The sequence below is a fragment of the Canis aureus genome, chromosome 24 (assembly GCF_053574225.1).
Source record: "Canis aureus isolate CA01 chromosome 24, VMU_Caureus_v.1.0, whole genome shotgun sequence".
NCBI classification, from domain to species: Eukaryota; Metazoa; Chordata; class Mammalia; order Carnivora; family Canidae; genus Canis; species Canis aureus.
Genome location: NC_135634.1, coordinates 38266839 through 38333775, shown reverse-complemented (window position 1 = coordinate 38333775; position 66937 = coordinate 38266839). Strand labels below are relative to the sequence as shown.

The following is a 66937-nucleotide window of genomic DNA, read 5'->3' as shown; positions in this document are numbered from 1 at the left end:
GGGGTATATTGATTTCCAGCCCTGAAAGGCATAGTCTCAGCACTCACAAGGGAGTTAAGAGTGATCTTGCCTTGTAAGGAAGCTCAGACAAGAAGGAAGGTGAGCAGGAGTCAGGAATGCCTTTTTCTTAGAAAAAAAAAGTTATTCTCTTGGTTGTTATGTCCTCTCCCTCCTGAAATGCCTTTTTAGAGCCTGCTAATCTTCAGCTCAAGTATCCTAACACATTGTTCACAGTCACTCATGGTGTTTCCTGAACCATGATCCATCTCTCTATGAACTACTGATGTGAGAGTTGTGAAGTATTTCCATTTGGGGCTGAATCATTGGAAGGACGTCATATTCACACATGTATTGGAGCCTGGGGGGTGAGTACTGTGGTTTCAACTGGGTAAGGTAGCAGGGATTTCCTAGGGTATCAGGATGTCCTGCCAATTCTCTATGAGTAAGAGTTAAAGAAACTGAACAGGGGGAAAAAAAACTGCACAGGGAAGTTGTTGATTGGTGTGTAGGAATCTCTGGAAAATCCTGGAAGAGAAGATTGGTAATAGAAAACTTGATCCTACCTGACTTTGTAGCACATTCTGACCTTGGCAAAGTGCGCCTGTGTGGATCTGACCTCAAAATAATCATTACTTGGAATATAGTGGGAGAATGCAGAAACTGATCATGAAGATCAAGGTTGCATTTAATCCATGTGATAGGGTGGGTTTTATTCCACAATTGCTTTGTAAAAATGAGATCAACCTAAATGACTAAGAGCATTTTAAAAATAGCTTGCAGCACATACAAGAGACCTTGACATTACTGGATTTGTAAAGAATCTCAGTGGTTGCCTCTGAGCACAGTGGCTTCTCTGAAGATGTCTATGTGTTCCTATGCTTTGGGCAGGTTGGAGTCTGAGTGCTGGTTTGAAGTATGGTGCGTGTGTTCATGTTTAGTAGATTCTGGCAAGACAGTCCCTGCCTAGAGTTGCAGTGATATTGTCAACCCCAAAATGTGGGCTTTTCACTCAGATATAGACAAGACTTACATTCTTTCTTTTGTATATAATAAAAAATGGCTATTGTTTTCATTTATAATTCACTGATTACTGAATAAATGTTATTAACACAGTTGTATTTATAGAAATGTCAATTTTCCTACTTGGTTCATTTTTCATGTAATTTTATATAATATTTTATATTACATAGTTTTATCATGCACACACACAGTCATATACACATACATGTGTGCACTTTGATCTGTTTTAGTTATGATTTTTATATAGTGAAATGTAAATGTTTAATTCCTGCTGTTACCTTTTGTATGTTATTTTGGAAGTCTTCCTTATTCTGTCGGTATAAAATGCTCTATTCATTTTAGTCTGAGTATTACGTTGTTTAATACACTTAAACACGATGAGCTCATCTCTGTGTCCATATAGTGGTCTTGTTACTTGTTATAGCTTCTGAGTTACAGTCTGTCTTGTCTGATGTTAGTAGAGCTACCTCTGCTCTCTTAGGATTTCCACTGACCTGGAATATGTTTTCCTGTCCCACCACTTTGAGTCCATATGTGTCCTTAAAGCTGAAGCAAATCTTGTGTTGGTGGTGTATATTTGGGTATTGTTTTTTATTCAGTCAGCCACTATGCAGTCTTTTTTATTGTAGAATTTACTCACATTTGAAATAATGATTAGAGACGAGGACTTACTAATGCCATCTTATTAGTTCTTTTCTGGATGTTTTGCAGTTGTCTTGATCCTTCACTCATGTCTGTGCCTTTGTATTGATGCTTGTTGATTCCTGCCTTTTTATCTTCTCTGTATCTACAGTTGGTTTGTGGCTACTGTATGACTTCTGTAAAACATCTAGATAGAACCGTCTGAGCTGATAAGCAACTTAACCTTACTCCTCTCATGCATTATGTTTTTGATGTCATGATTTATTTCTTTTCATATTGTGTGTCCTTTAAAAATTATGGTCGCTGTAGTTATTCTCTGTTCTTTTTTCCTTTGACCTTTCTGCTGGAAGTAATCCCCATACAGTAGGACTGCAGTATTCTGATTTTGGCTATATTACTACATTATATGCTTTTTTTTGGTTATTATTTGTGTTCTTTCATTTCAACTTAGAGAACTCCCCTCAGCATTTCTTATAAGGAAGTTTATTGGTGATGAATTACCTCATCTTTTGTTTATCTGGGGATGTCTTTGTCTCTCCATTTAGGAAAGAACATTGCTAGGTGAAGTATTGTTGGGGAGGTTTCTAAAAATTTTTTTTTAAGTTTGATTTATTTATTTGAAAGAGAACATGAGTGGGAGAAGGGCAGAGAGAGAGAGAGAGAGAATTGCAAGCAGACTGTCTGCTAAGCATGGAGCCCAGTGTTGGGCTTGATCTCACAGCCCTGAGATCAGGACCTGAGCCAAAATTGAGAGTGGGGTGCTTAACTGAATGAGCCACCCAAGTGCACTTATGTTCTTTTAAGTTTTGTGTTTGCTGTGTCTTTTCCCATACATTTTCTGTGTATAGTCCTGTTCTGCAGTTCTTGTCTCCTCCTGTGGACATGTATGCCTTCTCTTGCTACTGCAAAGTTAGGTGCTGACAGCCTTAGTCCTGCATTCTCTCTTGTGCTGCTAAATGTTCCTGGTTTGTGTTGACTCACGGTCCTACAGGTTGGGGCAGTGTTGTTGGCATTCTCACTATCCATCTGTCAGAGTTCCCTCTGAACACAGTTGCGAGTGTATGCAGGAAGCTGGCCACAAGGTTTAGAGATGTGTGGGTGATGTGCACTGAGCATTGAGGGGTTGCCCGTGGGCCAGCTGGGGTGGGTTTCAGAGGTGCGGTGTTCCTGGCAGCTTGTGGACAGGCTTACTCCTGGAGTGGTGGTAGTGGAGTCAGTAGGATCCACATCTCTTTGATGCCCTGTAAGACCCTTCTGCTCTTCTCACAGGTGCTTCCCAGCCCCGAATCACACAGCACACCCCAGTGTTGTAGATCATGCAGGAAAGAACAGGGTTTCTCTGGCAGCCTCTCACACAGCTAGAGGAGCAGGTCACTCACTTGGATGTTCTCCCTTTCCCCATGGGAGAAAATGGGCCAGGATGGTCTCTCCTGGCACAGAGCTGTGCCATCGTGGGGGAATTGTGATACAGTTAAAGTCACGCTGTCACTCTTACCCTTTTAATGCACCCAATCTTTGATTTTTTTTTTTTTTCTTTCTTGCTCCAGTAGTGTGCTGGAACTTCTCTGCGGGATTCCTGAATTTCCACAAAGGCCCTCTCATCCTGGATCTAATCAGTGTTCTTAGAGAGGAAGACAGGAAAAAATCCTTCTGGCATGTTGATGAAGTCAGTTTTCTCAGTAATATTTTATAATAACAAAATAGGGAGTCCTTTCACAGGAGGGCAAAAAAGAGGGCATGAAGGCAAGGTTTTATGTTTGATTGCATGAAAATTATGAGTAAAAGATACAGGAAAGCCTGACCTTCCTCTTCTCTTCTCTTCTCTTCTCTCTTTTCTTTTCTTCTTTTCTCTTTCTTTCTTTCTTTCTTTCTTTCTTTCTTTCTTTCTTTCTTTCTTTCTTTCCTTTTCTTTTCTTTCTTTCTTTCTCTCTCCTTCCTTCCTTTTCTTCCTTTTCTTCCTTTCTTCCTTCCTTTTTCCTTTCTTCTCTTAATTTCTTTTCTTTTCTTTTTTTTTTTTTTTGCCTGACATTCTTCTTTAGAAATGGCTCTATGCAGTTTATGAATCTTGTTGAGCTCACTGCTCAATAAGTCAGAAGATTACATATAGCAGAGATACTGCTGGATATTAGACTAACTGGTTATACAAGGTTTTATTAATATAAAAAATCTAATATTCTTATAAAGTACATATTGGGGGATCCCTGGGTGGCTCAGCGATTGAGCGCCTGCCTTCGGCCCAGGGCGTGATCCTGGAGTCCCAGGATCGAGTCCCGCATCGGGTTCCCTGCATGGAGCCTGCTTCTCCCTCTGCCTGTGTCTCTGCCCCACCCCCTCTCTGTGTCTCTCATGAATAAATAAAATCTTAAAAAAAAAATACATATTATGTAAAATTATTTAACATAGATTGAGGAATATTTTCAGGTCTTGTGACAATAAATTTTGAGTGGGAAGTAATTTAGAAAAATTTTAAAATGTAATAATTATGACATTTGCCCTTCCTTTATGCCCTATGCTGTTCTTAAGGCCTACTTCTGTTCTGTCCTTCATCTCTCATGGTCCAACATTTTTTTTCCAACTTCTGTTTTCATTTATCCCACTGAATCTTGTCTAGATCACTCGTAATTTGCTGCTATTTGGTCTTTATGAGCCCATTGGACCCACTCCCCCATCCTTTATTGTACTCTTTCATTCTACCTCACTTTCTCTGCTTCATTCTGTCTTTTTCTTCCTCTGAATTGTTCTTTCCTCCATATGCCCACATCCAACATCCACATCCATATGGATGTGCTAACGGTGCTGTCCTCCTAGGAAGAGCTGACTTTCCAGCAAAACACTGGGAATGTAAACACCATGCCAGACACAGCAAGGAAGGTAAAATTTGGAATAAGAGGAGAGGTTGTTGACCCCCCCATCTCCACCCCACCTCCCGACTTCCCTGAGGTTAGATGGAAGCAAAAGCATGAGAAACAGTAGGTGCAGTTCCCAGGAGAACAGAAATAGTGTCTCAGGAGAGGCCTGGGGTCTGCAGAATGCTAGGACCAGGAATGGCATGGTGCCTGGGGGATGGTCTTAAGGGCCAACTTGGTTGATGATGGCGAAGGGCAGTAATCCACTTCCTAATTATGATTTGTCATGATGTTGAGACAAGAGACCGTGAAGAACCCAAAGGCAGAAAGTCCAGACAAGGATAGCTTTCCAACCAGAAACAAAATAAGTTAGACGTGGCAGGAGAATGACCAGTGTCCTGAGCCACTCAGGGTGATGAGGGTCTCTTTGCTGACAGTATGGGCAGGTGTGGAGAACGGGTGGGGCAGGAGGTACCAATGAATGTAGGATTTGAGTCTCAAAGAAAGCAGCACCTGGTCCACTTAGGTGGTACCTTTACTCCAGGAAATTTGCTTCTAGCTCAACAGACTATAGGGCATGTAGTGTTGGTCAAAGAGGAGTGTGATCAGAGGGGCCTCCTGGGAAGGGGCAGGGGCAGTGAGGCTTGGTTCAGATGTGCTGGGCCTTGAGAGACATGTAGCCAGTGTGAGCAGTCTATGCCTCACCTACCCAGGTGCTTGTGCACCTGCCCCTCCTTCCTCCAACAGTATGCATCACCCCACATTTTGGAGTTGCCTCAAAGTACCTTTGGTCCTTTCCCTTGGTGGAGAATTTAGGATCCTTGATCCCCCAACCTACAGACTTTCCACCACATAGCTCTGTAACTCACTCCCCAACATTCTGTCCAAACTTAACAGCTCTCCCACTCAGAGCCCCCATCACTGGTGCCCACAGTTCCCATTTCTCTGAGTCATTCAGACCCTGGATCATAGTTTCCCACTGGTCAGCATCTGGCTTTCCCTTCTCCAGAGCCCCAGCAAGTCCCACAGGCCTGACTCCACCACGTTGGCTTCACTTTTCCCAGTCTCCCCCATGGGAGTGCTCTGTGAGCCTTGACTGGTGAACTGGTACCAGGGAGACCTTACTTTCCACCTGCTGCACCCTCTGAAGCATGTCATCATACACACTCATGCCATAGGAACCTGGGAACCTGGTTTAATTATCTGCACTTTAATTTTTTTAAAGACAAATTATTTATTCATGAGAGACAGAGAGGCAGAGACACAGGCAGAGGGAGAAGCAGGCTCCCTGCAAGGGGTCCGATGTGGGACTTGATCCTGGATCCCGGGATCATGCCCTGAGCCAAAGGCAGATGCTCAACTGCTGAGCTACCCAGGCATCCCTAACGTACTTTGAACACAGTACCCTGAACATACACAAACCCTAACATATGCATGTGCATGCACACACAAGGTATGATTAAAGCATGTATATGTTCTTAGAATCATGAATGTACTTTCCACGTTGATCACATACTCTGGCACCATGATGTTCTAAGTCACAGAAGCACCAAGGAAACTGGACTGTGTGGAAATCTTATAATTACCATATGCCCTCTGACCATAGACAACTGCTGACAAACACCCTGTGCCTGTGTTGCCTAGATAATGGGGTATTTCACCCTTGGACATCAACAGGGCTGAGGAGGCCCAGGTATTTGGTACAGGGATGAAATGTGTGCTGACCTCCCATCACAACCCAGCAGAACTGGTCTGTATGGTGGCGTATGTTAAAAGAGATGAAGACAAAGGGTTGATATTTAGGTGTTTGATAACATTCTCCAGAAATTAAGTTAGTAGGGATGCCTGGGTGGCTCAGCAGTTGAGCATGCCTTTGGCTCAGGTCATGATCCTGGAGTCCCGAGATCAACTCCCACATCGGGCTTCCTGCATGGAGCCTGCCTCTCTCTCTCTGTATCTCTCATGAATAAAAACAAAAACAAAAACAAAAACAAAAACAAAAAACATTAAATTAGGAAAGTGCAGATAATTAAAACATTCCCATGAGAAAGTTTTAATGTGATTCCAAGTTATAAACTGAGGAATTTTTCCTATATAAACAGTGTTTTCAAAATTGTGACAAATATCTGTATTAAAAATAGAGATAAATCATTCTTTGCTTTAAAATGTCTCCAGGTGAATTATTTCCATTTTGTCCCTGAGTAGCTTTATTGGACCAATTGACCAATGATAGCAATGAAACTGTACTAATACACACAAAGCAACTGCTCAAAATAACTGAAGTGTAGCGTGTTCAGACGACTTGATAAAATCAGAAAAGGGAAGCTCATACTCAGAGTGACTTTCTACTGGAGCATTTGGAAAGGAACACCATGAAAGGGCAGTCCAGATAAAATAGGCCACTTTTTTGGACTGCTAATAAAATCAGTTGGAAATTCGTTCAAACAAATTTTGAGGCTTCTTCCAGGTTAAGTTGTGTGAATAGAGATAAGACAGACAACAGAAAATTAAAGATTCAAATAAAAATGTATTGTTTTAAATTCAGATATTTGTGGAACCAGAGAAGATTGTAATAACCATGAAGAGGCCATCTGATTTCCACATCTGGGGGAATCTGCTTAGTATAGACACTGAAAATCATAGGCTAAAGTATACTACCAGGGAATAATAAGTAGATGGGTTTATGAACCTGTGGACTGGCACAGGCTGACTGAAATACAGAGATCTCAAATACTGGGATCCTTTTCCCCATCAGTTTTTAGGTGGGGATGGACAGAGAGGAAAAAAAAGTTTTATCTTCTCAGTTTATTGTACTTTGGAAGGTGTCTTCAATAAATCTAGAGGAATAGAGGAAGGACCTGAAAGGCAATGAATGAATGAATGAATGAATGAATGAAATCAAAGCTGCAATCTGGCCTGAGTGTATTTTAATTCCTGGATGGAAGAAGTGATGCCCTCTCACTAAGACAATAATAAACTTGTCTGGGTAAAACATCAACTCAGCTTCTTCCTTTTTTTAAAGATAACGTGTGAAATTAAAAAATACAAAAACATCTTTGCAAAGCAGCAGGAAAGCTGATAAAAAAAAGACACAACAGATCCACATGTATCTTTAGACTGGAGTTAGGAAAATTTATATTACTATACAAAATAGAAAAAGTTATAAGAAACATGACAAGATGGAGAACTTCAATAGTTCAAGGTTTGGGAAACTATATCCTGTTAGTGACATTAGTGGGTGACTTTAATAGAGGTTCCACATGGAAAACATCAGTTTGAGGACACATCAATCATATTCAACTCTGTGGGAGAGAGGACTGTTTCTGATTCTTTCTTTTGAGGTGAGGTTTTCCTTCTAGTCATTTTGCTCAGTGCAGAGTGGCCAAAAGCAAGTTGTATTGGGAAAAAGAGAAAAAGAGAGGAGAGAAAGAAGGAAAGAAAAGAGAAAGAGAAAAAAAAGGGAAGAGAAAAAAAAACGAAAGAAAAAAAAAAGAAAAAGAAAAAGAAAGGAGAAAAAAAAAGGGGGGGTGGGGGAGGAAACAAATCAAAAAGCAAAACAAAACAAAAAAACAAAACAACAACAACAACAACAACAAAAAAACCACCGGGGAGTATCTTCTGATTCTGTGTTCTTTAAGTCCCTTGGCTTCTCCTGGAAGTTGTCAGTCTAGCTGGTGTTCTGGGGGAGGGGCCTGTTGTGCTGATTTTCAGGTTAGCAGTTGGGGGAGCTGCTGTGCCCCTGCCTGGTGCAGGGCTCAGTGGGGGTTGTTTACCCCGTGAGGCCGCAGGAGGAACAGCCCCAGTGGCGGGGCAGCTCTGGAAACCTGGATTCAGCTCCGGCAGGAACTCCGTCTGCAGGGCCTGGAGGCTCCGGGCGGGGCCGCTGATCTGCTCAGCTCGGGGCAGGAGCGTCCTCGCTGTCCTGGGCCCTCCCGGCCTCTGCCTGTCCCGGGGGAGGCGGGATCCTGGGCTGTGTCCCGGCGCCCTGTGCTCCGGCGCCTGCGCTGGTGGATTCGCGCTCCCGGGCCGCGCAACCCCCTCCGCGGAGCCGCCCCCGAGCCCCCCGAGCTGCTCCTGGAACCGCGCAGGCCCCTCTGCACGGAGCCTCTTCCTCTGCCCGAGCCCGGCCGAGCTGCTCCCGGGGCCGCGCAGCCCCCTCCGCGGAGCCGCCGCCCGAGCCCCCCGAGCTGCTCCGGGTCCCGCCGTGCGCGCTGCAGCCCTTAGGGAGCTCGGCGCACTCTCCTGGGCGCGGAGTTGCTGTTACTGTCCCGGGGAGCCCGAGGGCATCCCCGCCCTCCTGGGTCCTGCTCCAACTCCCTGCGAGCCCCTTTCCGCCCGGGAAGGTCGGTGCAGCTCCTGCGTCTCCGGGACGGGGCTCTCCTGTCCTGGGGACACTCGCCCCGGCCTCAGCCCGGCTCCTCGCGGGGCCCCTCCCCCTCGGAGGCCTTTGTTTCTTTATTTCTTTTTCCCCGTCTTCCTACCTTGGTAGAAGCGCGAACTCTTCTCACTGTTGCATTCCAGCTGGTCTCTCTTTAAATCTCAGGCGGAATTCATAGATTTTCAGGATAATTTGAAGGTTTTCTAGGTAGTTTGGTGGAGACAGGTGATTTGGGGACCCTACTCTTCCGCCATCTTGCTCCTCCCCCCATCAATCATATTCAAACGAAAGGACAAATCAAGGATTGAAAAGGGCATTGCATATTCCCTCACGACATTTAATAAAATAAAGATTTGCATCTTTGTTTTTGCCACTTGTGAAACACGATTACTTATTAATGTTCAAAAGAGTACCAACGAACGACTCAGCCTTTTGTTGTCCTGGCAGAAGAGAAGTGTTAACTGCTCTTCTAGCTTTCTGTATTTGCATGTTGGAGGAGCTGGGACTCCTAGGTATCCTCAGTTGGGTGAATTGTGGATTTGTAGCTGTTGTGACAAGGATATGGGGCAAGGTCAGGTTGTCTTTGCTTCTACTTTTAGTTTTGCCAAATAGTGTATCACTACTAGAGGCAGTGCTTTGTCACTGCAGAAATTAGTGGAAGTATATTAGGCATCCTGGAAATAGGATACTCCAACTGTCTTCAATCTTTTTCATGTCCTAGTTCTTGTTGAACACAACCCTTTGGCCACAACATTCTCTTGTCTTCCTACTAATGATTGTTTCCCACTTATTTATCGCTTTAGCACATTTCTTCTGCATGCCAGATGTGTTGCTAAATTGAATGAGTGCACAATAATTACAGATCTAGAATCTCTCCTGCACAATTTATTTAAAGGATAAATGAAGGTATTTCTTCAATGATTACACAGATTTTCTCTGACATGTGACTTCATTTTTTTTTTTTAAATTTTTTATTTATTTATGATAGTCACAGAGAGAGAGAGAGGCAGAGACACAGGCAGAGGGAGAAGCAGGCTCCATGCACTGGGAGCCCAACATGGGATTCGATCCCGGGTCTCCAGGATCGCGCCCTGGGCCAAAGGCAGGCGCTAAACCGCTGCGCCACTCAGGGATCCCGACTTCATTTTTTAAAAAGAGAACTATGTATGGAAATTCTTCCACATTCACTTCATTTACATTCTTTCATGTACATTATTTGGAGGTTTTATCATATAGATGGACCACATATGGATTCTCTCCACTTTGAATTAATCTAAGTTGAGTGAAGTAATAAGGATGAATAAATGCTCTCCCATACTGATTACAAACAGCATTTCTTGAGTATTTGAACCCTCAAGAGTGTTTATAGTTTGAAGCTATAGGTGGTGAATTTTCCACATTTATTACCTTTATATGTGTTTTCTCATGTTGTCTAAGGTTAAAATATTTACTGAAGGCTTTCCCACATATATAACATTTATATGGTTTCTCTCCAGTGTGGATTCTCTTATGCAATCTAAAGTTATAGCTTCTGTTGAAGGCTTTTCCACATACATTACATTCATATGGTTTCTCACCAGTGTGAGTTCTCTCATGTCGCCTAAGGACAGAAGAGTGATTGAAAGCTTTCCCACATAGGTGGCATTCATAAGGTTTCTCTCCAGTGTGAGTTCTTTCATGTCGTTTAAGGACAGAAGAATCAGTAAAGGCTTTCCAACACAGAGGACATTCATATGGTTTCTCTCCAGTGTGGGTTCTCTCATGTCGTCTAAGTACAGAAGATTCAGTGAAAGCTTTCCCACACAGATGACATTCGTATGGTTTCTCTCCAGTGTGAGTTCTCTCATGTTTTCTAAGGTGAGAACAGTGAGTGAATGCCTTCCCACAGAGATGACACTCATATGGTTTCTCTCCATTATGAGTTCGCTCATGTTGTCTAAGGTAAGAAGTTTTACTGAATGTCTTCCCACATAGATTGCATTCATATGGTTTCTCTCCAAAGTGAGTTCTTTCATGTTTGTTAAGGTCAGAACACTGAGTGTAGGCTTTCCCACATAGATGACATTCATGCATCTTTTTCCTAGTGTGAATCCTCTCGTGGCGCCTAAGGTTATAACTTTTACTGAAGGCTTTCCCGCATAGATGACATCCGTATGATTTCTCTCCAGTGTGTATTCTCTCATGTTTTCTAAGGTCGGAACAGTGAGTGAAGGCTTTCCCACATAGATGACATCCATGTGGTTTCACTCCAGTGTGAATCATCTCATGTCGTCTAAGGTTAGAACTTTTTCCAAAGGCTTTCCCACATTCATGACATTCAAATGTTTTCTCTCCATTTTGAGTATTATTGGGTTGTCTAAGGGCAGAGCTTTGAATAAAACCTTTCTCACGATGACATTCATATGATTTATTTACAGTATGACTCTGCTTATGTATATTAAAAGATGTTAAATAACTGCTGTCTTTTCCACATTTTTTGCTGATAAAGGGATTCTTTCCTATTTTAGGTACCACATATTGAGTCCATGTTAGTATTTCAGTAAAATTTTCTCCCAGATCACTGCATTCAAAAGGATCCTCTTGAGTGTGAGATTTCTGCTTTTTGAGAGGAAATGAGAGACTGTTAAAACTTTGCTCACATTTATTCCTCCCTTCCTTAACCTGCATATGAATTCTATAGTCATCATTCAGCGATAGACTCGTACAAAATTGTTTGCATGTTATTTACATAAACATGGGGTATTTGTCTCTGGCAAGCATAGAGATTTTCTTTCTTGTAGTATCCCAAATGTAGAGATACCTGATGAAAGACATTACTATGTTTCAAATGTTAAGTATATAATAAGTCATAATCATGCAGCTGTTTATAAGACCTCAGATTATGGTTTTGACTTCACATTAATTTCTTCCTTAAAATTAAATTAAGCAAAACTTCCTGCTGTGAAAACCCTGGATTCCAGCTTAAACTATGATTGGGCAATTGTGCCCAATTCCTTACTTACTAAATACCCAGATCATTTGGAAGTACAGGTTCACACTCTTAAAGCTTACCATTGCACTGATTAATGCTGTGTCCTTCTTGCAGATATGCTGCATGAATATCATTTCTTGTTTTTTAGGACCATCTTCTTTATCTGAAATGATTGGGGAAATAATTCCCATAGTGATATTGAGGGAATTAAAATGTTGAAGACACTAAATGGTCATTTGAGTATGTTTCACATAATAACATGAGAAAGTGTCAAATTAAGGAATATAACATGAGAATAAACATGACATCAAGAGTTGACATTTTTAGGACTGCAATATAAGGAAAATAAGATGGAGATGGCAAGCTGGGGAGGAAAAGAGGGAAAATCTTCATAGAGGAGAACCCCGAAAAGTGCTACTGTGTATATTTTAACTCCAGTAAGTAAGTACATAACTATTACCTTCCCAAAGACAGAATAGAAATTGTCACCTGTAAAGTGTAATACAATATCTGAAGAAGTTTTCCCCTATCATATTGTCTTTTAAAAAAGTCACTAAATTTCGTTTGATGATTCTTAGGGCCTACCTCACTTAGTTCTTCCTATAGCTCACCTAGACTCTGGCATTGCAGCAAACTTATCCCTTCTTTTGAAAGTTGCACTCCTGGTTCCAAGTGGGAAATTGTGTCTGATTTGTAGAGCTGTTTGCCTGTTCATAGAAAAGAAATAATTGAATTTTGACTTTTGTGCTTATAACAGTGCATGATTATCAGTATAGGGCCCACTAATGAGAAAGAATAAGGTAACCTCAGAATTTAATCCCAGGGAAGAGTATGTTGAAAACAACATGGATAGTCCTTCACCAACAGAATTTTAATTCTTAAATTTTCTCAAAGACATCAAGGAGCTATCATTGTTGATGCCTAACTAAGTTCAAAGACAAATCGCAATCTTCAGTATTTTAATACAATGATACAAGTATTCACAGTGTGAATATTATATCTTAAATGAACCCAATAAATACAATTCCATCAGAAAAATCTAGGTTTTACATGGAAAACCGTATATCTGTTTTTTGTTTTTTGTTTTCAAAGATGTTATTTATTTATTCATGAGAGACCCAGAGAGAGAGGCAGAGACACAGGCAGAGGGAGAAGCAGGCTTTCTGTTGAGAGCCCGATGCAGGACTCCATTCCAGGACCCAGGACCATGACCTGAGCCTAAGGCAGATGTTCAACCACTGAGCCACCAGCTACCCTACACCCCCTCTTTTAAAATATTAATTTGAGGGGGAGAGTGCCAGGGAGAGGAGCCAAAGAAGTGCGAGAGAAAAACTTAAGCAGACTCTGCATTGAGCATGGAGCCCAACGCAGGGCTCAATCCCACGACCCTGAGATCACAAACTTAAACCAAAAGTTGGATGCTCAACTGATAGCATCTCCCAAGTGCCCCTGGTTAGTTTTTCTTTTTTTTTTTTCTTTTTAGTTTTTCTTTTTCTTATTATTTTTTATTGCTTTATCTTTTAAAAGGTTTAATTTATTTATTCATGAGAGACAGAGAGAGAGACAGAGACACAGGCAGAGGGAGAGGCAGGCTCCACGCAGGGAGCCTGACATGGGACTCAATCCCGGGTCCCAGGACCACACTCTGGACCGAAGGCGGCGCTAAACCACTGAGCCACCGGGGCTGCCCCTCTTTTTGTTTTATTTTTATTTTTATTTTTTTATTTTTGTTTTATTTTTGTTTTATTTTTATTTTTATTTTTTTTAATTTTTATTTATTTATGATAGTCACACACAGAGAGAGAGAGAGAGAGAGGCAGAGACATAGGCAGAAGAAGCAGGCTCCATGCACTGGGAGCCTGACGTGGGATTCGATCCCGGGTCTCCAGGATCGCGCCCTGGGCCAAAGGCAGGCGCCAAACCGCTGTGCCACCCAGGGATCCCTTTATTTTTGTTTTAATACTGTGGTTGGTCAGTACCTACACGAAAAAAATGTATTTTTTTAAAAGTCAATATATTTACTTACCAATTCAAAAATAATGATTTCCCACCACTGTTTGGGTGTTGTGGAGATTGAGTAGCATGAAAGACATGAAATTGTGTGAGAAGATTTGCCTTCTAGTGGATGACAAAAGTAAAATGTGAAGAAGATTGTGATAAAGTAGTTTTGAAAATTAAGAATCAAGACAGTCTTCAGTGAGAAATGAGGAATCTTTTCTATACAGCTGTTGAATGAATGAGTGAATGGATATATACATACATAATATAAGAGACTCACCAATTGAGACCAGGTGACTGATATTCTCCAGCATCACATCTCTGAAGAGTTGTCTCTGGGACCTGTCTAGCAGGGTCCACTCTTCTTGAGTAAAGTCTACAGCTACATCTGCAAAGGTCACGGATTCCTAGAAGATTATGGATGTTGTTTTCAGACAGGAACATCTCTGCCAATAGTCAGAGGAGGATGGTACAGGTGACAGCACTAAGGAAGCATGAGGCATGCATGTACGCATAGCTCAAACAGGATGTTGGGTTTGGTCATTATTTACAGTGCACACCTGGGTATCTGGCTTTAAGATATACCCAGACACATATTGTAAACACATAAATTTCATTATAAAGAGATCGAATGAGATGTATAATCTGGATTTCCCGATAAACTTGTAATTAAGACTGCCAGAGGATGAGTATAAAAGTTTCTTTTGAAAACTTTAAAACACTTTTCTCCACAAAACACACACAAAAAAAACAAACAAACAAAAAACACTTTTCTCCAATTTCAAGTCAATCTATGGGCTCATTACACACTCTTCCACTTTGTAAGTACTAGGATTAGATTGTTCCCCTTTATGACCTCAGTTTTGTTATCCACAAGTGTACTGACCTTTTATGACTTCTTAAAGATCCAATGATGTAGTAAATACTAACTAGCATTTTTAAAAACTATTTTATTTATTTATTCATGAGAGACACACAGAGAGAGAGAGGCACAGACACAGGCAGAGGGAGAAGCAGGCTCCATGCAGGCAGCCTGACATGGGACTCCATCCTGGGTCTCCAGGATCATGCCCTGGGCCACCCAGGGATCCCCTAGCAAACATTTCTTAAATACAATTTCTAGTTTTATTCAATAAATGTCAGAGAGTACTGAAGCAATGTCCATAGTTCTGCAAAACTTAACCATTTGTACAGGATAGGAGATCAATAGCACATCCTTTTACCTTCACATAATTTATTTTTTTTAAAAGATTTTACTTATTAATGAGAAAGAGAGAGAGAGAGAGAGAGAGAGACAGGCAGAAGGAGAAGTAGGCTCCTTGTAGAGAGCCCGACATGGGACTCGATCCCAGGTCTCCAGGATCACACTCTGGGCTGAAGGCAGTGCTAAACCACGGAGCCACCCGGGCCACCCAATTTAAGCGTTTATTATAAAATATAAGGCTAAATGATTCATGAGCATATTTCAGAGGCTCTGAGACTTTTGTAATGAAGGATAGTATTATCCTGACCCTTCCTGTGGCCTGCGGCCTTCCACATATCAGTTATCATTATGCTTTTATCTGGTCTCTGTTCAAGCTTACTTAAATCCACTTTATTGTTCTTGTCTCTCCAGCTCATCAAAAATTTCTAAGGGGGGATCCCTGGGTGGCGCAGCGGTTTAGCGCCTGCCTTTGGCCCAGAGCGCGATCCTGGAGACCCGGGATCGAATCCCACGTCGGGCTCCCGGTGCATGGAGCCTGCTTCTCCCTCTGCCTGTGTCTCTGCCTCTCTCTCTCTCTCTCTCTCTGTGACTGTCATAAATTAAAAAAAAAAAAAAAAAAAAAAATTCTAAGGGTCCTTAATTTTTTTTTTTTTTTTTAGATTTATTTATTTATTCATGAGAGAAAGAGACCGAGACACAGGCAGAGGGGAAAGCATGTTCCATGCAGGGAGCCTGATGTGGGACTCCATCCCAGGTCTCCAGGATCACACCCTAGGCCGAAGACGGCGCTAAACTGCTGAGCCACCAGGGCTGCTCGGGTCCCTAAGTTTTATTTTACCTCCTATACTCCTTCTCCTGAATTACAGTAAAAATTAAGGAAACTATACCTCCCTATACATTGTTTCCAGCTACCAAATTTGAACAAAGGTAAATTACAATGAGGGGGTTAAATATGGATTTGGGACGAAGAAGTAATGAGTTAGTTTTCTTTTATAAGTTTCAAAAAGTACAAATACATTCTATCAAATTTAGGTTTAAATTTGGAGGAAAAAAAAAAGAATGACAACTCATTGGCTTCTCTGGCATGACCATTATTCATTTTTCCCTTAATATTAATTAGCACTCCCTTCCCTGCCCAGCACATATAATACTGGATTGACTGAGCTCACATGTAAGAACATCTGCTTTCCTACAGGGCTGTGAAGTTTTGCTCCTTATTCATCTTTATCACCTGCATTGACCTGAATCCTAAGTCCTTACAGTCAATAAAATGGTTAATGAGTGAATTTTTGGCACCAACTAGGGCATGTGATGGATATGAAAAAAACAAACAGACAAAAAACTTTCTCTCTTGGAAATACAGGGCATTAACTGGGGCTGAGATGTGTTAACATAACATTGGGAGATGATGAGCATTCCAGTTCTTGGAAAGTTGAGTGTACTTAGAACATGAATGATTATATGTCCACCAGATGGTGACAGACATGCTATTTCAGTAGAAAGAAGAACTCCCTACTCACTTGTGATTCCATCCTTAGTTGCTCCGTTGCCATGTCTCTTCGGAGTTGTCACTCGTACACAGTGTCAGCAACGGGTGGCAAAGCTGAGGAAGGGGAAAGGAGCCATGAAACTCTCGCTGCCCACTTGTTACGAGGTCCAGTCCTTCACCTGGAACTAATCCCCAGCAGAACCGATAGGAACATGCCCTGTGCTCCAAAGAAAGTGGGGAGGGAGACAGCTCTCCAAAGTTGAGGCTCTGACTATGGTTGCTTGGAGAGATGGTAGAAGGACCCTCAATTTAGGAAGAATATGAAAAGCCAATTCCCTCCCGATTCCTAAACAGGATTTCTGGCACCTGCCACTCATGGAAGCATTGTGAAAGTTCTCAGAATTGGGTATCTGTTCATGTACTATTTCCCCAACTTCTCAGCCCTCTGAATACACGTATCAGCATCGTCTTCTCCAAGAAGGGTCTCCAGCAGTATCACTCCAACGCTGACCTTTAGATTTGTTTTGAATGGGTTTTGTTATGAAACATGATTAGTAAGAATGCACTTTATGGGGGTGTCTGGGTGGCTGAGTTGGTTGTCTTCGTCAGGTGCCCTGCTCAGTGGGGAGTCTGCTTCTCCCTCTGCCCTTCCCCTGCTCATGCTCTAATGAATAAATAAAAAAATCTCTAAGAAAAGAATGCATTTTATGGTAAAATTAATTTAGTGACTTCATTTTGAGGGTTCAAGGACATCCATCTTACAAATTTACCCCTTAAAATTCCCTGCATCAGAGAATCACAGGAATATGTGGGTTAGAGCCTACTGTCATGTCCATCAATCTTTACAGAGTAGTACTTCCAGAAATTACAGAATGAAAGGATTTTAGGACATTTATTTACTCCAGCTAAAGTTTTTAGCAAATTGTATTAGCTGCAACTTCCCTGAATTTCATTGTTTGATTTTGTATTTGTATCTTTGAAAGCATAAATTGTAAATCCTCCCTTAAAACATCCATAGTAAGTAAATATATTTCTAATGAGTCATAAACAGAAGGTTTAACTCACCCATTTGTATCTCATGTCAAGAACAGATAACAAGATTTTATTTTATGTGACTGTGCTTGGGAGATACACATACATTTGTTCATTTTGCTTCAAAAGAATTCTAATTAAGATTTCGTTATTAGGGATCCCTGGGTGGTGCAGCGGTTTGGCGCCTGCCTTTGGCCCAGGGCGCGATCCTGGAGACCCGGGATCGAGTCCCATGTCGGGCTCCCTGCATGGAGCCTGCTTCTCCCTCTGCCTGTGTCTCTGCCTCTCTCTCTCCCTCTCTCTGTGACTATCACAAATAAATTAATTAAAAAAAAAAAAAGATTTCGTTATTAATTTAGTAAGTGCCATCATCATAGGTTCAAGCAACTTTAGTAACATGACAAAGCTTCATGCATACCAGCATACAGTGGCACATAAGCATACATTAGAAAAGTGTTACAGGTAAAGTTTGAATTTTCCTTTGCCTGCCTCCTAATCTCAAATTTTAAAGGTTCCACATCATACCTGGATTTTACCTGGAAGAGTATCCCTAACATTACAGAGGCCCCTCTCTGTTTTTACAACCTACTGTCCATGCTTTTTCACAAAATTAGCTCCTGTGTCCATGTTTTCTATTTCACGGAAACACAGCATTGCCCCAATTCCCAAATGTCAGTCTCCAGCCCTCGTCATTTTAACGGACCAGTTTAATTTACTCATTTCAATAGATGTTTACTAATGTTATTTGTCTCTTTACTGTGTCTGCTGACCAAGGCTTCAACAGAAAGTGACTCCAAATACCTGCCTATTCCATGACTGTATGTGGCAACACAGGATGAAAATATTGCCTCCCCCCCGCCTTTTTTTTTTTTTTTTAAGATTTTATTTATTTATTCATGAGAGACAGAGAGAGAGAGAGAGAGAGGCAAAGACACAGGCAGAGGGAGAAGCAGGCTCCATGCAGGGAGCCTGATGTGGGACTCGATCCCCGGGTCACCCACACCGACACCCTGGGCTGAAGGCAGCGCTAAACTGCTGAGCCACCCAGGCTGCCCTTGCCTCTCTTTTATATGTAAAGTCACAACTCATAGTGACCTCCAAGTATATCTGGTAACATCATTCTTATTTGGTGACTAATCTTCCATCTTCTTAAACATTTCAAACCTTCTTCATGCCTTTAAACTCGCACATTGATTTATTTCTCCCTTCACTTTCTAAAAATGAGATTTTTTCCTACTAAGTAAAGGAATTATATAGCTTGACAGGTTATTTCCAGAGTGAATGATCACTAAGCATTGATCTTACTATAAATAGGACATTTTTCCATTTTATTCTTTTTGTAGTAAAACATTTACCATTCTAATCTTTTAAGATTTTATTTTAAAAAATTTGTTTTAAAAAGACTTTATATGTGTTTGAGAGAGAGCAAGCCCAAGCCAGGGGGAGGGACAGAGGGAGAACAGACTCTCTGCTGGCAGGGAGCCCAACATGGGGCTGGATCCCAGGACCCGGGGATCATGACCCGAGGCAAAGGTAGCTGCCTAACCAAATGAGCCATTTAGGCACCCTCAGATTTTATTTTTTAAGTGATCTCTACATCCAACATGGGGCTTGAACTTAACAACCCTAAGATCAAGAGTTGCATGCTCAACTGACTGGGCCCACCAGGCGCCCCAATCCTCATCATTTTTAAGTGTACAGTCCAATGATGTTGATACATTCATCATGTGCAATTGTCACCACTATCTCCAGAACTCTTTCCATCTTTTATTTTTTTTTTTTTTTTTTTTTTTTTTTTTTTTTTTTTTCTTTCTTTTCTTTCTTTTTTATTTTTTTTTCTTTCCATCTTTTAAATCTGAAACTTGTGCCTAAACAACTCCCATTCCTCTTCACCATTCTCACCCTCTGATAACCATGGAATTTTTTTTTTTTAAAGATCATGGACTTTTTTTTTTAAGATTTATTTATTTATTCATAGAGACACAGAGAGAGAGAGAGAGAGAGAGAGAGAGAGGCAGAGACACAGGTAGAGGGAGAAGCAGGCTCCATGCAGGGAGCCTGACATGGGAATCGATCCCGGGTCTCCAGATCATGCCCCAGGTGGCAGGCGGCGCTAAACCGCTGCGCCACTGGGGCTGCCCAACCATGGAATTTTTACTTTCTCTAAATAGTGTTCTGTTTTAAACTGATGGTAAAAGAATATAAATTTTAAAATCTTAAGACATTTCTTTACAGAATATATTATTTTTGAAGAAGAATCATGCAATATATTTTCCTTTTAGGTAGGATGCATTAAGAAATGCTTTGTCATTTTCTTTAATAATATTTCAATCTTCTGACAGTAAAAGATCGTATGTTTATTTTAGTTGATGAACTTTTTGATTTTCATGTACCTTTGACATGTTGTCTTTTTAATCTACTTACTACAACCTTTGAGTCATTTGAGAACAAGTAATGATCTCCTTTTGTCATTAATAAATAAAAATTTCAAGTCAACTCAGAGAAAAGACTGTACCAGACAGTGAAATCCATGGATGAATAAATGAGAGAGATCATCTGCCCTTGTGGAATTAAGTCTAGTTTAGAAGAGATTATTTAAAGAAATAATGACAAAGATATTCAAATACTAAAGCATTTCATTTGTGTTTCATTTGGGGAAATACTATTAAAATGTATGTATAATTTATCTGACACCTTAAAAATTTAAAGGGGAAAGCCTCAGAAAGTTTAGTAAAGACAGGAAGCAAGTAGAACACTGTGGACACAAGCAGAACCTGCTGTGCCCCAGGAAGTGAAAACACACTGGAAGGTAATGGAGTAATGGGATGAACTTGACATGGTGGCAAACAAGCAGATTTCAGGAACCAAGGTCATTGTAATTAGATTGGTTTTTAACTTTTTTTTTTTTTTTTTTTTAAGATTTTATTTATTTAGGGGATCCCTGGGTGGCTCAGTGGTTTGGTGCCTGCCTTTGGACCAGGGCGTGATCCTGGAGCCCCGGGATCGAGTCCCGCGTTGGGCTCCCGGCGTGGAGCCTGCTTCTCCCTCTGCCTGTGTCTCTGCCTCTCTCTCCTCTCTGTGTATTCCCATGAATAAATAAAATCTTATAAAATAATTTTTAGGGATCCCTGGTTGGCGCAGCGGTTTGGCGCCTGCCTTTGGCCCAGGGCGCGATCCTGGAGACCCAGGATCGAATCCCACGTCGGGCTCCCGGTGCATGGAGCCTGCTTCTCCCTCTGCCTATATCTCTGCCTCTCTCTCTCTCTCTGTGACTATCATAAAAAAAAAAAAAAAAAAAAAAAAAAAAAATTTAAAGGTAATGGGGATCTACTGGAGAATTGAAAGCAAGAAACAGGAATAGATTAGATTTGTGTTAGTAAATGAGTCTTTTGCTGAGGAATGCAGTAAAACAAGAAGGGTTTGATTAATTTTAAAAAGAAGATACTTGCCTGGCATAAGGTGTTGACAGTGAAACTGGTGAGGCAGATGTAAGTGTGTGAGAGCAAAAGAAAAGCATAAACATAATAACAAATTTAAAAATTTATCAGTTATTTTTATTTTTAAAAAGATTATTTATTTATTCATGAGAGTCCCAGAGAGAGAAGCAGAAACATAGGCACAGGGAGAAGTAGGCTCCATTACAGGGAGCCTGACACAGGACTCCGGGATCACAACCTGAGCCAAAGGCAGAGATGCTCAACCACTGAGCCACCTAGGTGTCACTTCAGTAAAAAAATTTAAATACCCCAATAATTAGATCACATCAGCAGACCCTTAGTAAAACATCTGACCTTTCAAAATAATTAGAAATATTTAAAATTCATGTTAAATACTGGGGAATATTTCTTGTTAATCCAGAGAAACTTAGTAAGCATACTCAGTGGCAGACAAAGAAGCAGTCCCACTAAAGTTAAGGCTGTGGACAGGGGCTGGTTAGGGCTGCTGCTATGGCCCAGGATGCCTGTGTCAGAAACAGCCAGTAAAGAAATGGAACGGTAGCTATTCTCAGAAGACAGGATTTCAAATTCTAACAAACAGGAGAATCCTTTTTAATGGTTATACCTAATAAAAATATTTTAAGAAGTGGACAAATCTATGCTTAATATACTGAAATCAATACTTTCTTTAGTTACAGTAGTTTAAAAATTAGACACATTAAAAAAAGTCTCTACTTACAATAGCAAAATATTATGGCTTCCATCTGAAATCATATGGTAGACCTGTGTAAAAATATTTTTAAAACTTTTGAGGACAAAAAATGACAAGAATGAAGCCTACCCAACCAATCCTTAAACTAGAGGACACTATGACATAAAAACCTTGGGGACTATAGAAATTTGGTGCAATCCAGATTTAAAAGTAACACATGGTATTTCACATAAAAACTGAGAATTATCTTAAAAGTCATTTTTGTGTCAAATTTGATTTTGGGTCAGGATATAGCCAAAACAATTTGGAGCAGAAAAAAAAAATAAGCTTGGTGAAATTATATCTGAAGATACATTATCTCAAACTTAATTAAAATTAAGTAGTTACACAATATTTAGTGATACAATATTAGAACTAAATGGAATGCCATCACTTTTTATTTTTTATTTTTATTTTTTTAAAAGATTTTATTTATTCATTCATGAGAGATAGAGCGGCAGAGACACAGGCAGAGGGAGAAGCAGGCTCCATGCAGGGAGCCTGACATGGGACTCGATCCCGGGACTCCAGGATCACGCTCTGGGCCAAAGGCAGACGCTCAACCACTTAGCCACTCAGGCGTCCCTGCCATCACTTTTTAATGTGAAATAGGGGATGCCTTCCACAGGAAAAATAAGAAGCAAAGGGCATAAAGAAAGGATTTTGGTTTCACTGCATTAAAATTATAAGAACAAAGTATGTGCCTGTGTATACATGAGCTACAAAAATAAAAACAGTATGTAAATGTACATCAAAAATGAATTAGAAAAACATTTAATACATGTTTATAAAAATAAAATATATTCAGTCTCTTACGTATTTAGTAAAATGGTAATAAAGACTTGTCATTTCATCCAAATCTATACGTATGTATGTATGTATATTATGAATTCCTGGCTTCTGCAGGGGGAACCTCATGAGTTGGTCATGGATAAAGATTTTTTTGCAATTTGGGGGGACAATGAGACTGGCATATATCACAACATGAAAGGTGACATCTCGTGGCCCAGCAAACTCCACCTTACCCTCAGATATCTGCAGGAGAGTCGATTCTTTACAGATCCACGAACACTAATGTCTTGTTGGGAGCGTTGTGCTGTGAACAATTTTAAAATCCTCTTTATGTTAAACATTTAGGTTGATTTTAAATAGCAATTAGTGAATAAAATACTCATTGTGTGTTAAGGTACCACCTCAATTTCTCACAGTTCTGTTTATTATCTCTCCCTTCTACTGCAAATTATGACTATTTCTAGGTCAGATGCACACATTTACTTTGTGAAGCCATTTCCCTTTACTGGTATTCTTCTCCAGGATTTTTTAGGTATTTCTGAGATTCACAACAGTACATCCAGATTTGGCCCTCAGACGGTACCTACTGGCAAACATTATTGATACCATGGTGCCCAGTCCTGGTCCCTAATCTGAGTCCGGGCATGAAGCACTTCCCGTAAAGGTCCCCTAAACGCAGCCACTTCACAAGTTCCATGTCGTGGTTCAGAGATGGAACTGGTTTGGAGGCCGGAGAGTAGGAGAGAAGCCAGGGTGAGTGAGGAAATGTGTCAGGCAAGACAGCTGAGACCCCGAGAGTAGTAGAGGAGCATCATCAACAGATAAATGAACTTTTGCAGAGAAAGAGACCTTCCTGTGTCATCACCTTCCTTCCGCTCTGTGCAATTCTCGGCACCATCAGTCCTGAGATGCCACTGCCTGGTTTGGAGAAATGTGCCATTGCTAGGCTACAGGCACGCACATGGGGAGGAGATGAGCGTGTGGCATCTGTATCCTCCGCTGGCTACTCAACCACCAGGGGATAATATACCTGCAGACAGAGGGGAACCCCGGGAAGCTGCGTGTCCCCTGGCATTCAGGATGAGGGAGTGTATGTGACCCCCACCTTGCAGTCTCCCAGTGTATGCCGAACAGAGGATTGCTGGAGGGAGGATGCCCTCCTCTCTGGTCTGCCCACTAATACGCCGCCCTCACTGAGACAAGTCTTATTCCTTGGCGGACAGATGCATTTGTTCTGCACTTATTTCAACAATTCTGGGTCTTCCCCTTTCCAGCTGCCTTGTGCTGTGTGTTTGGGGCCAGGCAGAGATGTGAAAGGAGAGGCTCCTGGAGTCCACCATCCTGCTTTGCACGTGAGGTGGTTTCAATCCTGGTGAGGCCCGCCCTTCTCACCCCTGCTCCTGAAGACTCCAGCCCACAGTGCATCCTCTTGAGCAACTGGCGCGCCTCTATCTCATGGTTTTACTCACACTGATCAAAAGCTTTTGTCTTTTTTTTTCCCCCCCAAAACATCACATCAGTACATCAAAAAATTTCCTGTTGAGATTATTGGCAGGGGAAAACAGACCCTATTATTGGCAGGGGAAAACAGACAAAATCAGGAACGGAAGTACCTTTCAGCAACGTATTTATTAGGATCAGATGAGACACGTTAGGACAAAGTTCCACAACAACCCGGGGCGGGACAGAAGAAATCTGAGGAAATCATAAACTTAGCCGGAAACTTCAGCTTTCAGATCCTATTAGCAAAAGATCACATAAAAGGGCGCGGTTGGGCGGCTCAGGTCAGGCCAGGGTCCCGGGGTCGAGCCCCGGCTCAGGCCACAATCCCCGGGGGTCCCGGGGTCGAGCGCCACAGGGGCTCCCTGCTCAGCGGGGTCCGCTTCGCCCTTGCTCCTCCTCCCGATCATGCGCGCGCTCGCTCCCTCTCTCCAATGTTTTTTAAAAAATCACATAAAAGTAGGAGAGGGTTTAAACTTGGTTTTGAGTGGAAGACAAGAGCACGCCCAACACCGCACACAGGGTATTACAGGCCGTTACTTATCCATCCACAGGGAAACGCACGGGGACCCGGCGGTGACCCCGGCGGTGACCCCGCCGTCGCAGCGCCCGGCCCCCTGGCCGCCCGCCCCTCACCGGGCCGCGGTGACCGCCGCCGCCCGCCCCCCCACACCCCGCCCCACAGCGCGGGGGCAGGAACCGGCCGCTCTCCTCCCCCAGTCCGGGGACCACGGCGACACCGTGTCCGGAGCGGACCGGGGGCTAGGGAGGGCCTGCGGGCGACTCCGGGACCCGCGCCCCGAGCGTCTCCCCGCGGGCGTGACGGCCGGGCGCGGGGCCTGTGACCCCCGCAGGGACCCTCGGGCCTCGGGCGAAGAACGGAGCCGGGAAGGGGCACAGGAGCCCGGCTTTAAACCTCAAAGACCAGAATTCACTTACCAGAGCGCGACCTTCGCTTCCGGAAATCTCCTTCCGGGTTAGTAGGAAGTTACGTAAGAGGGCGGGGCCTTTGTCCGTGAGTGGCGAGGCCAACGTGGGGCGGGGCCTGGGGAGGGCGAGCTAGGACGGGGCGGCAGCGGAGGGGCGGGGCCTAGACGCCCACGGGTTGCGGGGCCTGGACGTCAGCGGAGAGGCGGGGCCGGGGCCGGGACGTCACCGTGGGGGCGGGGCCGGCCGGGGCTGTGGCGCCAGTTGGGAACAGGGCCGAGGCCGCGACGCTAGCGGAGGGGCGGGGCCAGGGTTGGAGGCCAGCGGAGGGGCGGGGCCGAGGCTCGGACGCCAGCGGAGGGGCGGGGCCGAGGCTGGAGGCCAGCGGAGGGGCGGGGCCGGGGCCCGGACGCCAGCGGAGGGGCGGGGCCGGGGTTGGAGGCCAGCGGAGGGGCGGGGCCGGGGCCCGGACGCCAGCGGAGGGGCGGGGCCAGGGTTGGAGGCCAGCGGAGGGGCGGGGCCGAGGCTGGAGGCCAGCGGAGGGGCGGGGCCGAGGCCCGGACGCCAGCGGGGGCGGGGCCGGGGCCTGGACTAGGGGGCGGGGCCCTCGGGAAGGGCGTCCGGGAGCCCGGTTAGGTGGTGAAGTCTCGAATTACTGCAGCTTTGCGTGTTCCGACGTCGGCGCCGGGCCCAACTGTGTATGGTTTAGGAGAAAGGAATAATGCCGCGTGCTGAAGCCTAGTTGGGGATGCTTCATTCAGGGAATGGGGCCCTTCCACGGCTGCCGTAGGGACGGCGATGGGATTTTGCAGTGGACTGTGCTGGGAGTGGGGTGGCAGCTGGGGGCCCCGGGAAGAGCAGCGCCCAGGAGGAACTATGAGGAATGCCCAGAGCGGAAGGAGCTGAAGGATTGGTTCTTTTAACTTGGCTTTATAGTGACTGATGTTTTTGATAGAGGGCTTCAGTAGATTTTCTGGCTCTAAATAGGAGGACCGAGTCATTCAGCTCGCAAGAGAAGGGTCATTTCCTCTTTCTGGACTAACAGCGCTTCCAGGAGGCCTCCAAGGACAGCTGGGGAAGCCCAGGGGCCCATGGGGTCAGAGCCCAAGGGGATGGGCAGCCCTTCGTGTCACAAGAAGCCTCATGAGGCTGTTCAGAGTGTGGGTCCCCGCACCCTGACCTCCCCGCAGCCCGGGGCCTGCTTCTCGGGTGTGGACTGTGCACGGGTGGGTGAGGACCCGGACCTGGGCACCATCTGGCCAGGCTGCGTGACAGGAGGAAATTGTTGGGGAGGGCGGTTCACGGCATCTGCCTTTTTCCAAGGCTTAACCTACATAGTCCAGCCTCTCCCTCCTTAGGGCAACCGGGAAGAGCGAATGGCCATGCAAGCCCAGGGCCCGCCCCCTGGACGGGTGGAATGCGGCCGAGAGCCTCAAGTCCGGGGAAAGCCTGGACCCTGTGGTGTAGCCTGTCTGAAGGGCGAGTGACTGTTTCAACTGCCAGTTGAAAGTTGCCACCGCAGAATGATTTTCAGTGGACTTCCAGCTGGATGTTGTACACATAGACGAGGAGTATTAATGTGGAAGTGTTTCAGGACTGTCCCCCAAATCTGCCCAAGTCATATTACTGTGTTAGAAAAACTTATGTATTTCCCCCTAGAATGTCGTGCTAAAGCTATGCGGACTGCCTTTTCTTTCTTTCTTTTTTTTTTCCAAAGATTTTATTTATTTACTCATGGAGACACACAGAGAGAGGCAGAGACATAGGCAGAGGGAGGAAGAGGCTCCCCGTGAGCAGCCTGATGTGGGACTCGATCTGGGATCTCAGGATCACGACCTGAGCCAAAGGCAGATACTCAACCACTGAGCCCCCTGGGAGTCCCTGGACTGCCTTTTCTGCACAGGACTGTGTGGCTGCTAAGGTGTTCTTCACTAGGACAACTGGGAGACTTGATTCCCTGTAAGCCCGGGACCCTACAAGAAGCCACTCAGTGGAAGTGAGGATTGAGGGACGCCTGGGTGGCTCAGCGGTTGAGTGTCTGCCTTTGGCTCAGGGGGTGATCCTGGGATCCCCGGATGGAGTCCTGTGTTGGGCTCCCCACAGGGAGCCTGCTTCTGCCTCTGCCTGTGTCTCTGCCTCTCTCTGTGTCTCTCATGAATAAATAAATAAAAGTCATTAAAAAAATGAAATGAGGATTGACACCTAAGAAGTACTTTGGGATGTGAAGGCTCCTTCTGCCCTGGAGGGTGTTGGGGTGGCCACAGAGCCAGGCATGTGCCAGTGACCTGGAGGTGGAAGACATAGCAGACTCTATATCCATGAGCAGAGCCAGCCCTGTGGCACAAGGCAGCTGTAGAGAGTGGCCCGCTAGGAGCAGGAGGTTATCTGCCTCATTTCATCAGTGATCAGGACCATGGAACATATTTGCTCTAAGGGAAGAGCTGGATGATTCCAGTCAGCCCTGCTGGGGGTGGTGTGGCCTGTTCTGGGGAAACCTCCAAATACGCACCTCTGGGAGCCTTGGGTGTTGGAGGATCCTGGGCTCAGTGGGGCATCCAGTCCTACAGGGGTCTGTCTGTGGCCAGCTTCAAGCTGCCACATTTGATAGCATCTCAGGGAGAACCCACTTGCCCCTGGTGGGACCCAGTATACATGCACAGCCAGAGGCTGGCTGAGAGGTGTCTCACTGGGCACGGACAGGCAGCCCAGGCCTGAGGAATGTGTGGAAAGGAAGAATTGAGTAGGAGGGTTGGAGATTCTGGGCCCTGGAGCAGGCTATGGGTGGACCCCTCTGACCTCAACACAGACCCCAGGGAGCACGGGTTGTTTGAAAAGCCCTGGAACTCGTGAAGCTGCTGCCTTTGAAAGAGTTTCAGGGAGAAACCACTCTGCACCCTGGAGGGGAGGGGGCACAGTGCAGTTTGGAGCATTGGCCTGCACCCAACATTCCATGGAGGGCTTGGCCAACAAAGTTGGGGGGGGTGGATGAGGAGGGCTGACTGCACATGCCCAGGCTGCTCAGGCCTGAGAGGAGGCCTGGACTTGACACGGGAGACCATAGGTAGAGAGCCCCAGCCCTGGTGCATCCTTCTAAGAAACTGGTTTGACCCCAACAGACTCCAGCCATGGCCGTGATTGGCAAGGTGGTTTGGCCACTACCAAGCACGCATGCACAGTGGGAGGCCGCTGATGGGGGTCTGACTGCCCATGACCTGGCTGCCACAGGCCCCGGATGGTCTGGACCTTAAAGAAACTGCCATAAGCAGAGCCTAGGCCTGGGCGCAAGCTCCTGGTGGTACGTGGCATGTGCAGAATCGAGGCTATATTCCACAGAATTGTACATGGCATCCCTGAAGGCTGGGCTGGAGGAATCTGGGCTGACTTGGCAGGGAGGGTCTGGTGGGACACTCAGGCTGCCCTCTAGAAGGACCCTTGGGAGCCTCCTTTGTTGGGGAAGCCTGGGACCCCTCAAGCAGCCAGTCCATCTGGGGATGACTGCCACCAGGTTCAACCTGCTGCATCAGAAAGATTGTTTGGGCTCCCTCCACCCTAATGCCATTCTGATGCTCTGGGGTCAATGTGGAGCTCCACAGGACTGGAGGCCAAGCTGGGCTGGCAGGGTGCACATGGTGCATCCACAGGCCGTGCCGGTCGGGGCAGCCAGGGACCTGGAACAGGGCGGTTATAGGAAGAGGCCGTGTCATGGGGAAGTCTTGGCTGACACAGATGCACGTATTTCCACGGGAGGCCGAGCTGGAAACAGTTGGACTCCTGTGTCAGCACTGGCCGAGAGGCCACCTGGCTGGTGTGTCCTCCCACAAAAGAGCCCTGGGAGCCTTGAGTGCTGATGAAGCTGGGTACCCCATCAGCCAGGTGGGCTGGATGGGGACTGCCGGCCCCGCTTTCAAACTGCCCGCTCTGAGACATTTTTTTTGGGTGGGATCCCTCTGTCCTAGAGGCCCCATGGGTCGTTGGGGTGTGAGCAGACCTCTGCCAGCAGGGAGAGACAGGTGAGGGCGTAGCTAGGCATACGGTTGCAGGCAGCCAGGGACCAGAAGAGGATGCAAGATCCAGTGGATCTTTGGCTGTCCAAGTCCTCTGCCTAATTCCCAGCTCTGTGCTACACAGATAAGCCCATGTTTCCCCCAGAGGTAAAGCTGGAGGAGTGGGGACTGCTGTGGCCAAACAGGACCTATGTGGCTGTCGGGGTATCCATTCCTAAGAGACACCTGGGGAGCCTGCGACCCCTTCAGGTGGGTAGCCAGTTGTGTTGGGGATTGAATGTTGACTCAGAAACATTTTGTAGGGGAGGGTACCTTCTGCCCTGGAGGGTGTCTAGGTGGTTTGAGATCCATTCGAGGTCCCCGAGGCCTGGGGGCCCTGGTTGGCTCTGTTGCCCTCGGGCAGTAGAAGTGGTGGGTGATGAGAGAGTTGTGCAACACGGACCCAGAGACCTAGGGCTAAGGCAGGTGTTGTGAGCGGGTGGTTGAGGGTATGAAGTCTCTGCCTCATTATCATCATTGGATCTTGGTCTGAGGGCAGAGTGGGAGGAATCCGGTCAGCCCCCCTGGATGGGCCTTTGTGGGATTGTGTGGGGGACCCACCAAACACAGACCCCTGGGAGTCTTGGGTGTTGGAGCATCCCTGGGCCCAGTGAGGCCTGTAGCCCAAGAGAAGTCTGTCTCTGGCCAGTTTCAAGCTGCCATCTTTGAGAGAATTTGGGGGAGTAGGTGGTCTTGACCTTGGGATGTGTAGGTCCAGGGGAGCCAGCCCGAGCCCAACAGGCCAAGAGGAAATCCGTAGACTTCCGGGTGTCTTTCACGTTCGGGCCTGCTGGGCCTCACTCTCCTGCCCGCGTGGGTTTTTAAGAGACTGGGCCAACTTGGGCCTTTTCTTTTTTATTTTTATTTCTTTTATTTTGATTTTTATTTAAAAAAAAATTTTTTTTAATTTATTTATGATAGGCACGCAGTGAGAGAGAGAGAGAGGCAGAGACACAGGCAGAGGGAGAGGCAGGCTCCATGCACCTCGAGCCCGACGTGGGATTCGATCCCGGGTCTCCAGGATCGCGCCCTGGGCCAAAGGCAGGCGCCAAACCACTGCGCCACCCAGGGATCCCCCCCCTTTTTTTTTTTAAAGATATTATTTATTTATTCATGAAAGACACAGAGTGAGATGCAGAGACAAAGGCAGAGGGAGGAGCAAGCTCCTTGCAGGGAGCCCGATGAGGGACTCAATCCCCAGACCTGGGATTATGCCCTGAGCCTGAGGCAGATGCTCAACAACTGAGCCACCCAGGTGTCCGGACTTGGGCTTTTTGTAGGGGCTGGTTTAAGTAGAACTCTCTTCTTTTCTGAGCAATGTTATCTGTTATCTTAGAGTGAAGGGCAGATGGTGCCCCCAAAGAGTGATGGGTCCATGTCCTGACCCCAGGACCTTTGCAGATGTAAGTAGGTAACATGAGTCATTAGGGTGACCCTAATCCTGCATGACTTGTGACCTTGTAGAAAGAAGAGAGACACAGACATGGGAAAAGCCATGATGGAAGAGACACAGCCAAACCCAGGGGATCCCTGAAGCCTCCAGAAACCGAAGGAATCAGGAAGGACCCTCCTCTGGAGTCTCAGCACTTTCAAAGTGGGGAGCTGCCACGGTGGGGGCAGGGCCGTGGTCCCTGAGGGCTCCGTGTCCCCTGCGTGGTGGCTGGGAGCCGCTCCCACAGGATGCTCACCAGCATGCTGGCTTATAGGAGACTGCGCGGCACTGGACACCCACGCTTGCTCTACCATCACAACCTTCTCTTGGGTTCCAGTCAGCATAGGGTGTCTCTGGGGCCAAGGGGAGCTGGGTTTTCAGCCTCTATGGGGGGCCTTTGGGTGCTGATTAAGAGTGCAAGTTAGGGACACCTGGGTGGCTCAGTGGTTGAGTGTCTTCAGCTTAGGGTGTGATCCTAGAATTCTGGGATCGAGTCCTGCATCGCGCTCCCCACAGGGAGCCTGTTTCTCCCTCTGCCTGGGTCTCTGCCTCTCTGTATCTCTCATGAATAAATAAATAAAATCTTAAAAAAAAAAAGTGCAAGTTATCTTGCCAGAGTGGCCGAAGGCAAACTTCCCAGCAGCTGTCTGGAATGGGGGCTGGAGTCACAGTTACTAGTTAGAAGTGGTGAGAGGGAGTATTATTCAGCGATAAACAGGAGCAAAGCCCCGATGCCACCGTGTAGATGACCCCGGAAAACACGAGAGAAGCCAGATCCAAGGGGAGGGTATGATTCCGTGCATGCAAAATGTGCAGGGCAGGCAAATGCATGGACAGAAGGCGAGTCCGTGGCTCCTGGGGGACGGGGGCCACCAAAGGGTTGGGTTATGAGGGCTTTCTAAAACAGATGTGGGGGTGGTTGTAGCGTTCTTGAGTACACAAGACAGCACTGAGGTTTATTTTATTTATTTTATTTTTAAAAAAGATTTCATTTATTTATTCATGAGAGACCCAGAATGAGAGAGAGAGAGAGAGAGAGGCAGAGACACAGGCAGAGGGAGAAGCAGGCTCCACGCAGGGAGCCCGACACGGGACTCGACCCCGGGTCTCCAGGATCAGGCCCTGGGCCGAAGGGGGCGCTAAACCGCTGAGCCACCCGGGCTGCCCTGGATGCAATTTTTAATATAATTTTTATAAAGTGTAATAATGTAAGGCTGCTTCCTCTTTTTTTTTTTTTTTTTAAGAAAATAGTTGCGGGAAAATAAACATAGCAAAGAATGTGCCATGTTAGCTGTTTTTAAGTACACTGTGGAGTGACATTCAGCACATTCACAGTGGAGTGCACCTACCCTTACCATCCTCTCCAGAGCCTTTTTCTGTTTTGTAAAACTGGAACTTTGTCCCCATTAAACACTAGCTCCCCCTCCCCATCCGCAGTCCCAGCATCCACCGCCCTCCTTCCTGTGTCTCTCGATTTGTGTACGCGGTGGAATCACACAGCGTCTGCCTTCTTGGGAGCGCAGCATCCTCAAGGCTCCTCCATGTGGTGGCAGGATGGACTGCAGTGTGCTGATCCACTCATCCATCAATAGATGCAATATCTGCATTAATTCCTCACATCTTTTTTTTTAAGATTTTATTTATTTATTCATGAGAGACAGAGAGAGAGAGAGAGAGAGAGAGAGAGAGAGTCAGAGACACAGGCAGAGGGAAACACAGGTTCCATGCAGGGAGCCTGATGTGAGACTCAATCCTGAATCTCCAGGATCACGCCTTGAGCCGAAGGCGGTGCTAAACCGCTGAGCCACCTGGGCTGCCCCAATTCCTCGCATCTTAAAATATTTATGGTATCAAGATGCCTGGGTGGCTCAGTGGTTGGGTGCCTTTGGCTTAGGTTGTGATCCTGGGATCCAGAATCGAGGATCAGGCTTCCTGCGAGGAGCCTGCTTCTCCCTCTGCCTGTGTCTCTGCCTCTCTCTCTCAGTCTGTGTCTCTCATGAATAAATAAATAAATTTAAAAAATATTGAGCAGCCCGGGTGGCTCAGCGGTTTAGGCCACCTTCAGCCCAGCGTGTGATCCTGGCGACCCAGGATCGAGTCCCATGTCGGGCTCCCTGCATGGAGCCTGCTTCTCCCTCTGCCTGTGTCTCTGCCTCTCTCTCTGTGTCTCTCATGAATAAATAAAATCTTTAAAAAAATATTTATGGTATCTCTTCAGAAAGTCCCATGAATCAAGTCATTTACCATTAACTTTTTAACTTTTTTCTTTAACTTTTTATTTTGAAAAAGTGAAACTTAGGAAAAAGGAGAATTCAGAAACTTGACGTGTGTTCAGCAGTTAATGGTCTGCTGTGTTCACTTTATTCTGTGCATACGTGTGCTGTACACCAGCGTCTGTGCAGCTGGGTGTGTGCATGTGTGTGTATATGCATGTGTGCAGCTCTGCATGCATAGGTGTGTATGTAGCTGCATGTGTGCATAGGTGTGTGCTCAGCTGTGTGTGCAGCGGCATGTGTTCACCAGAAACACTTGCAGGCTGGCTGCACGTGGAGTTGCACCCTTGTTGTATCTGCACCCACTCTTGCCAACGCTGCTGTGTGACCGCACCACAGTCTTTGCTCTGGGACACTTGAAGTGGTTGGAGGATGATGTCCTTGAGAAGAGTCTGTGCACATGGTCATGCATGTCTCAGGAATGTCCTCCATGCTTTATCTTCCATTCAGGGTCCAGCTGAGGACCCCATGTGCCATTTAGCCTTCCAGTGCCTGGTTCCCTTTAAGCAAGAAGGTTGGCAACTTGGGGAGCCCGGGCCCGCAGTCATGGAGGCACCCCTGCTTTGTCTCTGGCTTCCATATCCTTGGACTTTGCTTCTTCTTTGGGGTCACTCAGCGTGGCCCTGACTCGGATTGGGCCTCTTTCCTTGGGGTGCCCCCGTTGCCCGTTTGGGGTCCCCTTCAGTTTCCCCCCACCTCAGCCCCCCAGCCCATCTCCCTCAGGGGAGACTGTGTTCTCAGATAGCAGGTACCTGGACACATCAGGGCGACAGTGTCATGGAGCAGGTCCCACAGCGGCAGGGTGACACGCTCGGAGAAGGGGGTCATGAGGAGCTCAAACACTCCTGCTCCTCTGCTCAGAACGGCGTCTGTGCTGTGTCTTTGCCCTGCCCTCGCCTCCAAAGACATCGCCGCGCACATTCCAGGTGTCAGCCCGTGTACACGAAGGGCCTGTGCGCCGCACACGTAGTCTGTCCCCACCCCACCCGAGGACACGGACATGAAGGTGGATGCGGCCTCCTGCAGGAGAGGCAGGCTGTGCGTGCTGTCGGCTGCCCTGAAGCAGCCCCCCCTCTGCCCACGGGGCTTGGCCCCCCGGGGAGGACGGACACCAGCTCCCAGCACCCGGTGCTGCCCCAGCCTGTCCTAGCGGGGCTCCTCCGGGTGCCCGGGAACCCCTGACATCACCACTTCTCATCCATCCTTGCTGGAGAGCGGGCTGTACTACAAGAGGTTTCTGGTTGGCCTCTGGAGCCTGACCATCAGGTGGCCACAGGCCAATGTAACACTTGTGTCACATTTCAAAATGCTTAAAAACGGGATGGTTCGAGTAGTTTCCTGGCAAGGGTGACACGTGGAGCCCGATGTTGATGTAACCTCAGTGTGGCTGATGTCCTACTTCCTGGCACACGGCGAGCTCCTGGGCGTAGGAGACCAAACAGGTGCATGTGAGATGCTCCGGGGGACAGCAGTGCAAAGCTGGCGGACCTGACCACGTTCTGCAGACACAGTAGATCTAGGGCTCCCTGCGTCCTGTCTATAGGGAGTGGATCGCCCCCCTGTCCTGTCTACACTGAGCGCATGAGTGCTTCTGAGTCTAGTCTACCCTGGGACATCTACCTGACTATGCTCGGTCTACACTGAGTGCATTTAGATCCGACAGGGTTCTGTTTCAAATGAAAACATTTAAACCACACAGGGTCTGTCTACAATGGGACAATTAGACCTCACAAGTTCTGCAGAAGTGAGTTTATTTAGACCTGATACTGTTCTGTCCTCACTTGGCACATTAATATCTTGCCTTGTTCTGTTTACATGGGGACGTTTAGATCTGACTGTTTTGTCTATACTGGGACACTTAGACTTGACTGTGTTCTGTCTATACTGGGATATTTAGACCTGAGTCTGTTTTGTCTACACCGAGTTATTTATTATTTATTTCTAAAAAAGATTTTATTTATTAATTCGTGAGGGAGAGAGAGAGAGGCAGAAACACAGGCAGAGGGAGAACCAGGCTCCATGCAGGGAGCCCAACGTGGGACTCGATCCTGGGTTTCCAGGATCATGCCCTGGGCTGGAGGCAGGTGCTAAACCGCTGAGCCACCCAGGGATCCCTTACACCGAGATATTTAGACCTGACCTTGTTCTGTCTACACTGAGATATTTAGACCCAACCATGTTGTCTACCCTGGCACCTTCACGTCTGACCGTGTGCTGTGTACCCTGCTTTAACTCTAAATGTTGTTTTAATGCTCACAGTTGAAATGACCCCAACCAGTCAGGGTTTCTCCAGCCTTTTGCATCCTGTGTGGACATGAGTTGGAACAGGGCCTGTTCTAGGACACTGGATGGCTGGCCTCCAGTGCAACAGCTTGCAGGTGTTGTGGAGGCCGTGCTTCTCTAGGTGTTCCTCATGCTGTTAATTCCTTAACATCTCACCAGTCCAAACCAGGTGACATGTCCAGCTTGACAGTGAAGGTGTGGACTGTCCTCACAAAATATGGTGGGAGTCTGGAGCCTGAGGACAGAGCTGGAAACTTGATGAGAGACCCTCCTGCCTGGCTTCAGTCCTGGGAGTTTCAGGATAGACCTCAGAGGCCTGGTCTGAGTGTGGGGAGCTGTGCAACCACAGCCAGGGTCCAGATGTCAGTGCTTTGAGGTCTGGGGTGTATGGCTGAGGTCGCCCGGTGTGGGTAACCATGTGAAGACCCCATGTGTGTCACCAGTCTTGGCAAGGGTGTGAGGTGCTCCTGGCAGGGATCGGGAGCAAAGTGAGGTGCAGGGGATGTGGCCATGGGGTCCTGGTGCCTGGGGAGGGCTGTGGGGCATGGGGGTCTCTGTGTATGGTCTGGGGGTCGGTGTTTTTGACAGCAGTTTATCAAGGTGGGGACTTGAAGCAGGGGCACCGAGGGCTGTGCATGGGGGTGTGGGCATTGGGGGGCTAGCAGAGCACATGGAGCACAATGCTGGCTGAGTACCTGCCCCCAAACATCACCTGGGCACCCTGGGCCTGCAAGCTGCCCTGAGCTTCCATCTGCAACCTTGACCCCTGTAGGGTTCATCTCCCCTTGGGGTCTCCTGCAGACTTTGTGACACAGCAGGACCTGCTCCATTCCATCTGCTCTGGGGGGAGGTCTACGCAACTGTTCCTGGGACTGTCCTGGCTTCTCTCACATTCCTGACAAAGGGGACTTGAATTGGAGTCGCCATTAGCAAATCATCATTTTAACAATTTACTTACTTTTTAAGTATAATTGTAATAAAATGCACATCTCACCTGCCACCTTTAGGCGCACAGCTCCACAGCCTTAGGCATATTCACCTGTGTGTGCAGCCATCAGCACTGTCTGCAGAAACGTTTTCATCTTGCAAAGCTGAAGTTCCACACCCCCTGAACATTCAGTCCCCACCTGCCTCCCCAGCTGCTGGTGTCACCACCCACTTTGTATCTCTGAACTTGGGAGTCCAGGCTTCCCATATAAGTGGAGCTCTGTGGCATTTAGCAACCAGGCATTTGGAAGTGTAGACTCAGGCTTTTTTTTTTTTTTTTTTAAGATTTTATTTATTTATTAGAGACAGAGAGAGAGACAGACAGACAGACAGAGAAACAGAGACACAGGCAGAGGGAGAAGCAGGCTCCACACAGCCTGATGTGGGACTTGATCCTGGGTCTCCAGGATCATGCCCTGGGCTGAAGGCAGCGCTAAACCACTGGGCCACCGGGACTGCCCTAGACTCAGTCTTAAAGCAATGCATGTTTTATGTGTGAAGAACCTCAGTGTAGTGAGGGTGTGAACACGAAGCAGGTGCCTGAGCACCTGACCTGCCCATCAGCCCTGTGCTCCCTGGGTCCTTGTCTCTACCTCACAGGTGTTTGACCTGGGAACACTGGTTTCTACATGGAGATTCAGGGGACTTCCTGCTATTTGGGGGAGGGGGCTTCTTGTTGGACCATCTCTGCTGCCTGAAATAGGATCCTGTGTACTGCAGACCCCCTGGAGTGGGTTCCTGAGAAGGCGGAAAGCCCGCAGGGGACACAGCATCAGGGCTGTGACAGTCCCGTGGAGCAATCGCCTCACTGAGGCTGATGATGTGTGGGGTGTTCCCAAGGACCAGGTTCAGGAGGACATGGTGACATTGCCTGGGACACTTGTTGACAAGCAGAGCTACATAAGGGTGATTCTGGGATGGGCGCAGGGCCTGTGTGGCACCTCAGGACATCTCCCTGTGTTCTATCTTTATTTATTTTTTTAAAGATTTACTTATTTATTCATGAAAGACACGCAGGGGGGGGGGGGGGCGGGCAGAGACACAGGCAGAGGGAGAAGCAGGCTCCATGCAGGGACCCTGATGCAGGACTTGATCCCGGGACTCCAGGATCAGGCCCTGGGCATAAACCACTAAACCGCTGAGCCACCCGGGCTGCTCATGTGTTCTGTCTTTAAGTGCAGCAAAATGACTTTGACCCCGTGGTCAGGTGAGGACCCTTCCGGAAGAGGTTTGGGGCCGATTTCTGAAAGCTCACAGCACTGCTCCTGCAGCACATGCACTCTCCAGTGCTGTGAGGCACCTCAGGGACCTTGACCGACGTGCTCAGCGGGCTCAGCGACTTGGCCATGTACAGCCTGCGGCGCACCAGCTCCCTGGCAGGTGACAGCCGGCTGCTCAGGGCCCACGCGGTGGCATCCACATGGCGTGCTGCCACGGCATGTGGCCTGTAGGGGGCAGAGGCCAGGCCTCCTGGTGGAGAGGGAGAGCAGATGGGCAGGAAGAAGCCACAAAGGGACATGTGCGGGTGGAAGACCCCTGCTAATGGGTGGTGAGGAAGCACAGATTTGGACCTGTTCATCCTCCACTAGAAAAGGAGAGGGCCAGTGAGGGGCTGGACAGACGTTGCCAGCTGACATTTGAGAGAGCACGGGCTATCCAGACTCACCAGGGTGTATACTCTGTCCCCAGGCTGGCTCTCCTGCACATCTCCTGTCCTTTTACCCACATAAATGTTACCTGAGCTGGCTCACTTGAGCCTGTCTGATTCCTCTGTCCCCACAAAATGGCCCAGCAGGGTTACTTGGACATGTCCTATTTCCAGGACAGGAAGTAGGATGTCTTCTGGTTCCCGTGACGGGCCCTGAGCTGGCTCACCTGGGTGTGTCCTGTTGTTACCTGGTGTATCTCATGCCCCTCTGTTGCCCCCTCATGAGCAGGTGTGGCCTGAACCACCTTGCTTCCCTCCTCCACTTCGCCTTTTGTTGACACATTTCGGGTTCTGGAATCACTGGTGATCAAGGCCCCATTCCTGTGGGGTTATCTTTTCTAACTGATTGTAAATTCTGTGAAGCAGGTCATGGATGTTCTGTGGCTACCCAGGATCAGCTGAATAGTCACTGCTTGATTCACAGGAACTTGGTTAAGAAGAGCTCCTTCTTCACAAATTCTGGAAGCGTAGAATCCTTTTATTTTTATTTTTTGAGATTTTATTTATTTATTCATGATAGAGAGAGAGAGAGAGAGAGAGAGAGGCAGAGACATAGGCAGAAAGAGAAGTAGGCTCCATGCACCGGGGGCCCGACGTGGGACTCGATCCCTGGTCTCTAGGATCGCGTCCTGGGCCAAAGGCAGGTGCTAAACCCCTGCACCACCCAGGGATCCCCTGGAAGTGTAGAATCCTTTTGGAAGGTGCAGTTTCTCTTGATATCAAATGCTCTACAGGATAGTTATCAAATGAGAATGCTTCTTTTTTTTTTTTTAAATTTAAATTCAATTAACATATAGTGTATTAGTTTCAGGGCTAGGGTTTAGTGATTTTTTTTTTTTTTGGTGGCTGAGTAATATTCCATTATATGATATACTACATCTTTATCCATTCATCTGTCCATGGACATCTAGGCACTTTCCACAGTTTGGCTATTGTTAACATTGCTGCTATGAACATTGGGGTGCAGGTGTCCCATTCAGATCACTGCATCTGTATCTTTGGGGTAAATACCCAGTAGTGCAGTTGCTGGGTTGTAGGGCAGCTTTATTTTTAACTTCTGAGAAATCTCCACACTGTTTTCCACAGTAGCTGCACGAGCTTGCATTCCCACCAACAGTGCAAGAGGGTTCCCCTTTCTCCCCATCCTCATCAATACCTGTTGTTTCTTGTGTTGTTAATCTTAGTCATTCTGACAGGTGTGAGGTGGTCTCTCATTGTGGTTTTGATTTGTATTTGCCTGATGTCAAGTGATATGGAGCATCTTTTCATGTGTCTGTTACCCATTTATATGACTTTTTTTGGATAAATGTCTGTTCATGTCTTCTGCCCATTTCTTGACTGGATTGTTTGTTTTTTGGGTGTTGAGTTTGATAAAATCTTTATAGATCTTGGATACTAGCCCTTTACTAATAAAACATATGCAAGTATCTTCTCCCATCTGTAGGTTGTCTTTTTTTTAAAAAGATTTTATTTATTTATTCATGAGAGACAGAGAGAGGCAGAAACATAGGCAGAAGGGGAAGCAGGCTTCCTCAGGGGAGCCTGATGCGGGACTCGACCCCACGACCCCAGGATCACAAGCCAAAGCCAAACACCCAACCACTGAGCCACCCAGGTGCCTCTGTAGGTCATCTTTTGGTTTTGTCGACTGTTTCTGTTGCTGTGTAGAAGTTTTTATCCTGATGAAGTCCCAGTAGTTCATTTTTGTTTTTGTTTCCCTTGCCTCTAGCAACATCTCTAATAAGAAGAGCTATAGCCAAAGTCAGGGGGTTTCAGCCTGTGTTCTCTATGATTTTGATGGGTTCCTGTCTCACATTTAGGTCTTTCATTTTAAATTTATTTTTGTGTATGATGTAAGAGAGTGGTCAAGTTTCATTCTTCTGTATGTGGCTGTCCAATTTTCCCAACAGCATTTGTTGCGGAGACTGTCCTTTTTTCCATTGCATATTCATTCTGCTGTGTTGAAGATTAGATGATTATAGAGTTGAATTTCTGGTTTCTCTAATCTGTTCCATTGATCTATGTGTCAGTTTTTGTGCCAGTACCGTACTGTCTTGATGACTACAGCTTGTAATATAACCTGAAGTCCAGCATTGTTATGCCTCCAGCTTTAGTTTTCTTTTTCAACATTCCTTTGGTTATTTAGGGTCTTTTTTGGCTCCATGCATATTTTAGGATCATTCGTTCTGTGTGAAAAATGCTGTGGTATTTTTTTTTTTTAATGCTGTGGTATTTTGATAGGGATTTTGTTAAATGTATAGATTGTTTTGGATAGCATAGATAGTTTAACAGTATTTGTTCTTCCAGTCAATGAGCTTGGAATGCTTTTCCATTTTTTTTTAACAACAGTTTTTTTTTTTTAAGATTTTAATTTATTTATTCATGAGACACTGAGAGAGAGAGAGAGAGAGAGAGAGAGAGGCAAAGACACAGGCAGAGGGAGAAGCAGGCTCCATGCAGGGAGCCTGACATGGGACTCGATCCTGGGTCTCCAGGATCACGCCCTGGGCTGACAGCGGTGCTAAACCGCTGAGCCCGCCAGGCTGCCCTGCTTTTCCATTTCTTTGTGTCCTCTTCACATTCTTTCATGAGTGTTCTATAGTTTTCAGAATATAAATCTTTTATCTCTATAGTTAGGCTTATTTCTAGATATCTTGTAGTTTTGGGTGCAATTGCAAATGAGATGAGTTCCTTTATATCTTTTTCTGCTCTTTGTTATTGGTGTATAGAAATGCAACAGATTTCAGCACATTGATTTTATATCCTGCAACTTTTCCAAATTCATGTTTCAATTCTAGCAATTTTTTTGTCGAGTCTTTTGGGTTTTCTACATAGAATATTATGTTGTCTGCAAATAGTGAAAGTTTGACTTCTTCCTTGTCAGTTTGGATCCCTTTTATTTCTTTGTGTTGTCTGATTACTGAAGCCGAGACTTCCAGTACTATGTTAAATAGGAATGGTGAGCATGGACATCCTTGTTTTGTTCCTGACTGTTGGGGAAAGACTCTCAGTTTTCCCCCACTGAGCATGATATTAGCTGTGGGTCTTTGGTATATGGCCTTAAAGATGCTGAGGTATGTTCCTTCTATCCCTACTTTGCTGAGAGGTTTTTATTTATTTTTTTAATCAGGGAAAGATGCTGTATTTTGTCAAATGCTTTTTCTGCATCTATTAACAGATCATATGGTTCTTACCCTTTCTTTTATTAACGTAGTGTATCACGTTGATTGATTTGTGAATGTTGAACCACCCTGGCAGCCCAGGAATAAATCCCACTTGATTGCGGTGAATAGTTCTTTTAATGTACTGCTGAATTTGATTTGCTAGTATTTTACTGAGAAATTTTGCATCCATGTTCATCAGGGGTATTGGTCTGTAATTCTTTTGAGTGGGGTCTTTGTCTGGTTTTGGGATAAAGGTAATGCTGGATTTATAGAATGAGCTTAGAAGTTTTCCTTCCTTTTCTATTTTCTAGAAAAGTTTGAGAAGAATAGGTATTCACTCTTCTTTAAATGTCTGGTATTATTGCCCTGGGAAGCCATCTGGCCCTGGACTTTCATTTGTTAGGAGATTTTTGATTGCTGATTCAATTTTTAAAAAAGATTTTATTTGTTTATTCATGAGAGACACAGGGAGAGCCAGAGATGTAGGTAGAGGGAGAAGCAGACTTCTTATAGGGAGCGTGATACAGGACTCCACCCCAGAACCCCAGGATCATGACCTGAGCCAAAGGCAGACACTCCACCACTGGGACACCCAGGTGCTCCACTGATTCAATTTCTTTGCTAGTCATGAGTCTCTTCACATTTTCTATTTCTTCCTGTTTCAGTTTTAGTAATTTGTAGGTGTCTAGGGATTTGTCCATTTATTCAGGTTTCCCAGTTTTTGGCATATACCTTTTCATAGTATTGTCTTATAATTGTTTTATGTTGTGGTGTTGATTGTGATCTCTCCTCTTTCATTTGCGATTTTATTTATTTGGGTCTTTTTTCTTTTTGATAAATCTGTCTAGGGGTTTATCAATTTTATTAATTATTTTGAAGAACCTGCTCTTAGTTTTGTTATTTCATTATATTGTTTTTTGTTGTTTTTATATCATTTACTTCTGCTCTAATCTTTATTATTTTCCTTCTTCTGCAGGCTTTAGGCTTTATTTGCTGTTCCTTTTCTAGCTCCTTTAGGTGTAAGGTTAAGTTGTGTATTTGAGACTTTTCTTGTTTCTTGAGGTAGGCCTGTATTGATATGTACTTCCCTCTTAGGACTGCCTTTGCTGCATCTCAGAGGTTTGGACAAACATGTTTTCATTTTCATATATTTAAAAAATTTCTTTTTTAATTTCCTGGTTGCCCCATTCATTCTGTAGTAGGATATTCTTTAATCTCCATGTATTTGTGGTCTTTCCAAACTTTTTTCTTGGGGTTGACTTCAAGATTCATAGTGTTGTGGTTTGAAAATGTACATGGTGTGACCTCAATTTTCTTTTACCTCTTGAGGGCTGATTTTTGACCCATTATGTGATCTGTTCTGGAGAATGTCCCATGTGCACTTGAAAGGGACGTGTATTCTGCTGCTTTAGGATGAAATGTTGTGAATATATCTGTTGAGTCCATCTGTTCCAGTTGTGTCAATCCAAGCCATTGTTTCCCTGTTGATTTTCTTAGATGACCTGTCTGATGCTGTAGTGGGTGTTAAAATCCCCTACTATGATTGTATTATTATCAATGAGTTTCTGTACATTTGTTATTAATTAATTGGTTTATATATTTAGGTACTCCCAAGTTGAGGGCATAAATATTTACAATTGTTTGATCTTCTTGACGGATGGTCTTCTTACTTTTTTTCCCTAAGATTTTATTTATTTATTCATGAGAGACACAGGGAAAGAGAGAGAGAGTGGCAGAGACACAGGCAGAGGGAGAAGCAGGTTCCATGCAAGGAGCCCGATATGGGACTCGATCCCAGGACTTCAGGATCACGCTCTGGACTGAAGGCAGACACCCAACTGCTGAGCCACCCAGGTGTCCCACCCTTCTTCATCTCTTGTTACAGTCTCTGGTTTCAAATCTAGTTTGTCTGGGGGCACCTGGGTGGCTCAGTGGTTGAGCATCTGTCTTTGGCTCAGGTTGTGATCCTGGGGTCCTGGGATCAGGTCCCACCTTGGCTTCCCAAGGGGAGCCTGCTTCTCCCTCTGCCTATGTCTCTGCCTCTCTCTGTGTCTTTCATGAACAAATAAATAAAATATTAAAACAAAAAAAAAATCTAGTGGGGATCCCTGGGTGGCTCAGCAGTTTAGTACCTGCCTTCGGCCCAGGGTGTGATCCTGGAGTCCCGGGATCGAGTCCCACAGCAGGCTCCTTGCATGGAGCCTGATGCTCCCTCTGCCTATGTCCCTGCCCCTCTCTCTCTCCCTCTGTGTCTCATGAATAAATAAATAAACTCTTTTAAAAAAATCTAGGGATCCCTGGGTGGCTCAGCGGTTTGGCGCCTGCCTTTGGCCCAGGGCGCGATCCTGGTAGACCCGGGATCGAATCCCGCGTCGGGCTCCCGGTGCATGGAGCCTGCTCCTCCCTCTGCCTGTGTCTCTGCGCCTCTCTCTCTCTCTGTGACTATCATAAATAAATAAAAATTTAAAAAAAATCTAGTTTGTCTAATATAAACAGACAAAGCTGGCTCCTCCAGCTTTCTTTTTTTTTTAAGATTTTATTTATTTTCCTCCAGCTTTCTTTTGATGTCCATTAGCATGAGAGATGATTTTCCATCCTCTGATGTTTAATCTGCTAGTCGCTGTATGACTAAAATGAGTTTCTTGTGGATCTTATTATGTAATCCATTCTGATACCCCATATGTTTTGATTGGAACATTTAGTTCATCTACATTCAGAGTGATTATTGAAAGATATGAATTTAGTGCCTTTGTGTTACCAGTAGAGCTGGTGTTTCTGGTGATGTTCTCTGGTCCTTTCTAGTCTTTGTTGCTTTTGGTCTCTTTTGTCTCCACTAAAAGAGTTCCCTTTAAAATTTCTTGCTGGGCTGGTTTAGTGGTCATGAACTCCTTTATTTTTTGTCTGATTGGGCAACTCTTTATCTCTCCTTCTATTCTGAATGACAGCCTTGCTGGATAAAGAATTCTTGGCTGCATGTTTTTCCCATTCAGCATATTGAATATTTCTTTCCACTCTTTTCTGGCCTGCCAAGTCTCTCTGGACAGATCTGCTGTGAACCAGATCCGTCTTCCCTTGTAGTTAAGGACTCCCACCCCCACCCCCGCACCCCCAGCTGCTTTCAGGATTCTTGTGTGTGTATTTTGTGGATTTGACTATGATGTGCCTTGGTGATGGTCGGCTTCTGCTGAATTTAGTGGAAGTTCTCTGTGCTCTTGAATTCTTTTTTTTTTAATAAATTAATTTTTTATTGTGTTCAATTTACCAACATGCAGAATACCACCCAGTGCTCATCCCGTCAAGTGTCCCCCTCAGTGCCCATCACCCATTCACCCCCACCCCCCGCCCTCCTCCCCTTCCACCACCCCTAGTTCATTTCCCAGAGTTAGGAGTCTTTAAGTTCTGTCTCCCTTTCTGATATTTCCCACACATTTCTTCTCCCTTCCCTTATATTCCCTTTCACTATTATTTATATTCCCCAAATGAATGAAAACATACACTGTTTGTCCTCCGATTGACTTACTTCACTCAGCATAATACCCTCCAGTTCCATCCACGTTGAAGCAAATGGTGGGTATTTGTCATTTCTAATGGCTGAGTAATATTCCATTGTATACATAAACCACATCTTCTTTATCCATTCATCTTTCGATGGACACCGAGGCTCCTTCCACAGTTTGGCTATTGTGGACATTGCTGCTAGAAACATTGGGGTGCACGTGTCCCGGCGTTTCATTGCATTTGTATCTTTGGGGTAAATCCCCATCAGTGCAATTGCTGGGTCATAGGGCAGGTCTATTTTTAACTCTTTGAGGAACCTCCACACAGTTTTCCAGAGTGGCTGCACCAGTTCACATTCCCACCAACAGTGTCAGAGGGTTCCCTTTTCTCCGCATCCTCTCCAACATTTGTTGTTTCCTGTCCTGTTAATTTTCCCCATTCTCACTGGTGTGAGGTGGTATCTCACTGTGGTTTTGATTTGTATTTCCCTGATGGCAAGTGATGAGGAGCATTTTCTCATGTGCATGTTGGCCATGTCTATGTCTTCCTCTGTGAGATTTCTCTTCATGTCTTTTGCCCATTTCATGATTGGATTGTTTGTTTCTTTGGTGTTGAGTTTAATAAGTTCTTTATAGATTTTGGAAACTAGCCCTTTATCTGATACGTCATTTGCAAATATCTTCTCCCATTCTGTGGGTTGTCTTTTAGTTTTGTTGACTGTATCCTTTGCTGTGCAAAAGCTTCTTATCTTGATGAAGTCCCAATAGTTCATTTTTGCTTTTGTTTCTTTTGCCTTCCTGGATGTATCTTGCAAGAAGTTACTGTGGCCGAGTTCAAAAAGGGTGTTGCCTGTGTTCTCCTCTAGGATTTTGATGGAATCTTGTCTCACATTTAGATCTTTCATCCATTTTGAGTTTATCTTTGTGTATGGTGCAAGAGAGTGGTCTAGTTTCATTCTTCTGCATGTGGAGGTCCAATTTTCCCAGCACCATTTATTGAAGAGACTGTCTTTCTTCCAATGGATAGTCTTTCCTCCTTTATCGAATATTAGTTGACCATAAAGTTCAGGGTCCACTTCTGGATTCTCTATTCTGTTCCATTGATCTATGTGTCTGTTTTTGTGCCAGTACCACACTGTCTTGATGACCACAGCTTTGTAGTACAACCTGAAATCTGGCATTGTGATGCCCCCAGATATGGTTTTCTTTTTTAAAATTCCCCTGGCTATTCGGGGTCTTTTCTGATTCCACACAAATCTTAAAATAATTTGTTCTAACTCTCTGAAGAAAGTCCATGGTATTTTGATAGGGATTGCATTAAACGTGTAAATTGCCCTGGGTAGCATTGACATTTTCACAATATTAATTCTGCCAATCCATGAGCATGGAATATTTTTCCATCTCTTTGTGTCTTCCTCAATTTCTTTCAGAAGTGTTCTATAGTTTTGAGGGTATAGATCCTTTACATCTTTGGTTAGGTTTATTCCTAGGTATCTTATGCTTTTGGGTGCAATTGTAAATGGGATGGACTCCTTAATTTCTCTTTCTTCAGTCTCATTGTTAGTGTATAGAAATGCCACTGATTTCTGGGCATTGATTTTGTATCCTGCCACGCTACCGAATTGCTGTATGAGTTCTAGCAATCTTGGGGTGGAGGCTTTTGGGTTTTCTATGTAGAGTATCATGTCATCAGCGAAGAGGGAGAGTTTGACTTCTTCTTTGCCAATTTGAATGCCTTTCATGTCTTTTTGTTGTCTGATTGCTGAGGCTAGGACTTCCAGTACTATGTTGAATAGCAGTGGTGAGAGTGGACATCCCTGTCTTGTTCCTGATCTTAGGGGAAAGGCTCCCAGTGCTTCCCCATTGAGAATGATATTTGCTGTGGGCTTTTCATAGATGGCTTTTAAGATGTTGAGGAATGTTCCCTCTATCCCTACACTCCGAAGAGTTTTGATCAGGAATGGATGCTGTATTTTGTCAAATGCTTTCTCTGCATCTAATGAGAGGATCATATGGTTCTTGGTTTTTCTCTTGCTAATATGATGAATCACATTGATTGTTTTACGAGTGTTGAACCAGCCTTGTGTCCCGGGGATAAATCCTACTTGGTCATGGTGAATAATTTTCTTAATGTGTTATTGGATCCTATTGGCTAGTATCTTGTTGAGAATTTTTGCATCCATGTTCATCAGGGATATTGGTCTGTAATTCTCCTTTTTGGTGGGGTCTTTGTCTGGTTTTGGAATTAAGGTGATGCTGGCCTCATAGAACGAATTTGGAAGTACTCCATCTCTTTCTATCTTTCCTAACAGCTTTAGTAGAATAGGTATGATTTCTTCTTTAAACGTTTGATAGAATTCCCCTGGGAAGCCATCTGGCCCTGGACTCTTGTGTCTTGGGAGGTTTTTGATGACTGCTTCAATTTCCTCCCTGGTTATTGGCCTGTTCAGGTTTTCTATTTCTTCCTGTTCCAGTTTTGGTAGTTTGTGGCTTTCCAGGAATGCGTCCATTTCTTCTAGATTGCCTAATTTATTGGCGTATAGCTGTTCATAATACATTTTTAAAATCGTTTGTATTTCCTTGGTGTTGGTAGTGATCTCTCCTTTCTCGTTCATGATTTTATTAATTTGAGTCGCCTCTCTCTTCTTTTTAATAAGGTTGGCTAATGGTTTATCTATCTTATTAATTCTTTCAAAGAACCAACTCCTGGTTCTGTTGATCTGTTCTACAGTTCTTCTGGTCTCGATTTTGTTGAGTTCTGCTTGAATTTTAATTAACTCTCTTCTTCTGCTGGGCGTAGGGTCCATCTGCTGTTTTTTCTCTAGCTCCTTTATGTGTAAGGTTAGCTTTTGTATTTGAGTTCTTTCCAGTTTTTGAATGGATGCTTGTATTGCGATGTATTTCCCCCTCAGGACTGCTTTTGCTGCATCCCAAAGATTTTGAACGGTTGTATCTTCATTCTCATTAGTTTCCATGAATCTTTTTAATTCTTCCTTAATTTCCTGGTTGACCCTTTCATCTTTTAGCAGGATGGTCCTTAACCTCCACGTGTTTGAGGTCCTTCCAAACTTCTTGTTGTGATTTAGTTCTAATTTCAAGGCATTATGGTCTGAGAATATGCAGGGGACGATCCCAATCTTTTGGTATCGGTTCAGACCCGATTTGTGACCCAGTATGTGGTCTATTCTGGAGAAAGTTCCATGTTGTGCTCTTGGTTTCAATGTCTGTGTCCTTCCTCAGATTAGACAACTTTAATAATTTGTTCAAATAAAACTTCTGCCCCCTTTTCACTCTTTTCATCTTCTGGGACTCCTATGATATGAATGTTGTTGTTTAGTAAGTTACTGAGTTCCCTAAGTCTGCCTCTGTGATCCATTACCTTTCTTGTTTTTATGGCTTCCCCTTGGGACTGCATCTCAGTTATAGCATTTTTAATGTCGTCCTGACTATATTTTAATTCTTTTATCTCTACAGGAAGGGATTCTCTAGTGTCTTCTGTCCTTTTTTCCAGCCCAGCTACTATCCTTATTTTTTTTTTAAACTTTTTTTTTTAATTTTTATTTATTTATGATAGTCACACAGAGATAGAGAGAGAGAGGCAGAGACATAGGCAGAGGGAGAAGCAGGCTCCATGCACCGGGAGCCCGATGTGGGATTCGATCCCGGGTCTCCAGGATCGCGCCCTGGGCCAAAGGCAGGCGCCAAACCGCTGCGCCACCCAGGGATCCCAGCTACTATCCTTATAATCATTGTTTTCAATTCTAACTCAGGCATCTTACTTATATCTGTATTGATTAACTCCCTAGTTGTGAGTACTACCTTGTATTCTCTTTTGGGAGTGAATTTCTCCATCTCGTTATTTTGTCCAGAAAAGAAAGAAGAATGCACAAGAAAAACAATAACAATAACAAGAACCCCCCAATCTAGTGTGTTTTGTCCTGCTTGTTGAAAGAATCTAGATCCCAAAATAAGAAAGAAAAAAAGAAAGTACAATGAAAATAAACAAAAAAGGCATACACATAAAAAATAAAATTAAAAATTTAATAAAAAAGAATTGAGGAAAATAAATGAATAAATAATAAAGAATAAAAGTATAAAGGAAACTAGATCCTACTTTCCCCCTAGAGCTGAAGCTTTGTAGCCCTCTGTGATCAGTAAGCTGGGTGGGAGCGAGTTGTCTGCGTGGGTCTTCTGGGGGAGGGCCTGTTGCTCTGATCATAAGGGGCCCCCGTCTTAGTGGAAATGCACCTGCAGCACCCAGAGGCAGAGTGTAAGAGCCTCCAGCCTCAACGAGGCAGCACTGTCGTGCTCCCTGAAGACTCAATGCGGACAGGCAAGATGAATATGGGGGTACCTGCTTCTGTGGCCCTGGAGCTCATCATCCCGCCTCCCAGTCTGCAGTGAGCCTTCACAGAAGAACCATCAAGCACTCTTGTCTCCACAGTTTCTGTCAGAACCCTGCATTCACCCTGCCTGTGTCTGAGCTTTTTTTTTTTTTAATTTTTATTTATTTATGATAGTCACACACACACACACAGAGAGAGAGAGAGAGAGAGAGAGAGAGAGAGAGAGGCAGAGACACAGGCAGAGGTAGAAGCAGACTCCACGCACCGGGAGCCCGACGTGGGATTCGATCCCGGGTCTCCAGGATCGCGCCCTGGGCCAAAGGCAGGCGCCAAACCGCTGCGCCACCCAGGGATCCCTGAGCTTTTATTTATTTATTGTTTTTATCTCAGACAAGTGACTGAGTTTCAAAACTCCCAATTTTAGGGACTCCAGTGGTGGAGGCCGGTGCTCTTCCTCCCAGGGAGGGTCTCCTCCCATTTCTGCCCTTTACTGGTCTGTCCCAGGAAAGCGGTGCCGTGACTGCCCAGGGGTTTGCAGTTTATGGCAACACAGAGCAGAAAGCTGGCCCCTAGAGCCGCTGCTATCAGCTTGTTTCCCCACTCCTGTGCCTGGGAAGAGTTGGTGCCACTGTTCTTGTGACCCTGGGGGTTCCTGAGCCCACCCTGTCGCTCCTGGGGCTCCCCCTGACTGCGCCACCCAAGCACCGTTAAGGCAGGTGTGTCCCCCACTCTAGCAGACTTCTGAAAGTTCCTATTTTGTGCTCTGCTGCTTATGGTACTGTGCGTAGACCCCATAAGCTAGCTCCCTGGCCCTGCGTGATGTGGGGCTGTATTTCCCCCAGATCAACTGATTGATTTTTTTTAAAGACCTTGTTTCTCTGTAATCTCTACACTCAAGGTGGGGCTTGAACTCACTACCCCAAGATCAAGAGGTGCATGCTCTTACCAACCACACTAAGCCAGCCAGGCTACCTTTGAGATATATATATATATATATATATATATATATATATATATATATATATATATAAATTGAACCAGCCATGCAGCATGTTTCAGGGCAGAAATTGAGCCCAACTTTGAAGTTTTATGGAGTCATTTAGACCTTGATAAATGTTAAAGAAAGCATATCTTGCACAGGAGCCCAGGGAGCAGGGCCCACACACATTAAAAGTTGACAATTTCCTTTACCAGTGTTTATTTAACTGATGATTAATTAAAGTGCTGTTCAGTGGCAAACGTTGTTCTCAGATTGGGATATAGTAAGAACGTTCTATGATTTGGAGATAGCTAAAGCTCCCCCCTCATGGATTTAATGTTCTAGTTGGACACAGAGATAGACAAGCAAGCAAAGAGATATAAAACATGGCATTGGGGCATCTGGCTGCCTTGGTCGGTTGAGTGTGCAACTCTTGAGCTCAGGGTTGTGAGTTTGAGCCCCATGCTGGGTATAGAGATTACATAAAAATAAAATATTTAAAAAATAATAAATGGATAAACAAATAAGACATGGCATCAAAGGTAAGTGCTTGCTTCAGAAAAAAAAAAAGTGAAACGGAATATGTCTAACCTGCAACCTATGCTTTATCAGCCCTGCTTTCACTACTTTGCCCAGATGATGTTGTCCATAAATGACGGTCCCACCTGAGTGGAGTGGGCTTCTTTCATTGTAAGACCCATGTTCCCCCTTGTTCTGCAGGGAGAGAAGAGCTCTGAAGGCATGAGTTAGGTGGATCACTATAAATCTAGGCAATTATCATTCCTGAAACCAGTAGCCAAAGCTCTGCCTCCTTTTAGGACCCAATGTCTTTATTTATTTTTTAAAAAATTTTATGTATTTATTCATGAGAGACAGAGAGACACAGAGACACATGCAGAGGGAGAAGCAGGCTCCATGCAGGGAGCCTGATGTGGGACTCGAGCCCAGGATCCCGGGATCAGGTCCTGAGCCTCAACCGCTGAGCCACCCAGGTGTCCTCCAATGTCTTTAAAAAGCCTGTATTGGGGATCCCTGGGTGGCGCAGCGGTTTGGCACCTGCCTTTGGCCCAGGGCACGATCCTGGAGACCTGGGATCGAATCCCACGTCGGGCTCCCGGTGCATGGAGCCTGCTTCTCCCTCTGCCTGTGTCTCTGCCTCTCTCTCTCTCTGTGACTATCATAAAATAAATTAAAAAAAAAATTAAAAAAAAATAAAAAAAATAAAAAAAATAAAAAGCCTGTATTGGGAATGTGAACTGGTGCAGCCACTCTGGAAAACTGTGTGGAGGTTCCTCAAAGAGTTAAAAATAGATCTGCCCTACGACCCAGCAATTGCACTGCTGGGGATTTACCCCAAAGATACAGATGCAGTGAAACGCCGGGACTCCTGCACCCCGATGTTTCTAGCAGCAATGTCCACAATAGCCAAACTGTGGAAGGAGCCTCGGTGTCCATCGAAAGATGAATGGATAAAGAAGATGTGGTCTATGTATACAATGGAATATTCCTCAGCCATTAGAAAAGACAAATACCCACCATTTGCTTCGATGTGGATGGAACTGGAGGGTGTTATGCTGAGTGAAGTAAGTCAATCGGAGAAGGACAAACATTATATGGTCTCATTCATTTGGGGAATATAAATAATAGTGAAAGGGAATAGAGGGGGAGGGAGAAGAAATGGGTAGGAAATATCAGAAAGGGCGACAGAACATGAAGACTCCTAACTCTGGGAAACGAACTAGGGGTGGTGGAAGGGGAGGAGGGCAGGGGGTGGGGGTGACTGGGTGGCGGGCACTGAGAGGGGCACTTGATGGGATGAGCACTGGGTGTTATTCTGTATGTTGGCAAATTGAATGCCAATAAAAAATTTATTATTAAAAAAAAAAAGCCTGTATTGTCATTGGCTTGAATGAAGGGAAGAGGCTGAGTTAGAATTATGAAGAACAAAGTAGGGGGAAAAACAGCAGTTGAGAGAATGACAGATTTCACCATCTGTAGCCTTCGAAATGATCGTGTCCTTTCCTAAGAGAGAGCCCCACCTCTGTAAAATGTTTCCTACCGCTCTTCACTAATTGTCGGAATCCAGCAAGCACATTCCCACGCCCCAGCACCCCTCTGCAGTCATAAATTGTAGCATCTCTGATCTATTCTATTGTGTGACTAGAACATTGTGTATTTAACCATTCTGCTGCTGTTTGACAACATTCAGGGGGATTCTGACTTTTGTTTTTTTTGGAGGGGGGTATGTGTGTGATTCTATTGCTGTGCAGCTATCTGATCCTCGAGCTGTATCATCCTAGCACTGAAATGACTAGAAACAGCATTTATCATTTCTGGTGCGGTGCAGGGTGGCTAGTTGGGTTCTACTGGTCGACCCTGGGCTCGCTCAAGCAGTGGTTTCCGCTGGAGCGTCAGCTGAGTTTGAAGGTCCCCTTGGCTACATTCATGTGTTTGGGATTTGGTTCCAGCTGGGCGCCGGCTGCTTCTCTTCTCCTGGTTGCCTCTCAAGCTGGGAGCCAGACCTCGGGGCTGCCCTATGGGGGAGCTCCTGAGGGACAAGCTACCCGATGGGCCTAGCCCTGGGACTGCCTGTGTGTGGGAGTCGGGTGGGGAGGGGTTGGAGAAGAGGCCAGGGTCCCTGGGTCCCCTCCGCTGCCAGGCCCCCAGGCTGAGCCCCACTCTGACCCAGCCCCTTCTTGCTAGGACGTGGAGGATGCCTTCCACACGCTGGTGTGAGAGATCCAGAAGCACAGGGTGGGAAAGGAGAGCCCACCTGATGAGGGTGGCCCAGGTTGCATGAGCTGCAAGTGCCTGCTGTCCTGACGTCCCGTCCTGGCTGGCTGTGCCCCAGGAGTACAGGCATGGGGCGAGGAAGGAGGGAAGCGCCACTGGAGTCCGGCCAGCCCAGGTTCCCTGGACAGAGAGACCACAGACCTCCCAGGACGCTTTGCATAGACTGTCGTGAACTTTCCCCACTGGCCTCCTGGCTGTCACTGTCTCCCAGCCCCGTCCTGGCCTGCAGGGCACAGGCTGAGTCGCAGTAAATTCTTTGATGGTCCTGCCCCTGGCGTCTGGCTGACACTGGAAGGCACGTGGGAACATCAGCTTTGTCTCCCTGGCCTCCCCTCTGCAGGGACAGGTCAGGGGGCCTGGGCGGTGCCACCCTCCTCCTTTCTGGGGGTCTTTCCAGCGCTGCTTGTACAGGGCTCTGGAGCCACAGAGACAGGCTGGCTTTGCATTTTAACACTTTATTGAACTTTCAAAGGCAAACAGGGACTCAGAACCAAGGGTGCGTGCCTTCCCCTGGGGAGGGAGACCTTGTCCTTTAGGGGAATGCCGAAATCACACGGGGGTGTGGGTCTAGAGTTCCCCACCTTGGAGCCGGTGTGACTCCGGGTGGGGGCACATTTCCTGAGTTTGGGCCAGAAGGGGCAGTTCTGAGGACAGCAGACCTGACCTGGACCTGCAGCTTTTGGGTTCCTGGGGCGGGTCCCAGCAAGTCTGCTGGACCCTGGCCTCTGGCATATTGGTGCCAGGTGACTGCTCGAGACCCAGCATGTGGAGGAGCCGCCTCCTAGTGTGGGTGAGGGTGGGGCCCACCTGCCTGCCCCTGCTTATCCCTTAGCCGGGGTGTCCTGTTATTCCCAGTTGTCCTAGGTCGGCAACCAGGATCTGTGGGGAACGCCCAGGTCCCAGGTGGCCACAGACTGCTCTGAGGGGGCTTGCCCAGCCTTGGAGCAGAATCCAGGATTGGCCAGGACCACCAGGGGGCTAGATCCCATCTGTCTTCATTCTGGCCCTGGGTGGGGCTTGTGTCATCTGTGCTGCCAGGCCAGCCCAAGCCCCTCTGGGTCAGGGACTTGTGTCCTGTTGGGTGCTGCCACCCTCCAGGAAGGATGGTGCCACGAAGTAGGGCATGGTGCTGGCTGGCCAGAGCCTCAGAGGCCCCACACTCACTATCACACTCTGCTCCAGAAGCTGGTGAGCATTGAGCTTTCCTGTGGATACAGAGATCAGAGGGTCCCAGGCATGTGCAGGGCTTGGGGCAGCTGGCTCAGCGTTGCCCTGGCTCTGTCTTGGCTGTGACAGTCACTGCCCAGCGAGGGGCATGAGCTGCAGTGGCCACAGGGTAGGAAGGATGTCCTGGTCCCTATAGCATCATCTTTAGTGGACTGGGTGAACCCCATGTTGGAAGCCCCTGGGGGGTTCCAGGGCCTGGTCTGTCGTGTGGCTTCTGGGGTGGCCCAGGCAGGTGCTGAAAGGAAGGGGACCCAGTGTTCTGGCTTCAAGCCCATGTCCAGGGGCCACCTGCCTTCACCCTCCTGGTTCACTGGGAGCACGGGGAGGGAATGTCATCGCTGTGGGGGCAGCCAAGCCAGTGAGTAGTCTGGGCTGGGGGCAGCCGGGCCAGAACTAGAGCCCCTGATGTTCCCAGACACAGGTGTGCAGCCATGGACTCTGGGGAGCTTCCCTCCTGCAGCAGCTCCTCGGCCTTGAGGACGGCCTGGCCAGGAAGGGGTCCAGGCTGCTCAGGTTGCGTGGCTGGCCGCAGGGCCAGTTTATCTACGTTTGGCAACTACTCAATGCTAGGAGAAGGGTGGAGAGGCCTGGGTTCTGGGGACACTTGCTCCAGGCCCAGGGGCATCATGGGGAACTCTTCAGGTCCTGCTGGAAAGAGGCAGACTGGGTTAGCATCTCAAGCAGGCTGTGTGTCCCAGCTGGGGGCGGGGGGGGGGGGGGGCTCCAGGTGTCCTCAGGTCTCCCTGAGTGGCTACCTGGCCTGACCCTGATCATAGCCCTTCATGCTGCTGGTGCCCAGCCCCTGCAGTGAGTGCCCGCATGCCCAGCCCTGGCCTGGTTTCCCTGAGGTTGGAGCAGAAGAGGAGAGGCCTAGAGATGAGGAGGAAGGCGCCAGGGACTCTGTCCACTGTGGGTGCCCCAGAAGGCTGAATTGGGAGGGGACTGGGCCCTGAGCCCACTTGGTGGGGGCAGATCATACTTCATCCTTCGGAGCTGGGCCATGGAGGCCCGAAGGTGTCTGAGCACCACCTCATCCTCCAGGGCCCAGGGCTGGGCCAGCGAGTCCTGCAGAAACTCCCAAAGACCTTCCAAGGGCAGCTTCAGGAGGTGTTCTGGGCAGTAGGTGTGTGTCAGACCCAGAGGGGCCCACCCTGTGGCCCCAGGGTGCCTCCAGGGGCAGTGGAAGGGGCCCAGCTGTGGCCAGGAGCACTGTGAGCAGTGCCATGGCCAAGGCCTCATGCTGCTGCTCGTCTCAGGGGGCCCCATTCAACCCCCTTCGCCCCAGGCCTGGGTGCTGCTCAGAGTAGTGGGGTGACACCCCTGCCTTCCTCTCTCCCCGGGCACACCTGGGCTCCCAGGGGCTCACTTACTGCTGTGCACCTTGAGGATGGTGTAAGCCACGGCTGTGAGCATGCGCTCCCCGTCCAGGATGTAGGAGTCCCTGAGCTTCAGGGGGAGCGAGAAGGGGGCCTAGGGGACAGCGGGGTGGGAGGAGCGGCCTGAGCAGGGCCACTGGGGGTCTCAGCTCTGACTATGGACTGCCATCTGCCCACAGCCCCTGCTGCCCCGTCTGCATAAGATGAGGCCCTACAGCCCCTCCTGTGCGTGCACTCCGCCCAGGAGATCAGGGCTCCAGGCCACTCCAGGTTCCAACCCTGGCCAGCACCACCCGAAAACCTGGGAGGTAACAGACTCTGCCCCCACTTGGTGGCTACTCACCTGGAGAGGACTCCAGGCTGGCGGCAGAATAGGCCGAGGCCTTGTCCACACCCCAGGCTGACCTGGCCTTACTGGGGGAACTGAGGCAGAGACAGCATCCCCCAGAACCTTCTCAAGGAGCCCTCTGGGCTTCTCCAGGATGGGTCTGGGCTGCCAGCCGCAGCCCTAGGGCCCCGAGGTCGGGCCTGGCTTGTCTGGAGGGTGGGGCTGAGCTCGGCCCTTCCTGAGGTCAGGGAGCAGGTCAGGGAGCAGGTGTCCTTGGGTGGCTTCACTCAATTGATGAAACACTGAAGGAACCACTTGGGCGTGTAAATGCTGGTGCACATCTGTTCCTCATCCTGGCGGAAGGGCAGAAAGTGCTCAGGACCACCCAGCAGCCCTGTGGAGCCAGATGGACACGGTCCCCATGGCCCTGCTCAGCCCCGAGGGCACCCCCGGGCCCTCCAGGAGGAGGAACATGACACCAAACTCCGGCCAGCTCAGAAGGGCTCTGCCGGCCTCTACCCCCGCCCCAGGCCTCGGGGACAGTGCCTCTGGGGAGCTTCTAGTCACCGAGTGCTTCTTCAGCTTTGGGAGAGCTTTGTTGAGAAGGTTCTCGTGAGGGGCTAGTTTGGGAAACCCTGGAATGAAGAAGCCTGAGAAGGCCCCAGGCCCCCAACAATCAGGGCCTTTTCCCGCACGCAGTCAGGGGAGTGAGTTGTGGCAGGTGCCTCCTCCTGTGGCAGGTCCCATGCCCTGACCCCGGTGTGTGCCTGCAGCCCTCCTGAGCCCTGACTGGACTCTCTCTTCCCAGGGAGCGGGACCCCCTTCCAGGCCGGGGGTGGGCAGGGCCAGAGGACCCTCATCCTCACAGAGACCCCGCTGGGTGTGCGCCCTGGGCTGAGGACCAGGCCCGTCAGACCCAGCACCCTCTTTCCTGCAGTGGCCACAGTGGGGGCAGGTGGGTCGCCAGCAACGAAGGCAGGGGGTGCCGGCCACAGGGAGGGTGATGGGGTGTGCATGGCCTTCTCTGGGTCTTGGGAGTCAGTCCGGGGGCACACGGGAGGCTGGAGATGTTGCACCTGGGCTTCGTCTGGCTGTGGGCTGTGGGTGGCCTGGGGGGCAAGCAGGCAGCCCGACAGGAGGCTGAAGGAGCCGTGCGGGTACTAGACTGGCCTGCAAATCGTGGGGCCGGTGGCTGTGGCTCCAGGCCCCTGAAGGCCACCTGGAGAGGCAGGTGGGAAGGATGGGTGGGGGTCCCCGCCTGTCCCACTGCTGGGCAGCCCTGCAGGGAGGCTCTCCTGAGCTCCAATCCCATCCGGCGGCCAGTCCAGCCCCTACGGTGCATGGTGTGCCTCTCGTTGGTCATCAGCTGGGCCAGCGCCCAGAAGGCGTCCTCCTCAGTCAGAAACATCAGTAGGACGGCCACGATCTGGCTCGTGTCCTGGCAGTAGCCCACCTCCCGCAAGAGCCAGACCCTCGTGGATGGTGTCCGCCCCCAAGGCCACCTCGGAGCCCTCCCTGTCTCAGGCGTCAGGTTCCGACAGCTTCCCTACAACCCAGGCTCCCAGAGGGCGAGGAGAGCTCAGGCGCCAGCACCACGCAGCCCTGCTACCAAGCTCTGCGGGTACCATGCCAGGGCCCCCTTCCTCAGACCAGGAGGAGGGGCCTCCGTGAGGTGTGCCAGGCTGAAGGGGACCAGCCGGGTCTGGAGACCCCGCCATGAGCGCAGTCCAGGGGCCTGACTCTGGCACCTGGAGGGCCAAGATACCGCCACGGAGCTGTGGAGTGTCTGAGCTGGTGCTCCTCAGGGAGAACCTTCTGGAATGTGCAATAGAAGGGGAGCAGCCTTCTGGTCCACCACGGCCTTATGCAGTTCAGGGGAACGGGAGACTTCCTGCCACCCAGGTTCTGATTAGTAATACCGTCTCTTCAGAATCCAGACCCGAGTTTTAGGACAGCAGGGGTGCACGCTAGAGCCCCGGGCAGCCCCGGCACTCAGGCAGTCAGGCGGCCTCCCTCCCTCTCGGGGAGGTCTGCACCCCAGCCCCCTGCCCGGGTCCTAGGAGAGAGAGCATCTTGGGACAGTGGAAGCTGGGGTCCTAACTCTGTGTCCTGTTTGTGTCCTGTTTGGTCACAAACACTCAAGGCAAGGACACCCGTGGGGAGCAGGGCTGGGGCAGGGACACTCACGGTGCCGTACACGGAATAGGCCGACAGCACGTGGAACGGGGCCTGCTGCCTAGGAGGGGACAGCGGGGTGGTTTGCTCAGTGTGGCCACAGGCCCAGCGGGTCCGGCGAGGTGCTGACACCAGCCCCAGCCACGCAGGCCCTGCGGTCTTCAGGGCACCTCAGGGGGACCTTCCTCTGGGGTCAGGTCTGTACACGGTGACAGGCAGTATCTCCCACATACATCGTGCTGGGAGGTTATTTGCATTCTGGGGTTTCCCGTTTGCCTCCATGAGAGCTTCTGCTGTGGGATGTGCAGCTCCTGGGCTCCCCCTTCCAGCCCTGGGCCAGCCCCCCCACCCTGAACCCCCCCCGGGAGCCAGGTGCTCCCCTGCACCTGCTCCCGGCAGCCCCTGATGCCTCTTCTCTCCCTGCTGTGGCTTGTTCCCAGTGTCCCTTGGGTGCCACCGGCCACCATCTGGCCGCCTGCCCTGAGCCAGCGCAGCAGGTGCATCCAGGGCGCTGAGCGCGTCCGCAGCGCCTTCCTAGGTGGCCCTGAACTGGACTCTGTTTTAGGGATTCTCGTGCCCGCTCATCCCAGAGCATTTCGGGTGCTTCCAGGTTTGAGGCATCGTGAAGAGAGCAGGGAATGCTCGTGCGGGTTTGAGACGGATAAAAGGTTTGACCCAGTTGGGTCACTATCTACGAGCACGTTGGGGCATATGGTGAGGCCCGCTCAGCCCTGCCAGAAGCCGCCCGCCTGCCCTCCCGCCCGGCTGCAGGAGTCTGCACCCCCAGCTCCCGCTGCCCCCCATGCCTGGGGTCCAGGTCTGCGTGACCCAGCTGCACTCTGAGGGCCAAGGGCGACACAAGGGTCACCGGGTTCAGGGGCACAAGACACCTCTCCTCTATGCAGGAGCATTGACGTCTCGTGGTGAAATGGTCTGAGGGGCCCCCCGGGAAGCCCCAGTGCACCCCCGCCTAGTGGCTCCGGCAGCCCTGTCCCCGGTGCCCTCCAGGTCAGCCTCTGTGGGTGACACACACCGCCAGGCACCGCACGCTGCGCAGACAGAGCTCCATCCTCTGCCTCCATCCACCTGCACCCCACCCTGTCCTGGGGCTCACACTGCACTCCCCTCCCTCCCGCTCAGCCCCTGGGGACTCTACAGGACACCTGGGCTTCTGATGGGAACAGACCCTCCAGAGAACCCTAAGGTGCCCGCCGAGGTGTGAACATACCTCCACACTACGAGCTACACCACATCCTTGCAGGGGGGTGATTGTGTGTGGGACGTGGTGTGGGGGGGATGGCGTCGGGGGGAAGGTGTGGGGGGCATGGTGTAGGGGGGATGGTGTGGGGGTCATGGCATGGGGGTGATGGTGTGGGGGGCATGGTGTGGGTGGGATGGTGTGGGGGCAATGGTGTGGGGAGTGATGATGTGGGGGGGTGATGATGTGGGTAGGATGGTGTGTGGGCGATGGTATGGGGGTGATGATGTGGGGGGTGATGATGTGGGGGTGATGGTGTGGGGGGCGATGGTGTGACAGGTTGCTCTCAGGGGGATGGTGTAGGGGCGTGATGGTGTGGAGGCAATGGTGTGGGTGGGATGATGTGGGGGGATGGGTAGGGGGCAATGGCGGGGGGGCTGATGGTGTAGAGGGGATGGTGTGGGGGGCATGTAGACACAGGGCATCCCCGTTTTCTGAGACACATCTGGAGACATCTACAGATAAAGTCGATCCCAGGTCCTGGGTTTGCTGTGACACATTTGGTGCCGGGGACCCGTGTGGTCACTACAGGACCCTGGCTGGACTGCGGACAGCATCTGGGGTTCATCATACTATGTATGTTTACAAACAGTGCAATTTGTCTAAAATAAAATGCAAAAAATTCAGAAATGCAAAAAACACTGAGGTTGGGTGTCACTTTGACCTGTGCAACCCCCATTCGATCCATGCGTGTCCTGGTCCAGCTGTGGCTGTGCTGCCTGGCCCCCAGGTCCCCTTACTGCCCCCCACAGTCCCCACCCTCTGCCCACTGCTTGTCATGGAGGAGCTCCCCACCACCTTGGGGTTCAGCTCAAACAGTGACAATGGGAGGCCCTGTCCTGTGCCCTCTCCATCACTGAGACCCCAGGGTGGGGGGCACTCTACCATAAGACAGCATTTTGTTTGCTGCCCTCATTCCCCCTCTCTCCAGAGACCCCGTGTTCCCCACCCAGGAGCCCCCTGGGTCTCTCTGGCCAGGAATGTCCCTGGGGCCCCTGGAACGCTGCTTGCCCAGCAGTCTCACCTGACCCTATAAGTGGTCCCAGAACATGATGTGGTTGCGGAAGGTTCTGTTCATGTCCAAGTCTATCTGCTTGATGTCCTGGGAGGAGACCTGAGTGGCCTCCTTCATTTCCTGTGGGAAGTACCAGGGAAGAGGAGCCAGCATTGGGAACACAGACCCTTAACTGTCACCAACTGCCGTTCTAAGCAGGGAGCACTGCTGGCCCCCATGTGAGTGTGTCCTGCAAAACCCCCTTCCCTCCCCTGTGAAGCCAGCGACGGGCACAAGAGCCCTCCGTGCCCGTGGGGCCCCAGTCAGGGCTTGTGGTCAGCGGCCCTGGGCAGGGAGGGGACTCCCAGGGGTCAGCCACAGGCAGGGAGGGGACACCAAGGGTCAGTCCTGGATGGGAAAGAGACACTCAGGTCAGCTTGGGGCAGGGAGGGGACATGAGGGTCAGCCTGAGGCTCCTCCCATCCCCCAGCACAGGGGCTTGTCCAGGACTGAGCACCAGGCTGGGCCCTGACTTGCCCTGGAACCTGCTCCCAGGGTGCCAGCCCATCTCAGGGCACCTGGAGAGACTGGGAGGGTGGGAGGGCCTCTGCCCCTGGTGCCGTCCTGAGTCCTAGACACTCCCGCCAACACGGGCCGGCTGTCCTCCCCTTCCCGTCCCCACCCGAGAGCTCGTTCTGCTTCATGTAGCAGGAACCTGACACCAGCCAACCTGCTCAGCCCCACTCTGGGCTCCAGGGTCAGGAGGGCTGCTGGGGCTCCAGGCCTGTCCAGGGTAGCACCCATCACCCTGAAGCTCACCCTGCCCAGGAGGGGCTCAGAGCCCTGCAGCGCTGTCCCTCTCTGGACCCTGGCCTACCTGCTCCAGGGACAGTGGGGGCAGCAGAGAGGTGGGCAGGGCCCTCAGGTTGGAGAGGCTTCAGGAGATGCTGGGGCCACCCTGGGTCCCCAGGCAGGTGACCTCACACCCTCCCCACGGGTTCCCCTCAGCTCCTGCCCAGGCCTCCACTAAGGACCGTGCTCTGCCGGGAGTGCAAGGGCCCTACCTGGTATTTCCCCGGGTTCCTGGCTTTAACCTTCTCGATGTCCAGCAAATGCAACCACACCTGTCCCCGCACCTGGGGAAGGACCCCCTTATAGGCCCGGTGACGCAGCTGCAGGAAGGAAGGCAGTGCTGGTGAGAGAGCCCCAGAGCGGCACCAGGGAGCTCAGGGAGCCAGAGGCATCTAGAAGATTCTGGCTTTGGCTGCATGATGTCTCCAGAGAAGCTGGGCCTCCCTAGAGCTGGGTCCCGTCCCCCACAAGGAGCAGGGGACTGTGTCCCTGACCTGACCCACCCCCTGCTGCCATCCTTGGGTCTGGGGAGGCTTTGGCTCTGGCAGCAGACTCTCCCCAGGCAGGAGACTGTGGGCGCCGCCCCACCCCCGTTGGGACAGAGTGCCCTTGGGGAGCACCCGGCGCCCCACCTTCTCGCTCTGATGGCATTGGCCCCATTTCCTGAGCACCATCACCCACTTATCTGCTTGCCGGGTCTCCGGGTGTTGTTTCTGGAAAAGGGCAAGTGGGGGCAGCAGATGAGCCCCCAGCCGCGGTAGTCGGTGCTGGATGCCGTGTCCAGTCGCCCTGCGGGGACTCCGAGGAGCCAGAAAGGCACAGGCCGCTCACGCCGGGCGGCTCCGGGTGGTGCTGGGACTGGGGTTTGCTGAGATGCCCCTGGGGACGTCCTGGGGCCTGGTCTGCACACAGCTGGGCCCATGACCACGGACCCCGTCCTGCCCGGTGCCCAGGACGGGCTCCCACCTTTGCCTCGTGGGGGCTGGGGCTGGGCAGCTCCTCTCCCTGGAAGGCCAGAGAAGCAGAGTCCCCCGGCCCCACAGCCCCCATGTCCCTGCCCAGGGGACTCGGGAGGGGAGGACACCCCTGGGAGGGCAGGGGCTGCCAGCTGCTGTGGTTGGGGGTTGGGTGGGAGCAGTGTTCTGGGGGGGCCTGAGAAGGGTTGTTGCTGGTGGTGGGCTGGGCCCCTCAGCACCCCCAGGAGGTGACCTGCCACTACCCCTGTGACCATCCGGCTGAGGTCCCCCCGCCTTCCCAGGGCTTGACTGCCCAGCATCCAGCCTGCCCCTCCCTGCACCCTGGCCGTCCCCTGGGCTGTCCCCTGACTCCACCCCTCTTGCTGTCACCTCTACCACTCTGGCCCATTTTCACCTCTTGTCTTGTCAGAGTCCCTGAGCACGACCCACGCCTGCCCCATCCAAGCAGCTCCTTGCCACTGGGCAGTGAGCAGGGACTGACGGGGCCAGGAGCTGCCCTGCTGGCCCCACACGCAGCCTCGGGCCTCGGCGAGGTTCTTCTGGGGCCATCGACCCCGCATCCTCCTTCCCTCTGACCAAGGCCACTGGGCTGTCCCCCTTCCCTCGTTCCCGTCCCAGGGCAGCGTCCTCTTCGTCTTCCCTCCTGCCTGCGCACCCTCCCTCCCTGATCTTGCCTTGTCCCTGGCATCTACCTGCAGCCCCGAAGAAGCCATCAGGACTGTGGAGGCCCTGGCCTGGGGGTGTCAGTGAGGAGCACCCCTCCGGCCTCGCCCCAGACCAGACTGTCCTTCTACGGAAAGGAAGCCACTGTCCCAGTGCCCTTCGCCCTCTGGATCCCCTGCTGGACGGACTGGACCCACCCTCTGAATGCAGGAGGCAGACACCCGGCCCTCCCTGAAGCAGGCGTGGAGGCCACTCCTCTGAGTGCCCACGGGCCTGCCCCAGGGCCCAGCGCCATTCCTGCCCACTTCCCGGGTTTGCCTTCTGGGTCCCTCAGTTCCAGCCCAGCAAAGACGTGGCCCTCAGAGGGTTCCAGGGGACAAGATCCTGACCTGGGGGGATGGGTCAGCCTCCAGAGAGGCATTCTTGCAAATGCAAACCACCCCTGAGATGGACGAAGGGGTGTCCAGGGGACTCACTGCAGAAAGCCGTGGCCTTCCACAGTGACAGGTCAGCATCGTCCCAACAGTCCCGTGGAAACCTGCTTGGCGTGCCTGAAACAGACGGGGCCCCGTGGTGGGGACCGGTCAGATTTAGGGACATGGGGAAAAGAGGGAACAGAATGGCTCCTCTCTCCCCTGAATCCTGAGGGAGCCCAGGACCCTCTGAGATTGGCCCGGCACGAGAGGAAGGGCCTGTCTGCCCAATGGGAGCAGCCTGACAGCCTCACCTGCTTCTACCAGCAACGATCCCCACCTGGGCCTGACCTGACCTGGTGAATGTGGTCCCCACCTGGGCCTTGCTGCTCCTCTGCCCATGATCCCCACCTGGGCTCATCTGCTACCGATGACTATGATCCAGGCTGGACCCTCACTTGCTACTGATGCCCAGGACCGTCCCCAGGGTCTCACGTGTTCCTGATGACTATGGTCCTTGTCTGGACTGTCTGGCTCATCCTTGGCTCTGATCCCCACCTGCGTCTCACTTGACTCTGATGCCTCCAGTATTTTCCTGAGGCTCTGCGCCTCCTGTTTTCATTTCTGCCTGGGCCTTACCTGCTCAGCTTAGATTCGGATCCCTGATTAGGTCTCACCTATACTTGCTGGCTAAAACACCCATCTGGACATCGGGTGCTTCTGAGGACTATGATCCCCACCTGGGCTTTACCTGCTCCTACTGGCAGCAATACCCGCTTGGGTCTCATCTGCTGGACTCTGGCTATGATCCCCACCTGGCACGTAACTGCTGTTGCTGCTTATGATAACATTTGGGCCATACTGGCTCCTACATACCTGGCTATGATCACTGCCTGGGCCTCACCTGGACCTGGTGACTATGATCCCCATCCCTGGGCTCATCTACTGCCGATGACTATGATCCAGGATGGACCCTCACTTGCTACTGATGTCCAGGACCGTCCCCAGGGTCTCACTTGTTCTTGATGATATGGTCCTTGTCTGGGCTGACCTGGCTCATCCTTGACTCTGATCCCCAACTGGGTCTCACCTATTCTTGCAGGTATGGTCCCCACCTCTAGTGGGTGTTCTAGCATCTGTGGTACCTCTCTGGGCCTCACCTGATGGTATTTGGCTATTATATCAGCCCTTTCCAAGGCCAGCAGGGTCTCCAGTTCCTCTTGCATGGTGCTGCAAACCAAACACATCCAACTATGATACTGCATGCAAACCTTCAGAGAACACGTGGGTCTGTCTGCTTCCTGTTGGCAGATCCCCATCTGTCTGCCCAGAGCATGGAGACAATTCTACAGCTCCGAGGGGGACATGCTGGGCTGGTGGATACACACGGGCACTCCATTCTGTGTAGCTCGCCCACCTACAGATCACCCTCCCAGCTACTGTCCCAGGACATGCCACATGGCAGTTTTTAAAAATAGACAAAACTACCCTAACATTCATAAGCCCCCACAAATGACCCTGGACAGCAAAAACAATATTGACGAAGAACAGATCTGGACACAGCACTTTCCATTTCAAAGTATGTTACAGAGTCACAGAATTAAAACAGTCTGGTTCTAGGGCACCTGGCTGGCTCAGTTGGTTAAGTGTCTCTGACTCTTGATCTCAACTCAGGTTTTTTTGTCTTGTTCCCAATCTTAAAAGAAAAGCATGCAACTTTGCACCATGGAGTATGATGTTTGCTGTGGGCTTGACATATATTTCTTTATGGCCTTTATTATGTTGAAGTATGTTTTCACTGAGCCCATTTTGTTGGGACTTTTTATCATTAGTTGATATTCAATGATGTTAAATGTCTTCTCCATCTTTAGAGGTGATTCTTTGATTTTCCCCCTTCATTTTTTTAAAAGATTTTTATCAGTAAGAGAGAGAGAGACAGAGAGAGAGAGAGAGAGGCAGAGACATAGGCAGAGGGAGAAGCAGGCTCCATGCAGGGAGCCCGATGCGGGACTCGATCCTGGGACTCCAGGATCATGCCCTGGGCTAAAGGCAGGCGCCAAACTGCTGAGCCACCCAGGGATCCCCTTCCCCCTTCATTTTATTAAAGTGCTGTATCAAATTGATTGATGTGCAGGTATTGAACCAACTTTGCCTTCTCAAAATAAATCCCACCTGATGAACTGGAATGATTCTTTTAATGAATTGTTGCATAGGGTTTGCTAATACTTTGTTGGGAATTTTTAGATTTATGTTCATCAGAGATATTAGTCTGTAGTTTTGGTCTCGGGACAATGGTCATTATAGCACATAGCTCCATATTTGGAGGCATTGACCCCCCTTTTAATTTTTTGGATTAGTTCGAGGATAAGTATTCACTTTTCTATAAATGTGTGGTAGACTTCATCTGTAAAGACATCTGGTCCATGAATTTTGTTCGTGGGGAGATTTTTTTTTTTTTAAAGATTCTCTTTTATTCATTTATGATAGGCACACAGTGAGAGAGAGAGAGAGAGAGAGAGAGGCAGAGACAGAAGCAGGCTCCATGCACCGGGAGCCCGACGTGGGATTCGATCCCGGGTCTCCAGGATCGCACCCTGGGCCAAAGGCAGGCGCTAAACCACTGCGCCACCCAAGGATTCCCTTCGTGGGGAGATTTTGATAAGAGATTCAACTTCATTACTAGTAATTGGTGTATTCCCATGTCTTATTTTTTCCTAATTCAGTCATAGAAGATTGTATGCTACTAGGAATTTATCCTTTTCTTCTACATTGTGAAGTTTGGGGCATATGATATTGCATAGTAGTCTCTTATAATCCTTTGTATTTATGTAGTGTCACTTATAACTTATATTTCATTTCTGCTTTTTTATTTGACTACTCTCCTTTTTCTTGTGAGTTTAGCTAAGGGTGTGTCCATTATCTTTTCAATAATCCAGTTCTTAGTGTCTTTGATCTATTAAACATTTTGCGTCTATTTTATTTATTTTCATTCTTGTCTTTGTTTTTTTTTATTTATTTATTTATTTTTATTTTTTTAAGATTTTACTTATTTATTCATGAGAGACACAGAGAGAGAGGCAGAGACACAGGCAGAGGGAGAAGCAGGCTCCATGCAGGGAGCCCGACGTGGGACTTGATCCCAGGTCTCCAGGATCACGCCCTGGGCTGTAGGCGGCGCTAAACCGCTGCACCACCAGGGCTGCCCTCCTTCTCGTCTTTGCCTCTTTTTTTTTCTTTTCCTAATTTTGGGCTTGTTCTTTTTCTATTTCCTTTATTTGTAAATTAGGATATTTTTTTTGAGGATTGTCTTATTTCTGAAGGCCTGTATTGCTATGGTAATCCCTTTTAGAATCACTTTTGCTGCCTTCCAAAGATTTTGAACCGTTGTGTTTCCATTTTTATTTACCTCCGGGTATTTTTTTATTTTTTTGCTTTGACTTCCTCATCAGCCCATTTGTTGTTAAGTAGCATGTTGTTTAGCTTCCACACATTTGTGGGGGTTTTTTCAGTATCATTTTTGTAATTCATTTCTACTTTCACACCATTGTGATTAGAAAGGATGTTTGAAATTATCTAGCATATCACTAAGGAATGTCATCATCACAAAGGAAAAAAGAGCAAGAAAACAGGAATGGAGAACTACAAAAATAGCCAGGGAACAATTAACAAAATGGCAATAAGCACATACCTATCAATGATTACCTTAAATGTCTATAGACAGATGCTCCAATCAAAAGACATGGGGTGACTAAATGCATTAAAAAAAACAAAACAAAACAAAACACCCAGAGCCATCTCTATGCTGCCTACAAGAGACTGGCTTCACACCTGAAGACACACGTGCAGAGTGCAAGTGACAGGACGGGAAAAGATATTCCATGCAAATGGGAGTGTGACATAAGCTGGCCTTTATTGCACACATTGCACACAAAGTAGATTATTTATTTATTTATTTATTTATTTATTTATTTATTTATTTATTTATTATTGGTGTTCAATTTGCCAACATACAGAATAACACCCAGTGCTCATCCTGTCAAGTGCCCCCCTCAGTGCCCATCACCCAGTCACCCCCACACCCCACCCACCTCCCTTTCTACCACCCCTTGTTCGTTTCCCAGAGTTACGAGTCTCTCATGTTCTGTCTCCCTTTCTGATATTTCCCACTCATTTTTTCTCCTT

General features: G+C 48.2%; 1 protein-coding gene and 2 long non-coding RNA genes across 17 annotated transcripts; 1 reads left to right on the top strand and 2 right to left on the bottom strand.

Moving 5' to 3' along the window:
* Positions 1–9751: 9751 nt before the first annotated feature.
* ZNF596 (zinc finger protein 596) lies at positions 9752–25131 on the bottom strand. 11 transcript variants are annotated; one of them, XM_077868964.1, is made up of 9 exons: positions 25000–25083; positions 24174–24299; positions 22794–22864; positions 21757–21800; positions 16580–16662; positions 14136–14301; positions 12469–12564; positions 11938–12020; positions 9752–11484 (listed from the first exon to the last, which is right to left on the bottom strand). In XM_077868964.1, exons 6-9 carry the CDS (start codon positions 14167–14169, stop codon positions 10240–10242), a joined length of 1458 nt encoding a protein of 485 aa, XP_077725090.1. In that variant the 5' UTR covers positions 14170–14301; positions 16580–16662; positions 21757–21800; positions 22794–22864; positions 24174–24299; positions 25000–25083; the 3' UTR covers positions 9752–10239. The 11 variants fall into 11 exon arrangements, with proteins under 11 accessions (XP_077725090.1, XP_077725081.1, XP_077725085.1 ...); XM_077868955.1 differs by having other exon boundaries at positions 14136–14262; XM_077868959.1 differs by lacking the exon at positions 21757–21800 and having other exon boundaries at positions 14136–14262.
* On the top strand, positions 24758–31012 carry LOC144296099 (uncharacterized). Its single transcript, XR_013363226.1, has 3 exons — positions 24758–25036; positions 29116–29240; positions 30495–31012. It is a non-coding gene; the product is annotated as an uncharacterized LOC144296099 (long non-coding RNA).
* A 21919-nt stretch (positions 31013–52931) lies between these two features.
* Positions 52932–60357, bottom strand: LOC144296096 (uncharacterized). Of its 5 annotated transcripts, none has more exons than XR_013363222.1 (4): positions 59881–60342; positions 55439–55776; positions 55090–55189; positions 52932–54367 (listed from the first exon to the last, which is right to left on the bottom strand). It is a non-coding gene; the product is annotated as an uncharacterized LOC144296096 (long non-coding RNA). The 5 variants fall into 5 exon arrangements; XR_013363225.1 differs by having other exon boundaries at positions 52932–54364; XR_013363224.1 differs by having other exon boundaries at positions 52932–54364; positions 55090–55776; positions 59881–60357.
* Positions 60358–66937: the final 6580 nt, after the last annotated feature.

Bases quoted from the DNA above. Each gene is read 5' to 3' on its own strand.
- ZNF596 (XM_077868954.1), bottom strand. From the start codon at position 16,612: ATGGCAACGGAGCAACTAAGGATGGAATCACAA. The intron at 12,565-14,135 runs GTGAGTCTCTTA...TTCTATGAACAG, and splicing joins CAGTCACCTGGTCTCAATTG to GCAAACAGCTCTACAAATCA. The intron at 12,021-12,468 runs GTGAGCTATAGG...CAATCATTTCAG, and splicing joins GCTGCAATGCCAGAGTCTAG to ATAAAGAAGATGGTCCTAAA.